Consider the following 61343-nt stretch of genomic DNA (forward strand, 5'->3'; position numbering starts at 1 on the left):
AAAAAGAAGCCAAGCTAATAAACTTTATTTTTAAAAGGAACAGGAAACTGTTCATGAGAAACCTTTGCAATGAATACCATCAACCCTGTCTAGGTCACTAAAGCTCTATTTTTAAAATAAATCCCACAGGTTAAGCTTTTCAGAAACTAGTAGAGAAACATTAGAAGAGAATTTCCTTAAAAGAAGATGAAATATATAATGCCAATTTCATTAGATCAGATCCTAGCAAACTCCCAAGAAAGCATGTTTCAACTCCTAAGAGTATCAATACTATTCTAACTTATTACTGTATAACCTAAGCTCCTTGTGGGTTTGACATGAAAAACTTATAAATTCAAGTTCATTTCTTTAATGAGAAAAGTTATGTGACCTCTTAGCACTTTAGACTGATTATATATCTTGCTTCCAAGAGGTTGTTAATCAAATTGTCTCTAATCTGCATGTAATAGTTACTGGCACAACATACTAAAATAAACCACTGACCCATATTGGATGACATCAGCTCCTGCACGAGTAAGTCCCCGAGAAACAGCATCCTGAAAGAGAGATTAACCAATTCTTACTAAAAGAAAGACAAGCAGAGAAACAAAAACTCCAAGTCATAAATAAGTACTCCGTATTAATAAGCGTTAGAGCTCATTCTTGTCTTTTAACTTTAAGAGATATCAAATTCAGGAGAACGGTTGTTTGAAAATAAGGATTTATGTCTTAAACCTGTCCTAGGAATAGGATCTTCTTCAAGTATATAAAGTTTGCAGCAAAAAACTTTTATGTGTATAAGGGTGAACACCTGCAACTTCTTTGCAGAAATTCTTGAATCATGACCGATGGATACCCTCAATGATCTAGAGCCATCAAGTTTCTTCTTTTCCAGCAACCATGCAGCAAATGCTGCTGCTATTGCTTCTGTAACTGGCTCTGTGAGGTTCACAGGTTCTCCTTCAACACCAGCAACAGCAACACCACGTATATCACTGCAAAGTACAATAAACACCAAAGACAAATCACTATTTTTATGAAACTGGCTCATGTAAATGCATCCATAGAAATGCTGCATTGTAGGTCATTCAGATATACATATATCACTACTTGTCACCAATCAAGTAAAATTGTTCACCATATTGTGTTACATAAATGGCAGATGTCATGAAATACAAGCACGAAACAACAATTGAAACAAAGAGATCAAATAAAGAAAAGAAGAGAAGGACAAATCAGCAAAGCAAAGCCTGATACCTGCCATTCTGAAGCTTAAGAAAATCAGTTTTTTCACCAGATGATACAGCTGTGTTAGATGGTGCAGCTGCATCAAAATTTAAATTCATGAATATAATTTGTGGTTGATGAGATATCTTCTAATGAATGCAGAAACTATATATCAATAACCATCCATTCTATCCAAGGAAGGAATTAAGTTTATATCAATAAGGATAATAAGCACAAAGGTGTTAGTAAACAATCAAATATTCAAAGGACTTGGAAACCTATTATTGAATCTGATATGAACCTGAATAGTGAGATTCTAGAACAAACCATTGCAATAAAAATTTCCCCGGTTAGATTTTGACAATGCACATGGTTGCATGGTGGAGTTGCCATTCCATGCCAACTTCCCTACTAAAGGGGAAAGAAAGTCATGCCTAATAAGGTCAACATGGTCCTGTTGGTATTGGGGACTGAACTTTCTGTTCTGCTGGCAGCACTTTGCTACCAGAGTATGTTGGACAACCTTCCCCGATAGTGCTGCATAAAATTTGAAATTTTCAATATTGTAAGATTTCTGATTGAAAATGACTTGAAGACTGTCAAAATCCTTAATAATTGAGCTGAAGCTACAGTAGTATTCATTCCAATTTCGCATCACAAAGCCACTGTGGTGAGATTAACACTTCAAAATCATAATCATAATCAATAGCATCACCTCAATATCATAAATGCAAGAAAGTTCTTTTTTTTTTTAATAAATTCCTATTTGTGAAGCTTATGATTGAACAGTAAAGAAAACCCAAGAATTGGTAATTGGTAAAGATTTGAATATGACCTGCCATTTGGAGATGCTCGATCAAAAGCTGCGACGATCGACTGAATTGTTGGGCCTTTTCTCTTTCGTTTCTTCCGTTTGTTTTTGTCGGGGTGGGTTGGTGGACGGAGGAAATGATGATAAACGACTGCGTTGAGTAGGTGGCGAGGCGGCATGCAGGATTCGTTGGAATCTCGCACGTGCGGATTTTCCCGCTGTTTATCATGTGGGCTCCACGGCCCAGGCCCAATGGGTTTAAGGATCAATAACCAACCAAATTAGAGTGGTTATATGTAGCCCGTAACCCATTAAAAGCCCAATTCAATATTCTACTTCCGCTTTACTTACGGCAATTTATATCCTACATCACGGCGCGTGTTGCATTATGCGCCCAGATACAAAACGACGTCGTTTTAATTATTTTTTTTTTGAAATTTCCCGTCCCAGTGAATGGCAGTAGTTTTTTCTTAAAAAAAAAATCGCTGTTCAAGAATGTACATAATGTTATACTAGAATACACATAATGTTATACATGAATGTACATAATTATATAACAAAATATACATACTCTTTTTAAAAGATAATACACATAATCTAACATAATACATAATAAACATAAACTTTTAACATAATACACATCAACTCTTAACATAATACACACAAATTTTCTGATTCGGATGTACATAATTGTATAAAAAGAATGTACATAATTGTATAAAAAAATACACATAACTGTATGAACCAATACACATAACGTTGTGAACCACACATAATCTCAGCAACTTCCTACCGCGCCTCCCAACACTACCCCAAAACAACGTCGTTTTGGGAGGCGCGCGGCGCACAGTGCTATGTGCGTCGTGGTGTAGGATATAACGATTGACGACGGTTATCATTCAAAAATACTTACGGCCCAGAGCCCACCCTTACAAAAATATAAATAACTATGTTAAACAACTGATAATCATTTTTTTTTAGTACTAGTGACTCTGTTACAATACAGTATTTGTTCATAACTACTTTCTCAACCTATTGAAGTACAAAGAGTCAATATCGTCTCCACTTAAGTTCAAATTCACAACCTCAACTTGGTATCATTAGACTATACCACTGAAGCTCAAACCTACAACCTTCCATATGGAAGAGCAACTTGATACCACTAGACCATAGGGTCTTTGGCACAACTGATAATCATTAAACATTCAATAAATTAAAAATGCAAAACTTGACCTGAAAGGGGTGATCGAATAGGTAGAACATGTTTTGTGTACAAGAAGGTTAAGCGTTCAATTCTTACCAATACTACAACAAGATCTTCCTAATCCATTTTATCTCGCCTGACCCGCGGTCGTGTCTCTAGTGCAGTTTACATCTCCCATATGATTTGCATGCTATAATATAGAAGCGAAGTTTACTTAATACATACCCATGAATTTAAAATTGACATCATAATTGATGACTAAACTAATATTGACACTATATGGGACCCACTGATTGAGAAAGAAAAGCAAAACAGCAGCCAGGCTCTGGCGTGCTGGAGACGCAGGCGCCCAGCTGGGCGCGCATCTGCGAGCCTTTTTTTTTTTTTTTTTCCTTCTTCTCTCACTCTCTCCTAGTGGCACCTAAAAAGTTGTATAAAATTTTCAATTGATATGGATGTTCTAACCACTTGATCGAACCTATGTTCATCACCATATTTAAGACATATAATTATCATTTATGTTGCACGTCCTAGTAACAATATCATAAACATACTTTGTATTTTATAAATGGAGAAATCATCATTTTAGTCCCTCAATCGATTTCCAACTGTCAATGTGATTCATAATTTTTAATTTCAACCAATTTGATTCTTGAATTATTTAAAATTTCGTCAATTAACATACTCGGTATATCCCATCAAATAATACGAATTTTTACAATATGAATCATTATTCTTTTATTGAGACGCATTTACATGCTAATTAATACTCATATTTTAAGTTGATTTAACCTAACACGCATTTATATATATTTGCATGACAGCTGCAACATGGAAATTAAAGCTTAGGATTCCAAATTGCAAAGCACAACGTTGTTTGATGTAATGTGTGTTGAAGAGCTGAAATCAATGAGAAGAACAGTCCACCATTAACGTTCCGGCCTTCAACTCCCACGCCATTTTCTGTCCCCATGCATGCAATTTCCAACCCCTAGACCACCTTATTTTATTATATTGTTACAATAATTAATTAAAATTATAAATAATAATCGTACAAATTAATAATTATTCATTAATTAATCACCATCTATATATCTATATATCGGCTCGAAATTTTCAACAACGGCAACCTGATTTCTAGGGTTGACTGTTTTGTTTCCAAACATTACTCTGCAATTCTTGGATCTTGCGATTCCTCACTCAAAACATATATTTCTGTCAATAATCCATCTACTATATATTCTACATACATACCCCTATTCTACGTACATGTATACATACATACACACACAATTTATTATTATATTCCAAACGCGTACTCTTTTTTCATAGATCTTTTTGCTTTGCTTTACCTTATTTTAAAAATTCATAATCGATATTATATGAAAATTTTTACAATGTTTTATATTTAATGAACACTTAAATAAATATAAAAATAGCACTTAATGTGGATTATAAAGAAGTCAATTTTTTTTTTAAAAAATAATTATATTCTTGAGGGCGCAAGTCTTTTAATTTCTAACTTAACTAGATATATAAGATTCGAGTCTTGAAAATTCCCGCAGCTACTAAAAAAAGGATATATTGAACATATATATATATATATATATATATGACAATTAATTATCAGTTATTTTTAAATTTAATAGTACGTGTATTTCCCGACCTGTCATACTGAAAAGTGGACTCCTCTACTTGACAGACAAGCAATTCATAAAGCGTTTTTCCAATTGTCACACTCATTAACTTGTAGGCAAGCACCACATGACCCGACCCTCGTCATCATGAATTTCGACAAGTGCTAGCTACTTGACCCGTTGCTATAAAAACCATCGAATTGTTCCACAAAAGGGGATATATACTTCGCCTTGTAAATGTCTTTTTGTATTTCCAACCTGTTAAAATCATTCCAACTTTCTGAACTCCAACCAAACTTTGTGTATTAAGGATTACATATATACAACTTTATCTTTTATTAATAATTATTCACGTAAAATATCAAATAATTAACATTATAAGATATCTTAAAATTTGAAAAAGTGTTTTACTACTCTTGAGACTTCACTAAGCATTAATTTTAATATGTAGTTTTAGTTGACTAATTTAAAAAACTTGTGATTAAACTAAAAAAAAAATCCTAAAACAGAAAAACAAAAAGCTTAATCCATATTAATTAAGGAGGAGTAGTTAATTAAGGGTTTTCTCTCATTCAACGCTTCCTCCTCGTGCACATATTTCCCTGTCCTAGTAAAGAGCCAGTTGGATTATATTAGTTAATTAAAATGTTGTTAAATGTGAACATTATTGCAATGTGAGTGCCATTAAAACCACGCTTAATTGTTTAATGTTCTCACGTGGACACTTCATGACTTCTAGGCCAATTTTCTTGGCTCTAAAATATATGCCTAATTATCTTCAATGCATGTCTCCATAAAAAAGCATCAACTCCAAACAATATTATATATTTCCTAAAATTTTATTATATATATACCCTCACTCTCTCACAAAAAATTGCCCCCTCGCCCCGAAAAAATAGAACAGATTACTATATTAAAATGTCACGAGTTTAATTCTTACTAATACCTTATTAATAGAGGCTAAGACTTTTTTAGTGCAGTTTACATCTCCTGAATAATATGCAAGCTATTACACATAAAATAAGAGAAAATAATTATAAGTACACTTACAAAATTTTATGTATTGCAATATAAATTTATCTTTAAAAAAAAAAAAAAGGAAAATAAGAGTTGGGGAGATAATGGATTAAATTAATGAAGCCCGAGCATCGACACGGCGCAAACGTTGTTCGTGGGCCGGGTGGGTTTTAATTTTAGGCTTCGGACTTTAAAAAACAAGTTGACCGCCGATCCTAACGATGCGGATTTCACGTGACCCGCCTCACCCTCGGGCTTCGGGCGGGCTGGCTTAGCTGTTTCGCGAATAACGAGCGATTGTCCAAACATGACGTCACAGGAGGGGGTCGGGGGACCCACTTCCCAACTATGGGATTGTGTCGTATGTCTGTATGTATTATCTTATCAAACCTGCGATGATGATGCATCGTCTGTTACTGTCCACCCGTGTGAAAAGGGTAGTTTCTGCACGCGCGGACTTAGGAGCGTGACACATTTTCTGATCCCGTAATCTTGGTTGCCCTCCGCTGCCCGTTTGACCGACAGCCTCTTAAACCTTCTCATTAATTCCTCTCTCTGACACCGTTTTAACATTAATTAATCGTGTTTTCGAATCCCGATTCTTAACCTACGGTCGCGGCACCACTGTAGGGCTCTTGTCGTTGAATCACTAAAACATCGCCACCTCGGGATTAGAGTCTTGATATAATCATAATTTTATCAAACAATTGACCTGATAATCACAAATTTTTAAATTCAATCTTTTATGAAAAATAGTATATTATCATTCTTAATTTGAGCTAATCAGTTATAAATAATCTATATCGAATTTACTCAGAGTACACTTTCAGGTAAGAACTTTCCAATAAATTTAAGGGATGAGTCCTACATTATGACCTAAGCAGGACTGACTAAAAGAGACACCATTAAACTCGTACCATACTCAGACTAATCCTCATTCGCATTTTGCCGACCTAATTAAGGGACAAAGTGCTGACTAGATTGGTTTTGCCGACCTCTTTAAGGAATGAGAGTGCTCGGCTACTCACACCAACCAAACTGGTTAATGAAAACAGTTGTTTATGACAATGGTGCATAAACATTTCATAAACTAGATCATACGAAATGCTTAAATTAGCAGATGATTGTCACATGGATGAATAAATGAGGGTGTTAAATTAAGCATGTGTACTAATGAGGTTGACTTTTTATGTGGACATACAAACCCTTGTCACTTCCAGTTGGCACTGTCACCTCTGTAGTAGTTTTCCATGTATAACGTTAGTTGTAATGTTGCATGCAGTGTTCTTTCATGGAAAGTTTAACTTATTGGTGAAGAAGATGAATGATTGAATGTTCTGGACTTTAAGAGATAAAATACAAACTAATTAAGATCAATAAACAGGAACAATGGAGTTGGTATTAGAAAGCTTAATTCTACATAGATTTTTTGAAGGAGACTTCCTCCTATACAAATTCATGGCAGAGATTAAACAAGGAAATAAATAGGAATTACAAATGTAGCAATTTGAGCCTACATTTTACACAGATCAGCTAAAGGGTCTCTATCTTCCTACATTGTCACTGCTTGAATCTGATAGAATGGTGAGCCTTCTAGCCGTCTTGATGAACTCGCTGCAGAATCGAAACCAGAGAGAGATTCATGTCAGTTATGGTTGGAGAGTTAGGAGACACAACGAGGAACGTAAAGGAATCGAAGCGCTAAGATTCACCTGAAGGGTTCATCCCCGGTGTGCCTGACAGAGCTGGTGGTATCCTGGTAAAGCACATTGCTTAGCATCTCTGATCTTTGGATGCCAAACATGCTAGCCAGTTTTCTGTAGAGCTCCTCGTACGAGCTCAGGGCAGACAGGTCAAGAGTGCGCCCAACGTCATCAGATTCCATGAAAACCTTGCAATGACCGGTTTCAGATTTCTCGTCTTTGTACCAAGGGAAAGGGGGTTCGTCTGTGGAGTTCTCGGTTGGACCGCTATGAAGAAGTGCAGATCCCGAACCATCAGAAAGGTTCACCGTTTCCCCGGAGCAGCTCCGGGACATCTGCTGCTCAGTGAGGATGGCTTTCCCAAACAACATTAGCTTCGGGGTGGTTTTCGTTTCGTTATTTTGCTTCAAATTCGGGCTGCCATTTCCTATTGTCAATAGGCAAGAAAGGTTGTCATCATTCTCAGAACTGGCCTTTAAGCTGCCCGAAGGCGTTTTAGGCGAGATAGTGCGATCGAACTCTCGGTACCCAAACGGGAACACCCCTCCTCCTCCCTGCAGTTTGTTGAAGTGGAGATCCGTTAACGATAGCCCAAATTGTGCATGCCTGGCTCCCTGTATGCCTGCAGGAATGTTGTCTGATACACAAGACAAAGGGCTGCTAGGAATTAGGGGGTTGCTGAGTAGTGATGGCAGCGAAAACTGGCCCGAGGTGGGAAATTCGAGAGGCTGTGGAAGCCGCATCTTCTTCCTTGGCGGCGAGAAAGGAGATAAATGAATAGGAGGCATATTTGCTACCAAGTCAACTAGCCATGGATTAACTCGCTTCACGTTCTGAAGCAAGTCTGGCTCGTCCCACGCTACCTGTTCATAAGGGAAATTCAGAATCTAACCAATAGAGAGTATACTTAATACTTTAATAGGTTCATAGCAAATGGTTTTCGAAAAAAAAAAGAAAAACGTCACACCTGGAGAAGGCGCCAAGGGGAATTAGGCCAGTGGACGGGGTCATCAACTTGAACAGAAGAAATGGTTCCCATGAACCAGCTAATCCGAGAAGAGTCTTCGGTCTCGAAGGGCATCTTGAATCTCATCCCGGAGCACCACTGGATTCTCATTCCCGCCCTCACTGCAGAGGCCTTGACTACGAATTCCGGGGTGCAGGCCCGGGGATAGTAAACAACCTCGAAAGGCTGGGAATTTGCAGCAAGTGTTGCAGCTTCAACAACGGATTCACCTCGAACTTTACTTCTCCCTCTCAGACCCTCATCACAGTTTCCTCCACCCTGACCATTCCGCATAAACTTCTTCTCATCGTCACTAAAGAACCCAGAAAATCCCTGATATAGCGAGGAGGTGTAAGTCCCTGCCCCCGTATTCCACCCAGAAGTAGCCTCGGGTCCATTCCCAATCCCTCTCTTCGCCCTTCGAATCCCAACAAAAAGCTCCCCATTTTCTGCCCTCAAGAACACAATTGAATCCCCAGCCACGAGCTTCTTCTGGTTCACGAAATTACTCCACCCAGTCGTCAATAGATGACGCCTTGGCGTCCCCCTATAAATATGCCTAAACTTCCATGTCTCCCCATGAACATCCTTAGCTAAGATGGTCTGGACTGGGGGCTCAGCCGAGTAATCCAGCCGGGGAAAAATGGTTTCAGCACAATACCTCGGAACCGAGAAACCCCCTCCATTATTCGCATCAGACTGTGTCAAAGTCTTGGCAAATGAATTAGGTTTCTCCTGATTCTCATTCTTATCGAAACCGGGAATCCCCCCATCAATATCACCATCACCACATTCATTCCCCTTCAATGGCACCAATCTAATCTTGGCATAAACCTCATCACTCTCAAAATCAGCCAAATACCTTATGGATGACACTCTACACAGAACTAAAGGTGGAATTCTGGGAAAACCCCCAAAATCCACAGCCTTTTGGGCATGCTCAGCATGCCCCTGTGGAAAGTAAAACACTTTGGAGTTCACACATGGCATTTGAACCATCCCACCAGCACAGGCATGCCATAGCTGGGAGTCCAAGCACCTCTCCACTTCTTTCACTGAACTCATCACATCAATCATGCTTTCTCAATCTCCTTATATCCTATAAATCACTAAATCTTTTCTTTAATTTGCTAAATATATATGAACCCTGATTACTCACTCAAAATTTCTGCAAACCAAAACCATATATACACACATCAGAGACTCAAACTAAGAAAAAGAAACAACAAAACCAAGAAAAAGAAACAACAACTGCTTAGATTCACCACTAAACAGATAAACTAAAAAGAGAGAATGGAGAGATAGCTATAAATACCTTGAAGGCTTGTAGATTGGTTTCAATATACTCTATACAAAGCTCCAGGCCCCATTACTTTTCCAATTTCCAGCCATAAAGATTCAAACTTTATCTCTGTGAGACAGTATTTTGCTTGAAAATGTGACTGGAGCAAAGACCCAATGAAGCAGTTGACAATATAAATAGTTGGAAGGAGGGGAGGTGGGTAGGGGTAGGGGGGGGGGGGGTTAATGGGGCTGACAGAGACAACAGAGAGACCACTCTCAACAGCCTTCTGAAGCTTCGTTGCCGACCAGAGGCTGGCACAGGGAATTGATTTGACAAATGACACACTCTCATTCCTATACACACAGGGTGTATTTATATATGCATATATGTATAGATACACCATGAAATACGGCTATAAAAATTAAAAAATACTCAATTTTTTCATTTAATTGTATATTTGTGGAAATTATACCATGAGATTTTGGGTTAGTTGGAGTGCAAGATCCAAAGTGCTTTACTGTACTCAACCTATTCTCATTAATCATGAATCATGATTCTCTACTACGGAATACTTTGCTTTTTATGTTTCGTAGATTATTAATTCCATTTTACACATCAGATTTATTATTTATTATTAAAATCAATTTTTTCACTTATTTTCTTTTAAAATAAATTTATTTGCATATTAATAATATTTTAAAGTAATTTCTTAATAAATACATTTTGTACTTCAATACTAAATTTAACATTATTACATACAAAAATAATAAATTATAAAAGTATCTAAATAAGTATCTCAATATTAAAGTACATGTAAAATATGACCTCAACGTATGATAAAATGTTCTCATAACTCGAATTTTAAATTATTGATTAAACTGAAAAAGACTTACGTAATTCATAATGACAAATGCTTTGCATAGAGCAGTAGATATATGGAACATTTATGATTTATTGACGGTACTAAAAGGCTGAAACTCAACTTAAATTAGGATTTGATATCGACATATATATGCAGGCACATACTCATCTACTAAATGTACCAAAAAAAAACACTCATTTACTAAAATTAACCTCCATGTACGAGATTAAATCTATACAAATTAACTTCTTTTTATTGCCAATTTAAACTTTTATTTATGTTTAAAGAGAGTGTTTGTATCGTAATTAACAGTAATGTTAATTATATTAAGTTTTAGAATAATAATCAAATTTAATACTTTTAAAATGAAGCTAATATTACATCTATATACAAAAATTAAATTTTATTTCGGAGTTAATTAATTCAAACTCTAACCAGATAAATGGACATACAAATAATTTAAAAGAGAGCTCGTGACTAAATTTGGAGCGTAAACTATATGAACTTTTGCATACTAACACCGCAATATGATATAGTGGTATGTGCTGGCTAAGCTACTGCTTTAACACTGTCCTATGCAAGGTTATTATTTTGTTAGCTTTCGCTAGTGGGTTGGACTTCTAGACTAGGTGGTCCAATTGTTTGCTTAAATTCAACCTGACTTGTCCATGCTGAATTATCTAAAACTTTATAATAACCTTATTATAAAAAACAATACTAACTTGAAGTATGATATGTTAGTTAGATGTGTTACTAAAGCTAATACAGAATATATCAAATTACAATATTGACAAGAAAATATTTAGGACACACAACACAAACATTGTACTCAAATAAAGAAAAACCACTGCCGGGGTCGGATATGATGTCGACCAGAAACAACATTCACATGTATTCATAGTACATGTACATTATACATCATTTAAATGTTCTTTAGTTTGTTGTTCATCATTATATCAAGTTTTTCAATTTTTCAATATACAGCTTATATAGATAAAATGATGATGTACTTGATAACATTGTGGGTCAATGACAACAAGCCCATAAAGCAATTAAATAGGGTTTTAGAGCATCTATAATAGTGCAGTTTTTTTTTTTTTTTTTTTTTTTTTTTTTTTTTTTTTTTTAACAACTGGAGGGTGTGGTTGAGTGGAAGGGTCTCATCTATCTTGAACCAAAAGTCAAGAGTTCGGTCTTTGGCTTTGGGAATGGAGTGCGTTGTTTCTTTCTCCCCAAATATCTACTGATGTTCATGCTCTGAATATTTGGGTAAGTGAAACATAATTCATAATTTTTATATTATATTAGAAAGTCATGAGTTCAATTCTTGTCAGTCCTCTTTTGTTCAAACTTTGTATAATTTATTTATTGTTTGTGGTTAATAGATTATTATTCCATATCATCAAATAATAATCAAATTAATATAATTTAGATAAATTTGGGTGTGGTTTAACCTGAGCAGCTAGGGTCATGAGTAGACGTTTGGTGTTTAGGACACAAACATGTAGTGGATCCTTAAAATGTCCCTAGTTATGTGTTGGTGACAGCAACACATGTGGAAGCATGTTGTAGCTCTCCGCAAACCACGAAAATACAAACAATAATATGTACGTGTTCTTGACATGCACGAAAAACTGCAGAAAATTCATGAACATGAACACGGTAGTTACACCCAATGTCTTGTCAAAAAGGGGAAAAAAATGTAAATGGGTAGTTTTTTTTTTTTTTTTTTTTTTTTTTTTTTAGTACTAGTGACACTGTTACAGTATAGTATCTGTTCATAACTATTGTCTCGACCTACTGATTTTTCATTAAAAAAATTATAATTTTTGTTTTGTTAATACTCTTCTGATTGAGTCTATTGCACGTGATATTTTTAGCGTGGTATTGTCCATACATAGTTAAAAATAATAAAATATTGGTGTTAGAAAAAATTAATTTTTTTTGTGGTAAAATATACCTCATAATTAAAACACATCTTTTTGTGTTTTTCAATCCCATTTTAATCTATTTCAATTCACTTTTAATATTAAGAAGTCACCTAGCTTTTAACTATATGTATGGATAATGCTATTTTTCGCCTTCGTTATTTCACTTTCTTTCATTGACCACTTATGAATTGATTAACTTCCTCAGACAAAAAAAAATAAAAAAATCTATTAATTAATTAAATATAAATAAAACTAATCATATATTGTTTCAAAGTAAATATTAAGATGTAAAATTAAGAATAAAATGTAACATTCTTAGAACTATTGTTCTCATCAGAAGAATCTAAGGATGGGGTTAGTGTTAATTTGTTTGTTTATTTATTTTTGTGCAACTTTTGTCTAAAAAAAATGCAACGAGTTATGCGTGAGTAACTTATTCACTTAGCGGGTAACTCATGTTTGCTTACAATTTATTTTTGTTTCTCCTTGTATTATTTGCCTAACAAAAACCTAGCATATTTTTAAGCCATGGTTATTGCTATTGTTGAAACCTCATGTCAAACCTAACTAGGTGTAGAAGACAAATATTTTAATGAAAACGAAAGCTAAACACATAGCAAGTGTATAGTGGTTACCCTAAAATTAATAAATAAATAAAAATTTAGAAAAAAAAAAAAAAAAAAAAAAGGAGTCATAACTAAAAGTAGGATTGTGTTTACGTTGGATGTTGTTTGGGGCAGACGACCCTACCCCATAAACATACATACATATACAGTTATACACACATAAATATTAAATAGTATTAAATGTAATTAGGAGATTAATGCGAGGAAATTAAAGTGACAACGTGGATGAGGACAAGAACATGTGACACGAGTGAGCGGTTTGGAGAAGAGCCAAAGTGTGCGGCCGTTGATTATGATTGTGGCTTTTACTTTATGGACGCAATTAATTAATTAAACACTCTCATTACTACTGCTACTGTTCCCCTTCAATGTAATAACACAATATTATATATAATCTATTGTCCCAAAAAAGTAACCAAGTGGCTTGGTGCATCGAAACAAGATTATTGTACTAAATTACAAATTAAATTTTTGTCAATATTTTTTCGAGTAAGTTCATCATATATAATTTTCTTAATGTGATTTAAATTTTTTTGTGTACTTTTTAGGTTATAGAAAAAGTTTTTTTTTTTTTTTTTTTTCATCCAGTGATATCTTTTCAAAGTAGTGGTTTTATTAATTACATTATTGTTGATTGAAGAAGATATTAACAAGGCTCATGCAAAATATCATCCAAACTAATGTCAACACAAACATCATTCTATTTTTGTGTAACAAGGATTAAATGCATTCCTGGGATCCCATGATACAACGCACTACCTAATCCTCCAGAACCAAAAAAGAACAGAAATTCGGGCAGTGCCCATCCCTGTCATGACGATGCTCTGTTAGGAAAATGCATGATGTTACAAAAAAAATTAATCTAGTTTTGCAATGATTCTAGGGTTGATTAAGTCAAATTGGGTTGTACAACCAGTCAACATGGGAATCATCGTCAACAAAAAAGGGATCATATGGGCCCTACAATCCGAGCGTGTGTGGAGCATGATTCTCATGTATGAAGGTCACGAATTTGATTCTTGTTAATATCATTTCAGTCAAATTCGTCACACCATTGAGTCTTTTTAGTACAATTTATTACCTTTCTTGTGTGGTTTGTAAGATTTTATCTCGTGCATATTTTTAGTAGTGATTGGGGGTCATCTAAAAAAAAAAAAGAAAAAAAAAGGATATTTGAGTGGTTAGAGTTGAAAAACAAAAAGCTAGCTTAGCTAGCTAGCAAAGTAGCAAGGCATGAACAAAGTTGATGATCTTTGTTGTTGAATAAATTAAAAAAGAAAAAAAGAAAAAAAGCAACCAACAACCTAGTAACCCAATCCTTTTATTGCATGACACAATTAGTACACTAGCAGCTAACGTGGTATGGTTGATTGTTCAAATCAAATATTCCTTGTCATGGCAATAAATTCACGAGTTTGGGGTGTTCCTAATGCATATGATTTTGTTGTGTTGTTTGGGGGCCTTTGAGTCCCACCACATTATCAATGGAGCTCCACCTTTATGGCTTATTCAATCCTCCTTTCAATTAATTTCTTCCCAAATAAAGTAAATATTACTTCACTTTCAAATCACAACCGCTCATATTTTTTGTATCAAGTATAACTAAGGGTGCAAACGAGTTTAGCTGCTCGCGAACTATTTAGTTAAAATTTGATTTGAATTTAAACAAATTCGATCTCAAGCTCAAAACCTTTTTGGCTTAGCTTGTGGCTTGCCGAGCCGCTCACGAACTATATATACAATTCGAACTCATGCTTAATTTGAGTCAGTTAGACCTATATCATGTATAAAACATTAACAAGCTTAATTCGAATTTAAATTTGTAAATTAAACTTGATCGAGCTCAAACTTGAACCACTATAATTATTTCAAACTTGAACTCAAGCCTACATAGGTTCGAATTTAGCTCAACTTATTTGCACCTATAGGTACAATAATACACACGATTTGGATTGTATTAGGTAATATCAGTGTTGCAAAAATCGCGCCTAGGCGCTAGGCGGTCGGCCACCTAGGCGCTCTAGGCGCCGATTAATCGCTCTAGACACCCGCCTAGGCGCTCTAAGCGGTCCCCAGGCGCCTAGAGGGCGCCTAGCGATTTTTGCAACCTTGGGTAATATAAATACTTGTCCTCACAAAATCAAACATTACCATGCACATAAAATGTAGTTGTATTGATATACAAAATGTATCAGGATTAGTACCTTAATTTTTTAAAAACTATATTAAATATTTAATGGGAATTTAAAATATATAAATGTGATGATAAACATTCATTTAAAAGCTAAGTAGCATAATTATATGTGTTGATATTATGATGTAAGTCCACCTAATTAATGCCACAACGGTTGTCTTGTCTCTCTCTCCTTTTTTTTTTTTTTTTTTTTTTCCTTTCTGGTGGGTACAATGGTTGCATTGTCCTATATTCATGTACACATACAGTTATTTAAAAAGAAAAAAAAAAAAAACAAGTTTTAATTATTTGAAATCGATTGAACACCAATATAGCAATGTGTGAATGAACTCCATTTGGACCCCACTAAATAAATGTCTCAATTTAATTTTATTTGTTCAACCAATAAACTAAATAGAATATTTGCTGGATTTTTCCACTTAAATTTCAAATTTCTATTATATTGCTTAATATACCACTAAAATATAAAAATGTTTGTTCGAATCTTATAAATGAAACAACATTTATTAAGATAGTTTTTTCAAATAGGGTTCGTTTAAACTTAGCAATTTAGTGAAATTGATAAATGAATTGGGCTCACAATGACGAGTTCATAAAGTTCAAAATATAATACGATAAAATTTAAAAAGAAAAAACTGAGTTTTTTTAAAAAAATAGTGTGCGTCAACAAAATACAGAAATGTGTATGTAATTTAATAAAAATTACGTCTCTTTTCGATCAGATAATCAGTTTGAATTTAAATATGATTCCTTCTTTATCTTTTTTTTTTTTTTTTTTTTTTTACCTAAAAAAATAGAGATAATAAAATATAATAAGTGCTTTTTGCATGATCTACCAAAAAATTATTAATTTCTCCTACCTTTACTTTACCATAAAGCAAAAATAGACAAAGTGGCTAACTTATAAACAATTTTAGGAATATATGTTATTATCATTTTTGTGTGACAAGAAAAATTTGCTGCTACTACTAAAAGATGTGCATTGTATAAACTTTGTTCTTGTGCGACAACTAGCAAACTACACAAGAAACGTTTTCAAAAAAAAAAAAAAAAAAGCAGCGATACAAATTTAAAACTATTAAAATAAAAGTTTAAAAAAAATATTTTTTTAATTCGACAACCGCCACGTTAACAATCAATGGATAAATATGTCACTTTTGATTAAATTGCATTATTCAATTATCTAATTGCAATTTAAAAAAATAGAGACCAGTTGTAATTTTGTGTGGCCTGAGTCTATGTCTATTTGATCCTTATTCCATTATATTATAATTTATTGTCATTTTAAAAACATAGAAAGAGACATTTCAACAAATTAAAACAACGTACGGAGCATCATCCATCCCGCTGCAAATGAAATCCTGTTATACATAATGTTGTCACCGCCGGCCGGCAGCATGCGTACCAGAGGCGGCTGCCGGACGCCATTGAAAAGAAGGCCGGGCCAGTTAAATTCATGCGGCCAAAATGATCGAATTGAATAAAATATATATGAAATATGAAAGGCATTGAAGTTTCAGAAAATTGGAAGCAGTTTTTCTAGTCAGTTGCTAATTAACCACTTGCATGCATGGAAGTATTGGCGATTCCAAATGTGTCGCAATCCAATTAAGTTGTGTTACAGAGAGAGAGAAAACAGAACCGCCCAAAACCTCAGAGGGAATTCGACAGCTACGAGACAAATCATTAGACCGACGGCACATATATGTTTTCTTTTTGACTTTTCCGGAACGCAGAATTGTGTTGGGTCGATATATATGATGCATCCCTGCATGTACGGCATGCATTAAGAATGGATCGGATCGGAGGCAGTCAATTAAGTAGAAACTTTCAAAATAACAACTGTTGTATACTTTTATGTATGTTTGGTTGACAGCTGCTAAGATTGAATCCGGCATGAACTATTCCTAGCCGAGGATGATGCATGTTTAAAGATTATTGGTGTTGTGGCTAATGCACAACCGTTTGTCATGTTAAATAGTTTTGGACTCCATAGAAATAACTTGAGTTAAATTCCTCAAATAATCAACTTTGTAATACCAAGATTTCAAGTACAACTTCATGTAACCTATATCTTTTAGCTTTCTTGGTTAGGTTGTTTTACCTCATAGCCCTTTGCAAGCTAATGTCATAAAAGCGGGTTTCACAAATATCTTACCTTTAAGTAGCTGCTATGAGTTACGTTTTCTCACAAATCAAAATTTTGGGTTTGATTTTTTTGTTTTTTGTTTTGTTTTGTTTTTTTTTTTTTTTTTTTTTTTTTGAATAAGTCAAATGTGAGCATGTGGACAAATTGCATTGACTTACCTCATTGTGATTCTTCATCTACTATAATTGTAAGACAAACTTCACCTAAAACGATAACCGCTGTGGGCTTTACCGTAAATCAAAGTTTTGGACTTTACCTTTTTTTTTTTTTAGGGTGCAATTCGGCCTGAATTTCATATTAGCCTCAGAGTGACAGAAATGTTGGGTCATGGGTGTTACAGTAATCTTAATGCATTTATACATGGGATCAGGTTTTGGAATACATTGTAAGAATACTGGGCCTTGTATGGTTTAAAGTTTAAACCAGTGATTGGGCTAGGTAAAATGGTTTGGGCTGGTAAAGCATTCTAGTATAAGATGGGACCCAGCTTTGTAATCAGGTATTTTGATTATGGCCCATTGTTGAAGAAGCAGTATCACACACATATATAGCGCAAACAATTATAGCATGTTTTGCTTTTTATTTGTTCATGTCAACCCCTACATTTATGTATATTTGGATGGTGCAACCAACTGAGTTAGTCTGACAATTAACTTGATAATCACAAAATTTTATGTTCAACTTTCTATCAGAGCTATCTATTATGAAGTATGAATAACCTAAGTTGGCTAGGGCTACGGGTATTAATAGAATAGCAAGTGTTAGAGTTCTCGTCCATGATGCTCACAGTGATTGGCTAGATTTATAATGAAGATAAGAGTTCGATGATGAACTTAACTCAAAACCGGCTAGGGCTACATGTATTAATAGAATGGCAAGTGTTGGAAGTCTTGATACTCATGGTGGTTGGATAATCATGATAAGAGTTCAAAGATGAACTCAACTCGAAATAAATGTGTTAATTACTTAGTTAATATGAATCCAAACCAACCAGGAGGAAGAGTGATACTAAATAATCCCCCAAATCATTCATGCTCTTCAAAAAAGAATAAATATATCGATCACTTATAGTTAATAGAAGTCAAAACATCCAAGTACCTAGGGATTTGATGATATCACAGATTCAGTCGATAGTATATAGATTAATCCGAACAACGGAAAAGATTGATGTTCAATAGTCCTCCAAACACCATATCTTGCACCTGTTGAGTTTTAGATGGTTTGAAGAGAATTTGAGCAAATTTGGAGTTTGAAATAAAATGCAGACCTTAATCATTCATAATTTCCTAAACCACAAATGAACTGCAAAATGAATTCCCACAAAACATGGGACAGAACAAAGTCTATGAAAAACATACAACAGACCCTTTGAAGAAACTAACCAACACTACAAACTACTACTTTTTTAACTCCTACCCCTAAACTCACATTTCATTCCTTTTCTTTCCCTACAACCTAAAATATTATGGATCTATTGCTTCTTTCCAACCCCTCCCTCCAATTACAAATTTGTACAAAGAACCAAATAACAAATTAAAGACACCAAAGTTTGAAGAAAACCTTAACCAAATAACATTAACTCTGCTGAAACTGTGGTATGATCGAGGAATGCAGAGAGAGAGCTTTTGACTATGAAAACCATTCTCTGCACCTTTCGGTTTTTCAAGTGTATTCTTGCTAGAATTCCACTGAAGGGTTGTTGAATGCTGGCTGGGGAGTGGATGGTGCCTCGGTTATTGCAGTGTTCTCGACACCAACCTTGCTTCTCATCTCGATAACCTTCTTGTGAGAGTTGGAGTGGAGAGACGGGGTGAAGGTAGGACTTGCAGCGGGGCGGTATTCTGGGAAGAGCCTGCCCGACTTGTAGCGAACGCCACAGGCATTGCACAGGGTTTTTGGCCCCATTGGACCGGCCCTCCATTGAGGCGTTTTTGTTATCTCGCAGTGCAAGCATTTTCTGATGGCTTGTGGTGGCTGGTTCTGGTTCGTGTCCACTGGGGCGATGGGGATGGTGAATTTGATCTTCTTTTTCTTCTTCTGCTCGGGTGCTTCTGGCCTAGTCGTGAGCTTCTTCATGGGAGACTCCGCGAAATTCTCGGACTCTGATGAGACTGCAGGAGCAACAAAGGGCTGTGGAGCCTCGGTGAAGGACGATGTGGGAGAGATGAGTTGAATCGCTGGCCTCGGGTTGAAAGTTGCGGGGCGAGGGCGCTTGCTCCTAGCTCGCTGCACACCACAACGACTCGGGCTAAGCGGGATAGTCGTCTTCCCTCCCGAGCACGAGGACGAGCTGCTGCTGCTGCTGCTACTTTCAAGAACCGAGACCGGACTCGAGGTCTGGAACTTGTTGTGAGGTGGCTCCACGTTCACAGGAGTGTTCTCTTTCCCGAGAGTCATCCCTCCACCCGAGAACGAATCCTCCACGAACGTCGAAAGCCATTCGAGCTGGATAATGTCCTCATACTGACCAACAAACAAACAACACAACACGTTAGATTCCAGCTCAAAACAACTTCATAACACATTAACATTGTTCCATTCCATCTTTTCAATTTAGACAAGTAAATTTCTTCCATTAACACAGGTTTAGTCACGACCGATCATTAAACACATCCAAGGACCACGGGATGAATCCTTGAACACGTTGAAAGTGATACACAAGTACCACTGCACCATTTTACCAGAAAAATGGACCAAAACAGTAAACACAAGTACTAAGTCAGACAAAACCCTAAGATAAACTTGTGAGTTGTGAATAGCATTCCTCCACTCCAGTACACATTTTGAATTTGAAACCTACGCTCAAGTCAAGAAATGTTTGGCTGAATATAAAGACAAACAACACTAAAATCTACAGCGGTCCCTAAACTACTGAAGTGACTGGTTGAGGAACAGGCCAATTGGAAGCCTAAACAGTTCCAGAATTCGAAACACAGCATCAAACAGAACATAAGACAAAACCGAGAATTTTAAATCTTAACCACTGGAACACTCAGCTTTAAACATCAACAAAAAGTCTTCAACTTTAACACCGACAGTTGGCTGTTAGTTTACCAAACAATAATGATGCCATAATCCAGCATAATTACACTCCAACCCCAGTCTTCACTCCCCTAATTATATATAAAGATTGCTTTTTTATCAACTAACCAAACAAAACCAAACGTTTCTATCAATCCCACTGGCCACAACCACCATGGGACCACCTTACTTAGATTTTTTTTACATCTAATAATTTAAAATTTAAACCTGCAGAAATGGCTCCCCTGAAATTTATTAAACAATTCTTGAATGCCATTTTAAGGCGCTAAAATTTGAATCACATAAATGCAGAGATATTTTCAAATATTTTATATAATGTAAATTCGAGAAAGAGTAAAAATAAAAATAAAAATCTAAGGGGGTTACCGGCACTGAGAGCTCCGCCGACAGGTCAGCTGCCGAGTTGTTGTGGCTGCCGGAGAAAAGGGGCTCGGAATCCGGCAAGGGGTCGTTCCAAATGCTGGGAAAATTCTTGAACTCGCCGGAACCGACACCGCCGACACACTCATTCTCCGGTGGGAATTCAATCAAGTCGTCAATGTGATCAAAGAAGCTACCGCAGTCTAATTCATCCATGAAATTTGACCCCATGCTACCTAATAAACAAGCCAAAATCCGTTAAGAAAGACGAGTTCCGTACATAAAAAAAAAAAAAAATCTGCAGAAATAATTCTTATGAAGAATTTGTATTCTGCCAGCGCAGCATATCCTCGGCTGGAGCAATGCTGTAAAATGATGCTAGCCAGCACAGAGGACCGCGGGGCGCATGTTAGCCAGAAAAGATAAATTCTTTTTTTATTTTTATTTTTGGAATTTGCAGCTAGAAAAAGCATAATAAAGATTCTGGAAATGAGATTCTTGGAATATTGTATAAATTGTAAGAAAAAGAAGGGGGAGATAATAGGGAACAAATTAAAGAAAGAATGTGCGCACGGCACATTTTAGTGACCGACACATGCAGCCAGCAGAAAATGAGGAAAAAAAAAAGATTTTTAATTTCTTTTTTTAGAAAATTCAAGCCCGAAATGCAACTGCATGCTGCAAAGGTTGAAGCTTTTAGCTTCAAAGAACACAATTTTAAGATTACTAAAATAAAAAATAAAAAACCCAGAAACAGGGGCAGAAGGATAAAGCCGTGTGCTCAAAATTAATCTCTGAACTCCCAGTTCTGGTAACATTTACAGGCAAAAGAGTGCATAAAGACTCAAACTTTCCTACCCAAATCGCAAAAAAAAAACATAGGAAATGGGGGAGAGGACTCTGTATTGGCGCAATATCAGACAAAATGCGAAATTCGCAAGAAAATCTCGCACAATTCACCATGGAAAGACACAGAAATTTCGAAAATGGAAGACAAAAAAATGCAGAGCAGCCCAAAAAGCTTCCACACAGACACAGAGAAAAGGCACAGGTTTCAAGGCAAATCCCAGTCTGAATTCTGAAAAAGCTAGCGTGAACATAACCCAAAAGAAAGAGAATGTTACCTTGAAGAGTGGTTGAGGAGCTTAGCGGCACAAGGGAAGGAGAAGAAGAAGCTATGGGAGAAGTGAAGGAGAATAGGGAGAGCAGAAGAAAGCTAAAAAGGGGAAAGAGAGAATGGGGTACGGTAGGTGAAGCTCTTGCCTCACTGCTAGCTGTATGTATTTCACTCTCTTTCTCTCTCGCTGTCGTGATGTTTAAGTCTTCTTCAACCTCCCCCCCCCCCCCCCCCCCTTCTTGATTGCGCACTCGGGTCCCACACCGCTTCCCTATCATCCTCATTTTTCATTTTTTTTTTCCTAATTATTTCCACCCGACAGAATATAATATTGACAATATATTATATTTCACACTACATTATGAACATACATAGAAAATTTTAGCATTTTATGATGTCTGTCTTTGTTAAAGATGGGCAACCACACCTGTATCTATTAACTTCACTATTCGAAAGCATACATTATAGAAAGACTGATTACTTTTAAATACAAGAATTATGTTTCAACTGCTAGATCACCCTCTCAGGACAATATTTATTGATTTATATATATTATACATATATACATACATGATGCGTAATATGTATATGGTACGATGATGTACGTTACTTTATGCAATGCATAAATGCATTTCCAAATAGACAAAAAATGATGCAGTGGATGGAGATAGAGAGAAGCTGCGATATGATGCTGCAGAGAGTTCATGCATTCTTTTCCTTTTAACTAACTTGGATTGCACTCATTCAATCACTTCCTTATTAAACACTCCTCTCCTTTTTTCCATAATAAAGTAATTCCATTAAAACCCTCTCACCTCGTATACACATTTTTTTCATTTTCTTTTCTCATGATTATATTTTAGGTGATTACATCATAATAAAAACGACCAAACTGGCCAACCAACCTAAAATAAGTTCATAAGCTTTGTTTTGCTAGCAACCCTATGGTGTAGGGTTCAAATATGGATTTGACATTGTTGTAAACACTAGTGTATAGTATAAGCATTTGGATATTTGTAGGACAGTTGACCCAATTCATCTGTCTCCAGGGCAAGAGTCGTGCGGGCATTTATGTTTGAAACTTAAACTGGTATATATCATGTAATCATGTATCCATGCCACCATAGTATTTTCAAATTAATATATAGAAGGGAAGAAGTCTATTCGTATCTTTGACACGATAATATCAGGACTTAATTATTCAAAAATGTTATAACCGATGGTAATCGTTACGTTATGAATTGTAAAATAATTAGTATGTTTGTCGCATTAGGGTCGAAGTATTATTATCATACACTCATACTTATCATATGAGTAGAGGAAAAAAGAAAAGAAAAATATATGTAAACAAATTTAATTTCTTTCTAGGGAAAAGAATGATTGGTTTAGTTATCCTTCCCTTCAAAGATAAGAAAGAAAGTAGTTGAAGGTAGGCTTGTTCATTCCTCATCAAAAAACAAATGACAATTAGTATGTCCAAACTCATGTGCATATCCAACTGTGATTTCATGAAAACAATTTTATTTTGGGAGAAGATGAAAACAATTTTATTATTAAAAATAAAAACAAATTAAAGAGATAAAGAAATTAAAGAAAGAAAGAAAGAAAAGAAAAAGAAAAAAAAGGAATAAAATCATGTTTGGAAACTTGGGGTATATATATATATATATATATAAGTGCACATGGCATTGCAGTGTTTCAAGTTGGTGCAACTCACCCAACACCTCTAATTAATTTGGGAGTAACGTACCATATAAAAGGAATGTGCAGGCAACTATTTAATAAGTTGTGGTGGTGCAGTGCATGAACATGCTTGTGAATTTGGTCAAAGAAATTTATCCATAGTCACACATGTAGTGAGAAATTTATAATGATTTTAATTAGTCAATCAATTTTACAGACGTTCGAACAAATTTAGTTATTTATTACTGAATAATAATTTGATTTGGATGTTGTTCGGAAATTATTTATTTATCATTAATGAAAATCAATTGTGTTGGTGTTTAATTAGTCTTTTAGGAGTCTAATACTACCCGTTGGGCTTCCGACTTACGGGTGTCACTCCTATTGTAACTTTGATAGAGTAACAACTCAAAAATTCGGTCTTGCATGCCTAGTTCGTTGTAGTTGGGTTCTTAATTAATTGAACTCTCCATTTGTACCTTTGGGTAAATTTGTACTCTAATAATGTAACCAACTCAATAAGACCAAATAATGTAACCTAATACAGACAACGCGTCCTGATATGTGTTACTTCGCATTCTATGTCATTGCATGAGATTCTAGCAGCTATATGTGGCATTGCGAATTTCTGTCATGTTTTTAGAGCAAGCCTATAATTGAAAGATTACCACAATAATAAAAATTATACTTAATAGCAAATATGCAACTATATGTATTTTCATACTTATGTAACATACATTATCGCATTTAAAATATACTACAATGCTGAATTTAACCCTTCAATTTACATATCTTTACCTAGCTAGCATCTAGTAATTCATGTTAACTCCCATAAACTCAAGTTCAACGAGTACATTTTTAGATCTAGATTAGGTGGTTTTCAATATTTAATTTCTATGCTTAATTAATTGTCTTGGTCGTGCAAGTTAATTAATTTCAGGCTATAGTGTGTATATATAAGTAGTGGCGGGACGGCATGGAACCATTTTTCTCATTTATAAAACTTATTACTAGCCAAAATATCACGTATTCCACAATTAAATAAATATATAAATATATAATGAAAAAATATAATTATAATGAAATTAAATATGGACAACAAAAATACTTAATACATTATATTAAGAACAAAAATATAATGTAAAATAAAAAAGAAAATGTAGGTTTATAAGAAAGCAAACACAATGGACAAATTATTACATTTAAAATGTAAGTTTATAAGAAAGTAAACACAATGTACAGATTATTACATTTAATAGCATTAATAATTTGGATGGAAAACAAAAAAAAAAACTCAAAAGTGGCAAACAATGATTCTTATACCTAAAGGTCACGAGCTTGATTTTTTGTTAAAATACCGACAAAGTCTTTTTGGTCGAACCCGTCATATAGGGTCAATAACCAATATATTTCTATCCCTATTACAATATTTCAACCATTATTAAATTTTGGATGACGAGAGAAACTCATAAGTCATAACTATCCGAGAATATGCACGGGATAAACTTTGTCCACTTGTAATAGTCCCGCTCACATATAATATAATTTGTAAATTACACAAGAGAGATAAACCACAATAAAAAGACTATGTAAGATTGGTTCAACTGAAAATATGTTGACAGGAATCAAAAATCATACTCTACTTATTCGCTCACTTTTTCAATACCATTCCCTCCATTCCTTCTAACTTCCCAACTAGGCATTGAGTTGTCTTAAGTTCCCAATTTAAATATTGGATGTTATGTCTTTGTTGGAATATACTTGTGCACTAACCAAACTAATTAATGGTTGGTTCAACAAGTCAACAAGTACTAATTTTGTTAGCTCACCTCCACTCAATTATATTTCATACTGTAAGTACGTATAGTACACACACTCCATCTTCATGTATTTTAATTTATCAATAAACATGCTCCTTAAATCACATTATTTTCAGACATACTCTATATAATCTACTATTAATTTAAACTTCAACATCTAAACTTTAAAAATCGTAAGCATGTCATGTCCAAATAAATTGTTTGCCCATTTCTACAAATTTAATAAGAGCGAATAATGTTAGGCCCTTAACTGGAACAAAAAAAATGTCAATACTAATTGTTTCTTAAAATGAATGGTTCATATTATTTTGATTTTAGTATCTTTTAATGATTTTCCTTATTTACCCTCTATTATATTATTTTCTTCCCTTAAATAACCCTAAATTCCGTTAGTTTAAACTTTAGTAACGGAATATTCCGTTAGCTATTTATTATTCTTAACATACTCTTAATTTATATAAGGTCTTAGGTTTGAACCTCATCCCAAGTATAGTTGGTATAATTGTTAAACATATATTATGAATATGTTAAAATGTATTAAAAAATATATAATATAAAATTTAACATAAACTTTGGTCAAATAATTAGCTCAACTAAATACATAGCATTCAAGGTTGAGCATCAAAGATTATAAATCAGGAACTACTTTAAAGTCATTTGATTTTCTTGAATTTTTTATTAAAAAAAAAAAAACAAACAAACAAATTTAGGTTAAGTTTTTTTTTTTTTTTTTTTTTTTGTTTAATTAATATTCTTTTGATTATATTTAGAACAAAACTTAATATTTCAATTATGCTTTTACATTATTGGAATGATTTATGCCATTATGGTATTAATATTTTTTGTATTTTTTTTTTATAATGGTACAATTGTACATTACTTAATTTACAAATATTATACTATTATTTTTTTTATCGGACAAAATTGTTCTTACATCATTGTCAGACCTGCGCGGCCTAACAACAAAGTTATTGATCATAAATACAATTACACATGGACTCTAAAACGGTAGGATCATTTTCCAAATAATTGACAATGTTAACATCCTACTAGCTCCAATTGAACAAGTTTACACATCAAAAATTTATCAATGCATGAAAACCTTATAAAGAAATTTGTAAGTTAATTTTTACTATATCATTATATTAATATCTATTTTGAATTATTTATTATCATCCTCTATTGACAGCAATTGTAACAATTGTCATGGACAAACTCTCAAAACAATTTGTCGCAACAAGGAATGGAAATTAAAAAAAAAAATCATTGATTTCTTTATTGTTGAAGAAAAGTATATATGACAATTTATTGCTCTTATTAATTAAATAAATTAGTACCTACAACAAAAAATAATACATATGCATTTAGTTAATTTAGAATTATATGTATATAATGCTTTATTTAAAAAAAATTATTCATTATAAAAAAATTTAAAAGAAATATAATTTCATTAGTTATATTATCTTTATTTTCTACAATTCAAAGATTCCTTACCTTCAAATTTATTAATTTATTATATTCACTACATTGTTCATTGTCTTCTTTTTTACATTATCATTTAATTAAATATCAAAGTTATAATACAAAATATGTTATATATATATATATATATATATATATATATATATATATATATTTATTTATTTATTTATTTATTTATTTATTTATTTATTTACCAAGTATTTTATACAAATATAATAAATATTAATATTTTGTTCAATACTTTCACATGATAACCTACGGCACACATCTCATAACACATGTAGGGAAAAAACTACCACTACTAAATATCAATAGGTGTTTGTACGCTAAAGAGTTCATATTACAACTAAAATCTCAATCATATACACAGCAAGACAAATCTAAAACTTCCTACACCATAATCTTTGCATCTCATTGCATGATGAATCCTTATATGCTGCTATCAGTAACCTAATAGCAAATGACACACTACCAATAAAAAACAAAAAGGACATGTATTGAAGATGAAAACAATAGCAATACTACCCAAAAGAGAATTCAGAAGAATTAGATAAATTTAAACCAAAAGTAGTATTTATTTAGACGATATCGCTTTAAGACTAAGTATTTAGAGTAACGTTATTACAAAGTTGCAAACATTTATTTTAGGGACAATTATAATCAATCTCTCATATATTATCTTGCATTTATATACTTTAAATTACCGATTTAAATAAACAAATTCAACATTTATTTACCTATGCATGAACATCTCCTATATAATATTGCATTAATATAATTTGAAATACTTATTTAAAAATAATTATTGGGCATTATACCATTCGCGCAAAGCGCGTAAAAAAACTAGTTTAGTATATAAAAGTGGAAAGACTATGGCTCTGTTTGGTAAAATGACTGTTAGCTGATAGCTGTTATCTGTTAGCTAATTGTGTTAATTAGAGGATATAAATAGTTGATAATATTAGTTGATTGTAGAAAAGTATTTGGTAAATTAGTTGTTTGGTATAATTTCTTTTCTCAAAAAGCTAATTGAAAAAGTTGATTGGAGTAACTTTTTGAATTTTAGCCTTTTGGAGTTGCAAAAGTTAATTAACCAAACATTTATATTGATATTTTAACTAAACCAAACAATTAATAGTGGTTAAATAAATCAAAATTGGCCTATAGGCCAAATTTTTACCAAACAGGACCTATATTATTTTTCTAAATCCGTGCATAAACAGAACTTCAACCTGTCACAACTCAACTTCTTAACCAATTAAAAATAAGCTTATAAGCTTAATAAAGTTTGAATCAGTGATTTTATTGTGAATATTAGTGTACACGCATATGAGCCGTAAATAATGTTTAAGTTTAGATAACGAGTCACCAAATTTCGGGTTTCATTAAAATTTGGTGTTGGGCGATGCGGAGCGACTAACGTATGATTTGCTAAGACATTTGACATTATTAGATGTTGGTTGCCATGTTTCTATGAGTTTGTTTCCGGAAATGACAGCTGAACTTTCGTTAATCTGACATTGGAGCTTATTAACTCAGGGAGGGCAAATGCGTAATTCAACACCCCCTCAATCGCGGTCATGTGCAGTGTTCGTGCGACCATGTTATGTCCCACGTTGCTGGGGACCACGAGCACGTTACGGCGTCGGTAAGATCTCAGCCCATATATTCTGCCACGTGGATGGTCCACGGTGGAGCCCACACGGCGAGAATCCACGCAGGTGGTGCCAGCATGGCAATGCCTGTACCATCCTCGGACAGCGGTCACGTGCCTCTGCATAGGGATCCGAGACCGGTTCGCTTTAAGGAATTTACAAATAACGCCTTTGGGGTTAGTGGCTTGATTATGATGAAATGTTATTTTAGTTTATTTTATTTTTTAGCTTAAGATTTTTGTTTTTGCCACCTAATCATGGCTTTATTTAATCATTCCTATGAAATGTGAGCACATCATTCGTAATGTGGGGCCCTTGTCTTCTGTTAGCAGGGACCTTAAAACGGGCCCCACCTTCTAAGATGCCGTACAACAACAGTTTTGCGGCATAATGATCTAATTGGTTTGTCGTTTTTCTTTTTCCTTTTTTCCCCTCTCCCTCTCCCGCAACGGTTGTATGATTCGTTGTTAGAGGTAGGGTCATATAAGGAAGATCAAATATATTTAGAGAGCAAAATCGAGTCGTTGACGTCATGGGCAAATTAGCCCGCTCAAGAGATTGCATCGCCTTCGATCTCCCTCCAGATACATTGTTAGCGGTGCTTTACGATGATACATTTGGAATTCTAAATAAGAGAGAAATTGTAAATGATGTCTCTATGAAATTCTCCTCTTTTGATGTTAAAAAAAAATCACGTTTCTTTATTATTTCGTTTTCAATTATGTAATTTTTCAAATTAGAAGCATTTTTTAACTTTGTTATCAAATAAGGATCCTTTAGGTCTTATTATTATCATGTTTGTAAGCATAGTTAAGTGTGACTTAACTCGACTACATAAGAGACTGTGAAATTTCACTTAAATTGAAGTTAAACATCCGATCCACTAATAAGCTAGGTTATCTGGTGGAGTTAATTAATGTCTTAGTTTAAGTGTCAATATAATTGTGTGATCTCATTGAAAAGCTGGTGTGTGGTGGAAATGACTACCTAGAAAAGGTCTATCTAGAATGGAACTAGTAGCTAGTCCGATGCCTGCCTAGCAGAGAAATCACCCTATGAAAGACATACTTGGTGCTTGATAAGGCCCGAAGTGAATCTGTCCAAAGGATAACTAGGCTACCAAATGCCATAAAAGTTCAAAGTGTGAGTCGTTTAAAGTAGGTCGCCTGGAACATCGACTTCTCAAAGGGGTGGCAATCATACGACTTTACATCGACTACACAGAGATTGTGGAGTGGTACTTAAGTTGAAGTCAAACATCTACTGATGAGCTAGCTTTTGTAATGGAGTTATTGTATTGGCTTGACTGTTGTATTAGTTTGATCGTCCTCTATGGATTTAGCTCAACTCAGTTTGAAAGCCCATTAGTGAAGATCCGCTCTAATTTAATTATAAACTTTTTAAAATGTACGAAGATAAATTTTGATGATAATTTATTTGACATGTCTTTTGAATAGATATTTTGATTGACAAAATTAAGTTAAATAAATTTTGAATTGACAGTCGATATATATGTGACACCTAATTAGAACTACTTTGGGGAATTGGGGGTGCTATCACGTGGGCTTAGAGTTAATACTCACCATATTTTTTCTTTGGTGGCTGAGGCCTTGAGGGTCCACTCACAATTCACAAAAGTGTATTTCTATGTCATAGTAGTTTTAAATATGGGTGTGCCACCTCACATATATACTTACTACTGTTAATAAAATCATGACATTATATATCAATGAAAATTTCAAAAAGTAGTAGTATGTTCTTGATGGATTATATAACAGGTCTACTAGATTGATAATCTAGCTAGGTACCATGCAAGCACTTTCACGTCTTTCTTGATCACAGTGGTATAGAACCAAGCGGATTGTGACAAATATCTTGTGGTCGAGCGACATAACTGTGACCCTTCAAATTTGAATTTCAATGTGAGGTATTGACTTTTTGTGTTTCAATAACTTAAGAAAGTGTAAGTTCTCTGAGTTTCGGGTCAAGAACTTTCAAGTTGAGAAGCTTCATGTTGAGAACTTGAGATAGACTCACTATTCACGGTCTAGGGTTAAAACAAAGGTTTGATATTTCTTCTTTCAGTCTTATTATTCACTATGTTAATGAGATGTTTAATTGCTAGTTTTCATGTAGCACGTCTTTCTTTTGCTAAACGAACAGCGAATCGTACTGCCCATATTCTTGCCCAGGAGTCGATTTATATGTTTATTTGTAGGGAATGATTATCTTCAATTCCTTCCCTTTGTTTCTCTCCGATGCTTTATACTCGAACTCTGGTTAAATGATACTCTGTATTACGTTTTATCTTTTTAAAAAATACTTTATGCGTTCACATTCTAAACACATTTCCTCTACTATATATGCATTATACGAAGCATAATGCGTTAAATTACCCTATACACTTACTATAATAACACTATCAATTCTGATATTTAAAAAACATATACGAAGCATAATGCGTTAAATTACCCTATACACTTACTATAATAACACTATCAATTCTGATATTAAAAAACAAAAAACAAAAAGACGAGAATTTGACCTTTTGGGATTCAACATTTTGGGAGAAGAAAAAAAGACAAGAAAATTAAAACCGTCGAGTTGGATTTAGCGTGTGGATTGGCAATTTCCATGTGTGAGCACCAAGGAAGAGCAAACAACAAAACTTCAGCTTCGGCAAGCAGGTTTAAATGTTTAATTGAGCAAATTAAGGAAGAAGAAAAATCGTCGAAGAAATTATTGTTTTTATTGTTTTCTGTCCATCCCCAAGCACGTTAATTCTGGCGCATTGCAAGCAATATAATATGAAAAAGAAAATATTATTCCAAATCCTCTGCTCGTATAAAACGAGCAGCTTATATTGCATTGTTGATATGTTCAAAAGATGTTTGGTATAAATTGAGAATAATAATCCATTGACTAATTGTAATGCATATATCTCTTAATTAAAAGTGACAGTCGTCTGAGAGTTGAGAATGTGAAAAGAGACAATTATTGCATGATTTACTCAAATCAAACGTAGACTACACATGTTTGTGTGTTTGTGTTTGGTCCAAAAAAATTGTGCACCGACGCACCAAAAAAAAAAAAAGTTCGTGATTCCATACCTTCGTGGCTTGGTTCCACATGCCCTAGTCAAGATATTTATAATAAACTAAGTTTAATTCATTCCAATTTTTATAGTAATAGTTGAATTTGTGACCTCTTGAAGTGTAGCATCTTATTAATTCTATAGTTCACGTGTACTAGTTTAATTTAATTAATAACAAGAAGCAAATGTACATCTTATTAATTTTCTTCTTCCATATGGTTTGTGGCTATTACACATAAATAATGTTTACCTCATGTACACTCTCGGATAGTAGATGTGGGTTTCTCTCGTACGTCATTCAAAAAAAATAATAAGTATGCATAATATACTCTCCAAAAGAAATACGATTATCGAGTGAATAGAGTATAATTTTAACATAAATGTGATTTACCCACGAGTATGATTCCTTATAAAGAGTGACTATGAGTTTTTCTTGTCACCCAAAAGAATTAGCATGATACATACCTTTTTCAAGACTAATTATATATATATATATATATATATATATATATATATATATATATATATTGCAGTAATTGTAGAAAAAAGAGTTGATATTTTTGTCATGGGATATGATAATGGCGTGTATGAGAACAAAAATTAATTCTAAAAATTCCATATCGTCCAAGGAATCGTCATTATCTTGATAATAATAATAATAATAATTATTATTATTATTATTGGCATTGGGATTTGCATACTAAAGGCTAATAATCTCCACCTTCCCAAAACTCGCGGAGGCATTGACATTCTTTGGTCTACTCATCACCTCTCAAGTCTCTAACCTCGTATACTTATGTAAACTAGTAAATTTTCTGTGCAATGCATGGATAAAATTAAAATTTTTATTATATATTTAGATAATAAAATTAAAAATAAAATTATAAACAATTTTAATATTTAAAAGTGTATATTCATTTAATTATAAGATTAGTGTAAAAGTATCACTAATTAATTCAATAATATATAACACGATCGGTTGTCTGCAATTATCTTGAAAAAATCAATATTGTAAAGTTAACAAAAATTATACAATATTTTATAATTAACTACATCCTAATACTATTTTACTTTTACTTATACATACACGTTGGTTCAGTCTAGGCAGGTTTTGTATATAAAATTTGAATCTAATTAACTCGACCTCCATGAGTTTAATTTTGTTAAGACCCACCACTTACTATCACTCAAAAACTCGACCTATACAAGGTATACTAGAGTTGTTTGTCAATTACTTCTCTTGTTCTAAGATTACTTGAAGAGTTGGAGTATAGTATGTCTTTTTGCTTGTTCTTCTTCTTTCTTTATCCTATTAAGTACATACCTCCTCGCAACTTTCCTTGTCCATCTCATGTTGACTTCTCATTAACAGGCTATCAAGAACTTTATCGTAAAATTTATTGATGAGATTAGTCACTGTATTTAACAGTAAAAATTTTTGATATACCTAAAAATTAAAAGATATGTTATTATTATTATTCCGTTTTTTTTTTTTAATTAAATGTGTTCGATTGGATTGAGGTTACAAATCATTAACTCCTTCATGTGTCTTGCCGACAGTACTAACGTTATATGTATTTTTTGAATTTGAATTGTATGAGAAGCTAGGTTATAGAGTAATTGGGAATGGGTTGAACGGTCAAGATCAAGATGGTATGTTGTATGCCAAATTCCCTTCTATTGGTTGTATGTCACGTGCATACGTGATCCATTCACCTGCCACCTCTCAAGGAAAAATTTATTATTCTCATGTTCACTTCCACCCCCTACTACGCATTAAAAACCAAATACAAATTGAATTTTATGTATTCCTTATCAATATTAAAAATACTAAAATGTTTATTGATGTATTTCAACTTGAATTACAATGAAAAAAAATAATATTTCAATTACACATATTTTACTTATTTAATAGTTTAATTATTCACGTTTTAAATTCAGTGTTTCAATTATACAAAATTATAAGTTCAGTGACTTATTTAATATTATTTGCAAATGGGTTGACCTCAATACAAAGGAATTCAATTATCTTTGTTTTTATGCTCAACTAAAATTATTATCTGGAATACTTATTTTTAACTATAATAAATTCTATATACATTGATAACTCAGGGAAATTAAAGGACGTTGGAAATGGCCCTACATTATACATTCCAAAATCCTCCGGCACTTAAAAACAAAAACATTTGTCCAATCATTGATTTACTGAATGAAAAGTTTCATTTAAAATTTGTTGTGAATATCATTGTAGAAAATTAATTTTGACTACAAATATTGGAGGTAAAGGTTTTAGTTAGACTCATTGTTCGCATGAGTATACAGTCTTATATTGAGTCTCAAAGTTAAATTGACTCAATTTAGCTCTTCATGGATTGGATGAGGATTTATGGGTCCAAGATATTGTCAAATAAAATTATAAAACATTAGGTTATATTTATATTTATATTAATATATATAGATAAATAGTCTTAAAAGGATGAGTGGAACATAATTATTGTACTTTATCAACACTTACACCTTTCTTGTATAATCCGTGCATACATTTAGATCGTGAACTCGAGTTTTTTTCATTAAAAAAATATATATATTTCATCTAATAGACTAAAAACAAATATAATTTGTTTCCCCCAAATAGAAAACAAACATAATTTAAGAAATGAATTTCGATTGCCGCATTACCGGGAATGAATCCGGTTTGTCGGTGCCGACACTAATTCTCACCGACAGCCGACAGGGTTACCGGATGCCTCCGTGAAAGCAAAGGCCGAAACCAATTAAAGGCTTTGCCGGCGACAGCGCCCATTCTGGCTAGCTTCCGACCATCGGTGACACTAAAAACTTACCATAAAATAATTTCACATTTTGCATCCTAGACACCTCAGTTTTTATTTTATTATGATTTTTTTATTGTTTTGTTACAGAGTAGTTCGTGAGATGTACCATAAGATGATGACACCGACTTAAAAATCGAAAGTATTCCAATAAACATGCGACTGAGGATTTGAAAGCGATTCTTTCATCATATATGAGAGTTCTTACTTCTGCTTAACAACATAAAATAAAACAGGAAATGAAAAAATATCCTTTATAAGACACGATCATGCTAGTGACAACTAATTCTGATTAGGTGAATAAGGAATTGAGTAATTTTTTTCGTCTCGAGTTTTTTTGGGTTAAGATTCACTTCATAGAAGAATTTTTTTTAAATTATTATTTAGATCAAATAAAATATACTTTTTTAATTGAAAAAAAATGTATAAATAGAAATATTCCTTATTCTCATTTATTTATTTTTCCATTTATCAAAAAATAAAAATAAAAGAAATCCTCTGACTCTGAATGCTTCCCCTTACCTCATGAGTCATGGCTCATGGAGAGGAAACATCCCCATCTTCCAAACGCAATGAATTCGGCACATAAATTCTACGCCAAGTAAAATAAAGTAGCTAGTGAATTATCATTGTTATTCTCCTCAAATAAAAGTAATTTTATTTAATACTTTATCATAAATAGTAATACATTTTTCTAGCAATTCATTCCTTGAGTGACAAAGAAAACTCGTAATAATTATCTAAATGTATGTATTAAGTAAGTTTCACTCACGTACAATATCCGTGAATCATACTGAAAAAGTAAACCACATATTATGCAATAATTCAACTGATATTTTTTACAAATATCAAACTAGTAATATTCGATTATTCGGGTATGAGAATCTAGCAATTCTTTGAAGAATGGGCAAGTCAATCTTAGTTTTGGGCTGAGAATATAGCACAAATCGACTAACCCATAACATAGATGGCCCAGTCCACTAGAGGATTTTGCAACTGTGACTCTGAGCTTTGGACCAAAATTCTTATATATATATATATATATAGGGAAGGGTTCAAGTGCGAGAGGGGACTTCCCGTGCGCTTGTACGGTTGGACGCACATTAAGCATTAACTAACGAACTTTAAATACACAACACACCGCAAGCACACAAACAAAACACCTTCAGAACACAAACCCACGCACGTTAAGTACAAAACTTACGCATGTTAAGCACAAGCTTCACGCACCTTAAGCACAGAACGCAGACACCTTTTAAGTTTCAACAACTATTCACATTAAGCACAAACCCACGCACGTTAAGCACAAAACTCACGCACCTTAAGCAAAAAACTCACTCACTTAAGTTTCAACAACTCTCATTAAGCACAAACCCACGCACATTAAGCACAAACCTCACGTACATTAAGCACAAACCTCACGTACATTAAGCACAAGACTCACACACTTGAAGTACAAAACTGACGCACGTTAAAACCGTACAACCGCACGGGAAACACTTAAATGCACTGGAACTTAATTATATATATATATATATATATATATATATATATATATTTATTTATTTATTTATTTATTTATTTATTTATTTTCAGGCGAGAACATGTGAACTTCTTCAGTAATGTACGGAAATAGTAAATTTTACATGAATGCACAATAACTACTCCAGTTTCATGACTATTACATGAATGCATCATGACATTTTCAAATTTTCAATAATTATAAAATGAACTCGTATTTTTTATAATTATAAAATGAACATGTATTTTTTTACTAAACTCTCAACTATTAATAAATGAAATTAGTTCACTTTTAACAAGAGAACCCTTGATCATGTCATCTCTATATACATTGTTTTGATGCCACAAAGATTTAATTTTAATTTTATGCGATATAATATAGTTTAAATTGTGATATTATATTTAGCTATCTAATTAATCTATCACTTTAGAATTATTGTTTGTAATTTTCTTGACTTGCCATGTGCATGAAATCTCTTATAGGTGAACGTTTTTATGTTTCGACATGAGACACAACACATCGAACAAAGCATTATCTCTTTACAATCTGGGCAGCTTCTCACCCCCTCACTACAAAATAAAAAGAAATTATACACTCCAAAATTCAATCATCTTGGAGGCAAAGAATGCCTATACAACTATACATACATACACCACAGACAGACATATATATAGGCATCTCTCTTAGGTTGCAGGATTGTCCTGATCAATAATGTCTGTGAAAGAATATCCTTCATCTATATATGATCTATCTGGTGCCAAGTTCATCATTGGAAACAGATTTCGAAACGTCTAAATGATTGAGACGACACGTTCCCAGCAGGAACTCTGGCAGCTCTTCTGGTGTGTTACCCTGCAAAACATCAACCCCAGACTCGCCTCGATTAGCTTCATCCCCCGATCGAGATATGAATACCAATGCAGTATGCAAAAAAATGAAGAACAAGTTTCATTGTTGTAATTGAAGCATGCATATGCTCCATCTCAACTAAAAGCCTAAACTGATAGTTGGATTGCACATTAAAGGTTATATGCTTAACACGCCCCCTCACATGTGAGGTGAGTTCCAGCAACACGTGGACCGTAGTCGCTTATCAGGTGACGTAGAGATTGTGACGGCTCTGATACCAAATTGAAGCATGTGCTCCATCTCAACTAAAAGCCTAAGCTGATAGTTGGATTGCACATTAATGGTTATATGCTTAACAGTTGTTATTCCAGGACAGATTTACCTGTATTAAGAATGCCATTTCTATGACAAGGTTGTTCAAGTACCCCAAAACAAGGTTAACAACCCCCCTTGCAACTGTGGATGATCCAACATCAACATCAAGCTGTAAAGAAAGCCACAAACACAAAAGATTCACCGCAGATTCTTATGTAATATATAAACGTCGAACTATCTGTTTAGCCTTTTAGTTGAAACAGAACACATCTTTTCCGTTTCTTCTACCTCTAAGTAGTTCTTGCCCTTGAAATAGTTCACTTCAAGCGCCTGACCGATCAAGCAAGCCTTCTTACCAACGCTTTGTTTCACTATCCACGACCCCTGACGAAAACCACAAACTCAACAACCATATATCATCTTGCTAGAAGCTGATAGAATTGCAGGTTTTGGAGATATATACTGACCTTAGAAATGTATGGTATGAGCTTAAACCTCGAATTCCTAAATGCATCGTCTCCATTGACAAAACGCTCGAGCAAAGGAGTATCTTCCAAAGGAGCTTTCAACATATAATATAGAGCGAGGCTATATGTAGTTGATCCTGGAACCTGGCTTGCATCACACAAGTAGGCATCAGAGACTCAGAGTATATATTAATAGATTCGGGATAGTAAGGCAAGAAAAGCAGCAAAAATAACCTGAATGTTAACGATTAAAAAGAACTCCGGTCTATCATCAGCTGCATGTTTCTGCAAAATGCCAACAGAAATTTGAGTATGCAACGATTATTCATAATGAAGTGATAAACAGTACTATACCTGAACTATGCCTCCCGGGCGACCAGCAAGATCATCTTGGCGCCTGTCTGATTTTAGCCAATCTGCAGCAACCATTTGCATCAAAGTGTTTTTCGCCTTTATCTGGAAATGCAGCATTTTTAGCTATCGAGAAATCTCTTCCAATGATGCCATTACAGTTAAGACTTAGTAATTCAACCTTTTCGTGGTCTTTCTTATACTTCTTTCCTCGGATTAAGAAAGACGAAGGATCACCGCCTGCCCAACTGCAAGGCGTGCTATAGTTTGAGTCTTGTTGAAGAGTGCCTCCATAGCAGCATGGTTCGCTTTCTTCTGAGTCCACTTCTTGTAAGTCGACATAACCCTTTTTCTGAACTGCAATTTTCGGTTTTTATTCAGAACAAACATTCACAAATACCATTGTTATAAGGCAGGTATTAGACCCATCAAAACTAACCTGCAAGATCATGAAATTTTTTCATCAAAGTTGTAGCTGACGATATTTTTTGTTGGTTTGCATCCTTATAAAAACGGTGTCAAAAAGGTAACATTTTAAATAGGATAACATTGCATAAGAAAACTCAAAGCCTTAAGTATACGGAGTACCAAATTGAAGCATGTGCTCCATCTCAACTAAAAGTCTAAGCTGATAGTTGGATTGCACATTAATGGTTATATGCTCAACATACCACACAAAATTCTGGACTTGTAGCTGAAGACCACCCTTCTCCTTCTTCATCGTCATCATCTGAAGGCTCAAGAACATCATAAAACTCGTCACACGCTGATTCCAGTCCTACAAGACTTGAGGGCTCCGAAAGAAGCTCCTCCATTCCATCTTCACACCTTGTAGGATCAACTGCACCTTCTTCTCTTCGTTCCTCTTCACCAATAGGCGCTTCAATATCTATAGTCATTTCTGCTAATGAAAATGACAAGTTTGAAGAATGGTTTCCTTCTTTTGCTCTAAACATCTCTCTCAATGCTGAAACATATGGAAACAGGTATCACATCAAGTGAAAAATGTCCAGCTTCAAATTTGATTTTTGTCGTTGTTGAACACAATTCAAGGTTACCTGCAACTACCCCGAGCATGCGAATGGTTATGGATCTTGAACTTGCTTGCTTAAGATGGGATTTCCAGCATTTCCAATCAACCGCAAGCATGTGTTTCACAACAGATGCTTTGCCTAGTTTAATTGGAGTTATCACATGTCCACCGCCTAAACGATTTTAGAAGAACACAAATGTTCAAATTACTTGGGTCTTAAACAAGCTGTTAAAAACATAATCTTGGATTAAGGAGAACTAATGAAGGGCTAAAATTGCAAGAATTCATGAACTCCTTGCTGATGCACATGAGTGAAACTGATATAACCATGGTGGTAAGCAAAAGGAAGTTTACAATTTCCCAATCAAAGCGTACATTACTTTTAAGGCAAGCACGGATATAGTCCTTTTGCGGTGGACACTTTTGGTGGACAACAGAGTGGTAAAGAATTACTGCAGCAAAAACGCAAGGCAAAGTCAGTACTTAGAGACAATATGCTAAGACGGGTAACTTCATATTCACTTCTCTTATTGTATTACCATATGTGCCATCGTCCTCTCTTCTCCAGTATCGTCTCAGTAGCAGATCCCTTCTGTTCATCCCCCTGCAGGCAAATTAGTTGGTAAAACGAAGAAATAACTATTAGTTTAACACTTTGTAGTATCCACAAGCCTAACCATGGTAGCCAATGGTTGTATAGTTGAAGGTGAATAATATCTGTATGTCCATCAAGGTGCTCAATAACGCTGCCCCGATCAAAACAGAAGTCCCATCTGCACAAACCATCCAAATAAAAGAACTGTTTTCCCTTTTATCTTAGAAGAAGTACACTCCCGGGGCTTACTCTGATCTTGAGGGACCAAGAGACATTAGTGTTCTGAACACAGCTTCTGAAGTTTCATCGATTACTCCAACAGCCATAATTGATGAATGATCACGCCAATGCTGATGGCAGCAGCAACATATTTCATCAAGAAATGAATTTATACATAGAAATCAGAAAATTGAAGACAGGAGGACAGATCAACAAACCTTCCCGTTTGAATCTTTGTCTTTTCCTTCTTTGAATAGGCGCAAACCTGAACAAGCAACAACGATGACATAAATTGGTTTTCCTCCTAAAGAATACGAAGTTTAACTTCACGTTTATTTTGAACTTTCTCATTTCTCAGTGGTGTTTACTGTTTAGCACATATTTCTTACCATTTTGGCAGCCAAATATCTTCCATGGAGATGGAGCGATAACGTCAGATGTCAATTCATCCTCAGGTATTGACGATACAGAAATAAGGTCAACAGGTTTTTTATGTTTCCTCCTCTTTAAAACACTCAATCTGTGTCAATAATAACAATAGCAACAGTATGTTACCAAACCAAATGAAACATTTCCCAATCCCCCCAAGGCAACAGCCACGCAAAGAGCAAATTAACTAGAAATATGCAAAAACAACACTCAGTAGACAGACAGAAACATAATCATTAAAGAAAAAGGCAAAAATTACAAATCACATGTTCAATATTTACCTGAAAGGTTGCCACTTTCTTCTTGAAGACATTGAATTTTTTTCTGGGTTCACAGCAGCATCTTGTAAATTATGGATCCACCTACCAGCCTCTTCTGGACTGCTTGCCCCCAACTAGAAAATTTAAAATCAATGGCTTGTGATCAATGTAATGCCCTGAAAATTTGATATCTTTATCTTGCCCACAAAAGGCGAAATTCCCTCGCCCCCTGGCCCCCACACCCCGGCCCGACAGGGTAGTGGAGGGAGGGGTAATTTGATTTCTTTATCTTTATGGAAGAGGCTCATACCTTAAGCTGATCATTGTGGTTAGAAGCATTATACAAGGTGAAAACAAAGAACACCTGTAAGTTGCAACAACGATGTTGAAACCTTAGAAGCAGTATAATAGATTTTTTTTTTTTTTTTTTTTTTTTTTCTCTTTTTGTCTGTTTTTAACAATTAAAAATAGATAAATGTGTTCAGTTATGTACTTTTCTGTGGTAGCTTTCTCTTCCATTGTCTATGACACGGATGCAGGAGTCTATTATTGCACTTCTCACTGGCTCCTGACACAAATTGGTTTGAACTTTGAATATATTATCAGAAGTGTGAACCAATTAATGCAAATACCATATATACACCTGTCACCTAATTTTCTTCAGAAATGATATTAACACTAATGAAATAGCAACTTAAGGATCATAAACATGTAGATCTTATATTAGTAACACAAGTTTATTATATATTTTGTTAATTGAGAAGAAAAAACATAACATTTTATCTTAAAACTTCACTGTTAGAAACAAAGGTGTAACATCATTTGACACAGCTTTTCTGGTTAATAACTGAGAAAACAAAATACCAAAAGAAGAGAAAGAAATAGAGAGTCAGAACTCATTATTCACATAATGAAAACTGCAAAGCCAGACAAAAAGAGGAGAGAGAGAGAGAGAACACATTATTATGTACTCATCTGACAAACAAATGAAAAGCCAGAGAAAAATAAAGAAAACAGCCATTTAAACAAGGCAAACTCTGTAAGGAAGAAAGGTATTCACATTCTCAAGATGCATCTAAGTGGAATATGGAATCCAAAAGCCCATTTCCTTCACCAACTTCAGATAAATATCCAACAATCCGTACAATAAGATTCAAAGAAGAAACACAAAATGAAGGAACCTCAGCTAGGAGCTTTGCCACACAAAAAAATTCAACCATTGCCAATTACCAACAATGAAGCAAAAGCAGTATATAGAGTGCATTATCATTCATACGAGTTAGAAGACAAAAAATGAGAGAGAAAACATGCAAACAAATAAATGGAGACCAAAAAAAAAAAAAAAAAAAAAAACTAAATTTGTATACATATATATATATGTGTGTGTGCAATGTAATGCATGTTTTAAAGTACCTCTTTTCCAGAACTGGGGATTGATTTAAAGGTCTTAAGGCGGTTATCTTCAAGAATGAAATACCTCTTACGCGAATACTGCAGCCCAAACCTGTTCGAGCGTATGAGGTAAAGCCACCCTTCCATGTTCCTCTCCTGGACAGCCATACCCATGCATTAATTCCCAGATAATCACCAAAAGCTTCAACCTTTCTTCACCTTTTCTATACAAAACTCCAATTTACAACAAAAAACCGACCCTCCTCCTCCTCCGACTTCAATCTATTTCTACCAGACTCCAAAAGCCCACACCCAAAACTTCTCTTCTTTCTCCAGATTCCTCAACTTTCTCTTCTTTTCTTATCCTTACAGAATTTCAGCATCCAAACGCTGCATTAGAAAAGATGGAGAGTGGTTATGGAATTTGGGGGAAGATGGGTGTGATCCTCTGATCCCGAAACAGGGAGTCAGAGAATCAAAATGCACAATTTCAAAGATTTCTTATGTTTCCAGGCAAAGCGGAAATTTTCCCTCGTATATTCTCTTTCCTACGTTGTTCTCGCTGTTCTACATTGGTTTCATTTCCTGTCTTTCTTCTCTCATTTCAAATAACCGTTTCGGGCAGATTGAGACAGAGGGGGAAGGGGAAGTTGACAACCTTGTGATTTTACATATTTCTCCTCTCTCATTTACAGAGTATTTTAATTATTTTTTATTTCTCATATTTCATGCTATGTTTTTATTGGGAAAATGATGAAAAAAAAATCAATTATTCGTCCAGTTATTTTTTTATTTTTCTAATTTGTGACAATTATTGAACGTAAATATCTTTAATCAATAATAATAATAATAATAATAATAATAATAATAATAATAATAATAATAAAAGGGAAAATCTACAATATAATCTGTTTTAGTTCAAAACATAGTCTTGAATAGTCAAATTTGAAATCTTGTGATTACTAAATTAACTGTTTGGCCAACTTAATTTGGTTGTCCTGTTCAACCCTTGAAGTCTTGAACCCATTAGGTAAGGCAATCATAATTTCTGCCAAATTTATTCTAGAAATTAAATGATTAAACTCTGCAAGTGTGAATTGAGTCAATTTGTATTAGTATTACTATAGCGAAGATATTGAATATGTGCAAAAAAAAAAAAAAGTAATATTACATCCCCTCCTAAATTTACATTCCAATATTCACATATTTATTACATCTCCTCCTATATTCATTAGTTACTCATAAGTTGGTTTACCTCACAATAAGTAAAAAATAAATGTAATACTTAATAATAATCAAATATAAAAAAAAAAAAAAAAGAGTATTTAGGGGTAAATTTGAAAGAAAAAAATCATTTTTGGTTTTGAAAAGAGCCTAGCTAGGTTAATTTTCTTGTTGTTAACCATGCCTTGTAAGCTGCTGCTTCTTCTTCTTTTCATTTTTTTTAACCCTATAAAACCCATCATTGAACCATCAATATCAGAGAAGAATATAATAATCTCCAAAATCAAGTGTGAAATTTAAGGTATTTTCCAAATTGCCAAAGAAGAATATTCCAATTCCTTTCTACTTGTTAACTTGTGGTAAGCAACTTGTTAACTTGTGATAACGTCCTTTATTCTTACATTTCTTGAATTTATATATATAGCTATTTATTTTGTATGATTTTTGTTCAAAATAACATGTAATACAATATAATAATAATAATAATAATAATAATAATAATAATAATAATAATAATAATAATAATTTTAATTAATAAATATCCTACAAACACAATTATTTAAATTTCAATTATATAATCATAAGATTCAAAGATAACATTTATAAAATATGAATGAATACTTTCATTTAAGGAAAAATCCAGAATCGCTATCCAAAAGTGTATTTTGGCCGTCTAAGTTGTCGGGAGGGAGTTGAATTTGAAATTTTATTATCTTATGATCATCAAGCTAACAGTATGACTAACTCAACGAGGGATGCCCCAATACTTGTCATATATAGGGCATCTTTAATTCTTTATACACCTTTTTCCTAATCTTGATGTTTATGGACGCTTACTCTCCTAACTCCTAACCAGATGGTGTTTTATACGACTACTTTTATATGCAATAATTTATATAAGACTCAATTCGATTAGTGTGTGTGTGTGTTCTAATGAGGACCCCTCTCGCGTGAGAATTTGCGAACTTGTATATGAATGCGCACAATTTATTATGGACTAATTTTTGTGCATCTTTGTAGTAGATTGTATGCATTCATGTATATATAGGTTCATATGAATACATGCCTTATCATGTGAACTTGTGTACCTATCTTATTAACCAGGCCGCTTACCATCGGTTTTTTTTTTTTTTTTTTTTTTTTTAAATTTGTTTTGTTTTGTTAATTTCTTTCTTAAAGGACTAAAATAGTCTTCTTTCTACCCTCTGATCTAATAGCGATTTCTTTCTTGCCCTACGTATGATAGAATCTAGTGATCTACCTACCACCCACAAAACCTTATGAAATATGCTGCAATTTTGGGGAAGACAAAGCTAAGCAAAAGCATAAAACACGTAGCTCTTAGATTCCTTTAAATGTAGGTATAATTATTTATTGTTTTGTGGTCAGAAGTTTAGTTAGTCAAAGTGAGATTTGAGATCATATAATTTTCACAATACTTTTGGTAAGTAACACTGCTTGCGTACACGCATGCACTAAACACCGATAGAGTTGAAGGTTAGGCATACCCTACAACTTCCCAATATTATGTAATATGGGCAATAGTTTCGTATAATGAATAATGGATGGTGACACTATCATTCACCTAAATTTTGTCTCGTTTAATGTTCAATCACATTTTAGTATTCATTCAATTTTTCCTAGTTTAATCATTTTTAAAAACCGTTATTGCACATGGCACAGAGGTGCATAGCTAAATGACAAGTTAATTAAGAAAATATTAATACTTTGATTTATAAGAGAAAATATTAATACTTTGATTTAGACAGCTCAAACTAGGAGCTGAACTTGAAACCCTGTAGTTACCAAACAGTACTAACTTGACATTAAAAAGGAATTGTTGATATGCAAACCTAAGTGATGTTGTATTTATGTTGAAACGTGAGCGTTTGGTTGTGAATTCTTTGTCCTGACTGCAAAATACATGTAAAAATTTCATAATGTCTCGTTCTAGTGAACAAATTGCGGATTTTCTCGAGTTTCATTCTACAAGGGGATGGAGAGACCAAAAATTCATCTACTTCACAAATCACAACATCTTCTTCTACCTTGATTAGTGGAAGTTCCAACTGCACTAGCAAATGAATCTCTGTAAATTAAGCAAGCGGAAAATGAGAAATAGGCATTATTTTAAAGAGCAGCATTGCAAATACCGTCATACTATCAAGGTTTTATAAGTGGACCTCCTGAGAGTCGTTACTGTCATGTTTGCTTGAATTTTCGAATTGAGAGATCCATTTGCAGGTAAGTGGTGCAAGCAACAAAGAAGAGGAAAAAGGCACCAATCAACATCAGTGGCTCGGCAAGCATGAAAATTGGATTGAACTGGTAGTAAACCTGCAGGAATTGCCAATGAGTTCTTTAGAAGCTTGAAAATAGCCACATGAATAAGGCAAGGCGTAAATGGAAAAGTTTCATTGTAGTGCATTAGTGTTATTCTTTCCAACATATGGTGGAGGGATCAACATATGATGGCTCCGACTAACAGAGTGAGTCTTTATCATTAACTTTATCCATTTAAGAAGTAAAATGAACCAAATTGACAAAATTCATATAATATAGGCTCCTCTTAAGTACTATGACCAAAAAAGAAACATTGAAGATCACCTGGAAAGGATGGTTGTGCTCAGGAACTACATTTTTCTTTTCCAGGACTATCACAGTCCTTCCTACAACATCAAGGTATGAGTACTTCTTCTGCAAAGATCCAAATAAGAGCAATTCAGTTAAAGAGTATAATGTGAATGAATCTAAAAGGCAATTGCCGATAATGACTAGATTGAGAGATGGGGGGGAAAAGGAAAGGGAAAACCAATATGCAATCCTTTGTTAAACTAAGTAGTAACCATATTTTTATCTCAAACTCAAATGATGTATTCTTTTAAGGCTAGTAGTTAAATGATTTAAGGCTAGAAAATAAAATCATTCAGCCCATCTACTGTAAGCATGAGGAAAGGCCATTTCACAGGTTTGGTTATTATCTAGTCTCCTCCTCACTATTTTTAGATCAGTAACACACTTCACACTTGAAACAAAAGGAATCACTAAAAAGGACAAATAACATGTTATCCTGAGAAACCTTGCTTCAACAACAGTGGTCGAATTGACCTCTGTTAGCAAGAAAACAAATACACGGAAATCAGTTAAATACAGCTACCTCTAATCTCTGTTCAAAAGGAAAAGGAACCACAGCAGATGGGTTCTTGGAACCCTCTGGCAGGACCACCTGAAATACACATGCACTGCATCATTAACAGTACATCTGCAGAAGACTATGAAAAACTGGAGCAAAAAGTCAAAACTGCATATTTAAGCAGATTAGATTATCAGAAAACCCACCTTGATTGTCAGCTTATCAACAACAGTCTCAGCAAGAGGGCACCCAAAACTATAATTTAGGTAGCGATCACCATTAGTGGATTCATAAAGAAAATCATTCAATGGAACCCCATATCCAATGACAAAGGTGGCTTTCCAGCCTCCAAATAACGGGTATCGTGGCTCAATTAAGAGCTCGGACTGCAAAAGGAAATGGAGATTGTAAATTAGAGGGATATTTTTTCTCATGAATTTTCTCTTTTCCTAATCGCCCCTTTAAAAAGGACCAAGAAAGTGTTTTAAAGTGACAAGTATAGATGATTTGTGGGTGTTAAATAAATTACAATGACAGGGTTAAATTTATCCTCTCCTCATGATTTAGTGCAAGGCATCTCATTACTTGAACAGCTCCAACAGTATTTAGATGGTTTACTACTATGTTAACCATCTAAAAGAGAATCTAGAGAAGATGAAAATAACAGGCAAATTGTATAAATAACACATGCATGGCAAGCATTCGCCAAAAAATACTCAGTTTTATTTTACCATAAGAATAATAAGGGCTAGAGATGGAGAGCAACATGGGAGATACCTTCTTCGCACTTGTACGTAAACGAGAGGATGAAATGTTCCCTATGTTATCCCTGTAGTACACTGAGTGAACTCTTGGGGGTAATTCGGCAAGGATGTGCTTGAATGATGAGACACCAGTCAAAGATGGCTTAGTCTGGTAGTCAACCCTGTCAGCAAGTATATGAACATGAAAAAAGAAAGATACACAATTTACACATCTTACAAATTTAGCCTTTTCAAAAACAAAATCATTAAGAAAGGGCAGGAAACATGCATTTTGTTACTAATGCATAAAGGACTGAACCTCCTCTTCTTTTATTTATTTATTTATTAAGGTTTTATTATCATTATTAAATGTTTAAATTATGACCTATCCTGATGGATAATAATTTGCAGAAAATTTCAGTGCAGCTGCAATATAATTTAAATTTTACATGATTGTGCGGGTCAGAAACATCAGAGGATTAGTACGATAAATCGATAATGATGCATATAAGCTAACCTTGAGAAAACACCTTTGTGCTGAGCACCAGCATGCATTAACTTATAATGCTCGGTAATCTGTATACTGCCCCAGTGAGAAATTTCAATTTCACGTACAAGCTCCTCAACAACAGCAAATGCATTGTTATTCTCAAAATGAACAATTGTGGGAGAGTATGAATATGGAGGGTTCTCCTCATATGGACCATACTTTATTTCTGTACCATAGCGATCAGTTGGTTCCACTCTTGTGAAGGACTCAACCTTAGTACTTGGGGTCTTTAAAATCGTAATTTGTTGTTTAATAAGATAAGGTGACAGTACTACAGCACTGTCATGATAATACACTAGCTGAGATTCAGACTGGCTTATCTCTGCTGGGAAAGGTACAAGTGAATGAGTCAGTATATATAGTACTTCAATAGAGGCAGATCCACCTTTGTTTAATGGCTTAAGCAAAGATATAGAGTAGTATTTAGCTCCATTTGGTCCATCGGGGCGGTTAGCTAGCTCCACCTCAAGAGACTGATAAGATGTCTTTTTCTTCTTTCCAATAACAGATGCTGCTTTTACAACTGCTAGATGCTCGGCTTGTTGTGGTGGGAAACAAAGAAGGACTTCTGTAGCTGGAGCTTCCCCTGTATTTTCAACCTGAAATTGTCAATCAAAATGGATCATGTCAGGATCTTGCAAGTTGCCATCACATCCGTTTGTGCATCTTTTCTGAAGTCACCATGCATATGAATAAACTTAAAGACACAGAAGAAAGTCAATAACTTCAGAAGTTAAAGCACTGCTAGAGCTTGGAAGAATACCTTCAATGTCAAGTACGTCCGAACAATGTGAGAAGTCAGGTCCACCTAAATCCACCCAAAAAAAAAAAAAAAAACTCTAAATTAAAGTAATTCCAGAATAAAACAACAATATCATTAACATAGATTTTATTTTTCAGGGCCAACCAGTAACAGACACAAAAACAACCGGAAATGAAAAAACTGAAATGCAGGCAAAAAAAAAAATGATTTTTGCATTTTCAGTCTGCAGAAATTAAACCTGATGTCCTTTAATTTCCTATGAATGAGCATCAATAAATTAAGATTAAGAATGAATTTTAGGAAATAAGAGCCAGCAACTCTCATTCCAATCCCAACCATTTAAACACATAGAAATTTATTAAAATCAGAAAGTTAACATAAGAAATTCCATCGGCAATTCTTTCTTTTTATTCAAAACGCAATTGGAGCTACGAAGTGCAGAAATAGAAAGTAAATCGGAGCTCACTCGACGTTCAGCGTTGAGGATCTGAAGCTCCGGAGACGATGATCTAACGACCAAAGATAGAGAAGCGAAGAAAGAGAGAACTACGGCTAATCGAAGGCTCGTCGCCATGGCTTCCATTGCTGGGAAGACTCTCCGTCAGTGTTGAGCTGAGTCGTCTCTGCTGCCATTTGGGCGTGTTTATTCAAGTTGTCAGTACGCGTAGACTTGGACCGGATGGAGAATTCTCCTTGGACTTGGGCTTACATATCGGCCCAGCATAAACATATAGCCCAATAGCACATGATTTTTTTTTTTTTGTTGATACATAGACAAGTTTATAGAGATTTAACATGTGTGATCGATCCCAGAGACCCAGACAAATTATGCTTTGGAACCGTATCCACCCTGCAAGGTAGACACGATTTCAAAATTATCATAATTGTGAATATAGAGTTTTATAATTATGAACATAGAGTTCTATAGTTATGAATATAAAGTTCTGTAATTGTGAATATAGAGTTCAATAATTGTGAATATGAAGTTCAAAAATTATGAACATAGAATTAAGTAATTATGAACATATAATCGTGTCCACGGCATAATAATTGTTGATCCCACACATCCACAAAGAAGTCAATTATTCGATTTAACAACGCCAACTATTATAATCAGTTGCTAACCCAACGAGGTAGCTCAAGTAGCAAATGAGTTCTCTTTGTGGGAAAGAATTTTGAGATAACTCGAGTTTAATTCTCACAAGTGACGATTCTCCCTCTTGCCCAGCTCTTGGAGGGAGCGGGGATTAGTCAGGTGGACCTGGTTTGCACGAGGTGAATGATGTAAACTCACTTTGTGACTCCGACAAAAGACCATAAAAAGGTAAATCAGCCTAGATTACCATAACCATGCAAGATATTGTGCAATAGAAGATGAACATTTCACCAAGTAATTCCACAATTACAAACTTTACCCATCTTTCCTCCAAGATATAAGCTCTCTGCCTCTCTCCTTGTATGTACAACAGTAACACAACTACAAAAAAGGAATGTAAAGAGGTCCTAATCAAGCTAGTTTAGCCTTCAATACCATTTCCCTAAAATTACATTACACCCTCACCCACTTCCATTCATGGACTTATTCCTTTGCATGATTAGGCAGGATAAATATGGACATAATAAGAACACTATTTAAAGGAAGAACTACAAAAAGAAGCAGCATTAGAATGTTGCCTTGTGTTCTCAAATTCCCATCTTCATGCCAATTGCCATGTTACCTCGGTTTTGGTTGTGACCCTGACGCCCAAACAGGTCGAACAAGTCTCCGAGATGAAGGGCTTCCGAGTAGCGTGGCCTGAGAGCTAGTAACCATTTCTACCATCGAAGAGGTCTGATATGCCTGAACCAGACTGGACACATCTGTGGAATCGCCTCGTGCTGTTGCTCTCTGCCAAGAATGCGAGCTCATCCCTGACAAAATGTATGCCCGACCCGATGTATTGTAAACGTGTTGGCTTGCCATCCTCTCTTGCATCTCCTTGAGCTCAGCATCGAGTGCAAGACAAAGCTGGTCATGAGCTTTACTCGACACTGATTCCAACAATGCCTTACGACACTTCTCAAGGATAGAACTCGCACCAGCGAGGTCTCCTTTCTCAGCTGCACCTCGGGCTTCTGCCATTGCCTCAGCTGCTCGAAGCCTGTTCTGCTGCCTGTCCACTTCTATCGACACACTGGTTTCCCCGGCTGCTACTTTAGGCCTCTCGATCCTAACTACTTCACTTCCAAGGCTCACCATTTCTTTCGTCAAGGGATCCTTGTAGACACAACTCACCTTCAACAGTGAAGTCTCGGTGTTAGAAAGCTCAGTAGGAACATTCACTGAAATTAGAAAGTCCCTCTCCTCATCAGCATATAGGTCCCCAACATCAACGGATCCCTTTCTTCCACCAGAAAGGGTACGGTTTGGATAACTTCCGGTTCTTAAAGATCTGAGATGGACTTCGGGATGAACACATTCGATACTCAACTGCAGCTCCTTCACTACAACACTCAGAAGGCCTCCAATGCACTGAGCAAATGCATCCTGGATCACGCTTTCTGTCTCGATGAAAGAAAAGGTCCCTCCCGAAATCTCTGAAATCGAGTGCATTGACGAAGCATCATGATCCGTGCCAAACCCGAAAGTATGTACAGGAATCTTAAAACTCGAATCCTCTCCGCTATGCATTGACAAAGGAAGAAGCAAACGGGTGTTATGTTGGCTCCGGCTCCCATCAGAGTTGCTGATGGTATATGTGTCTTGACCATCAGACAACAGTATTATACTAGCAACTGCGTTTTTTTCTCTTCGGTCTTCCATTATCTTGGCGCCCTTTCTCAAGCCTTCAGCGATATTTGTCCCACCATTTGCAGCCAAGGAGTTCACACCTTGCAGTGCTTGTTGTCGCCCCATTTCAGACATCCTACGAAGGGGGAAGAGGCGACGGGCTGTTGAAGAAAAGGCAATCACCGCAAGCCTATCATTGGGACCAAGATTCTGAATCACAAAACCCATAGCCCGCTTTAGGAGAGCAAGCTTGGTACCCGCCATACTGCCACTGATATCAAGAACCGTGACAAGATCAACAGGTGCACGAGGCGTTTGGGTAACGTGTGGGAATCCAGGCTGGCTACTACTTGGATTTGGCCCAGAAAGTGAAGTAGGAGCATTAAGATGGACCAATACAGTGAAGTTAGCTGAACTATTGAACCGTGGAACAGCAGGAATTTCCGGGTATGTCTTGATCTTTATTGTTCTGTAATTGTTATCTGATATACTTTTCTGAGCTGAATCAAATTGATGACCCAAAGATTCATCGTCATCGAAGATAGCTGGCTCAGAAGCCTGACGTAATGGTGCAGCATTCCTATTTGGATTCGAACGAGGAGGTGGTAAACGGCGAACTACTGTCGCTAATGCGTTATCTTGAGCCCATTCCACATCATTGATTCTCGCCCTTCCAGAAGGAGGATTCACACTAGGACATTGCAAGGGAATCTCTTTCCATTTCGCTCTGCAAATTGGGCAAAGTAAGTTTCCATGTTTCGCATTCGAAGCAATACATTGGAAATGGAAGGAATGAGAACATTCAGCAGTGAATATAGCTTGACCATCCCCCCGTTTCATTGTAGCCAAACATATTGAACATGTCTTCTGCAAAATCAATGTTAAAACCAGTAAGAAACTAGTTTCAAAGAAAACACTTCGAGAAGTGAAGAACATCAATATCAACACGGTACAAGACAATTAAGAGAACATTTTTACTTGATTACTTCTACTTTGTCCTTGATCGACTGTCATTTAGGTCCAGTCTACTCGCAGAAATGTATTCTTAACCCATAAATTGTTCACTTCTCAAGACATTTTGTCAGTATGGGAGTAACAGCCAGATTAATGTATATTAGCATAAAACAATAAAAAGACAAGATTTTTTAAAATGTTGCCTTAAAAATAAATATAATGCTGAAACCAAGAGAAAAGTCTAACCATTACAAGACAGGAACAAGAGAACTAAAACTTTGACCAAGACATCTTATTCTTAACTCCACAGGTACATACCAAAAATGATTCTTAAATAATGCAGGCCATAGACTGAAAAAAGTTGTTCTTTTTCTTTCTTAAATTCTTAAGTCTGCATTAATCTAAATTTTATGCAGGCCGGCTCTGACATAATATAAAACACAACTAGAAAACAACATATGAATGAGATAAAAGACAAAAACACAGAATTCTTAAGCAGCAGATATGAGAAGCAACAAAAACACAAGAAAAGCAGGCAAATGAATAGCATATAGTGAAGGGAATACAAATAATTCCTCCTTTTTTGCAGTAAATATCAGAAATGGGGAAGCAGATGCTGATTCCAAGTGCTTAAGCATGTGTTTGGAAGGGTATCAGAATTATTAACCTCAGAAAGATCAGCCCAAGTTATTAATTACTGCAGAAATTAGATTAAAAAGTAAAATATTGGATTAAAAAAATCACCATTTGTTACCACTTGCACAAAACATTCAAATCTTCACCCATTCTATCACTTCCCCACACTTTCTTGCTTATCAAATAAATTAAAATATCAAAATTCCCATTTTTTAGCACTTTCACCATAAACAAACTCGAATTTTTCTTCAATATCACAAAATTTCAGCAACTAAACATTCATCACCACCCAGAAAACATAAAAAGAAATAGCTCAAGAGACAACCTTGGAAGATCTACTCAAGCTTTTAGAAAGCTTCAATCCATGCGAGCCGGGAGTAACAGGAGAGGGGAGGGCACCGACGGAGAGCTTGGAGGACGGCGGCGCCGCCTTGGTGGAGGACAAGGAGCCCTTGTCATCGTTATCATCATCATCGTGAGCGCTTGGAACATACGTACAGAGATTCAACCCAAGAGCCAGCTTTGCTTTCCTCCATTTGCTACCCATTCCGTAAAGCCTTGAAGATTCAACGAAAAGCTCTTTTCTTTGAACCGGGTACTCCAAAGATTTAATCTTTTCAATAAAAAAAGCTTCTCTTTTCTTATTTCACTATATATCTTTCTTTGATACAATGATATGCAGTGGCTCTACAGAGAATCAGAAAGTGGGGCGCGAAAATCAAGAGAGAGGAGGGGGGAGGAAAAGAGAAAATGTCACGGAAATGAGAAGGGAATGGTGAGAGAGTTTTAGAAATAAAAAGAAGGAAGAAGAGTGGTCGTAGAGGGCGAGCGGTCATTACTGGTTAGGTTGCTGTTCTGTGGCGGCCATGAAGGATTGAAAACGAATACTTTTGTGAGGTGAAAGAGATGACGAATAATGGCATGTTGGGCAGCTTCAATTCAGAATTTATTTAAAAAATGTTTCTTCAAGTTGCTGTAGTTTTAAACGTGTCTATGGAAGATTGCTGGAATGTCTGGCGTTTGGGTCTACTGAGGGACTTTATTAATAGGGCTTAATAAAGAAAATGCCACTTCAATGTAATAACTAATAAGTATAATTTTAAATTGACTCTCATTGATTTCAACCATACAACTATGACAACTTAGGCTGGTTTTTACGGGCCTCGCCCTGTCAATTTATATCGATAACTTTAGTTTGTATTTGTAACTTTAATTTGTATTTGTTCATAACTATTTTAACCGGCTCAAGCTTGAACTTACAATCTCTCCTATAGAAAAACAATTTTGTGCCACTAGTTCACTAAGTCCTTGGGTACCTCTAAGTTGATCTAATCCATTATTAAGTAAACGACTTAATTTTTTGCCACTTGATCCAATACCCCCAACACTATTTAGTAAAATATTGACATTTCATTTTATGGCAAACAGCTCAATTCTTTTCCACTTGATTTAACCTTTTCATTTTATAACAATTAAGAATGTATGGGAGGTAAAAATATTGCATCACTTTTTCTTCTATTTTTTTTTAAATATTATATATTAACTTTGATTCTTTTACAATATTAACAATCATGACATGCACTTTTATATGCTGATGATGTGGTATAACAATGCTCTCATGGCTAACTAATCCACTAAAAAAGTTCTTCCACCCATAAATTTAATATTATATTTACCACGGACGAATTAGAGATAGAAAACTATAATTAGGTTAGACTCTTTGTACATAAAAATATATAGTTTGGTAATGAATCTTGAAACGTGTTTGATTTGTCTCCTCATAAATTTTGGAGGCGAATTCATAGGATACAAAAAATAGTATAATAAGATTATAATATATACTTGAGTTATAAATAAAACAAAAACAAAATCTTCATCCTTCTCATTTTGTTTGACTGATTCGGTTAATTTAACTAATGAATAGTAAATATGACAGATAAAATAAGACCGAGTGTATATATATTGTATTTACCAAACAGGCCATAATGCTTCCAGTTGGCATGGATTCCATGTTTGTATAAGTGTTTGTCTCCCCACCCTCTTGCATATAGGAAATTATGGAGTAATTAATTACTCTTTTTTTTTATGGGAACACATAAAATATAATGGATTGGAACAACCTCGTCAACACTGGCCTCAGTACGTGGCCATTAACTTAATAATAATGTTTTTGAATGGTTCAAGGTAGATTAGGCCATAATCCTCCTCAGATATGATTCTAGAACCCCTAAAATACAGATTTTATTTATTCCCCCACATTAATATTCAATTCGCATTTTTACAGTAGATTCATGGCTAGTTACAAGTTTCCTTGAATATTAATCTCATAACAATAAAAATACCATATATTTTATACCAGCCAGAAAATCCATCAAACTACTACTTTGTAAGTTGGCAAAATGTCAAGTTGTCAACAATGCCTGCATGTCTTAATACATGAACGTTAAACACTTTTTTATTCATTTAACGGCGTTAATTAGCCAGCGAATTATTGGGCATGCATGAATTGAACATTGGGATTTGGTTTAGTCAAAATAAAGGGTCAAAATAGTACAGGGGCATTTAATTTACCTAGTATTTTAATGTTGTAATTTGCTCACATGATCTGATTAGTACTCCGATCCCCCACACGTGCACATCATAATCTCCAATAGTTTCGTCATTCATGCTGCCACATTGAAAATGACGGCGTACCACCTACGACTACGCACCTAGTAGTTATACAATAAAATTTTGTTATTTTATTACATAAATCTAAACCATATATATTGGTAATAATTATGTGACGAATTCTACCAATGTGTTAGTAATAATTAAATTTATATACAAAAATTATGCTCTACTCATTTGTCTATTTTTGTTGGGTAAAAAGGTTGACAAATCTCAAAAATAATAATCCTACGAAAAGATTAATATTATATGGGAAAAAGAAAATCTGGGAAGGAAAATGTTGAGTGTTTGGGTATAGGTTTAGCACGAGTTCGAACACAAAGCTCTTTTCCTTAAAACCTTATTTGCTACCTCCCACAAGTGCTAGGAGCGTTGTAGCCTAGGTTTCCCAGGATAAAACGTGCTACGATTCCTTGTTTAAGCACCTAAACAAGGAACCCGGCAAACAAAGCAAAGCTTAGAACACTGGTTGGCTAAAAGAAGAGAGTAGAAGCAGAGTTTTGAGATGAAAAGCTACTGGAATTCCTTTGTTTCTCACTGTGTAAAATGCTACTGCTTCTACCTCTCTTTATATAGGGATGTTGGAGTGATAGCATTCAACATGGCCATTAAATTGGTGTTAAAACCAATTGTGTAACACCTGTAACAGTCACCACTAAGTAGGATTAAACTCAGAATTTAAAAATTGGAATTAAAACAGTATTAATTTCATAACAGATGAGTTTAATCTTCTACACTTTCGGGTTTCAGACCGTTGGGGTGTACACCTCTCGTCGTTGGGGTGTACACCTCTCGTGTTCACCGTTGCACGAGAGTTTTGCTCTCGGTGCACCACAACCTGAGCACGAGAGTGGTGTAAAATGATGAGTTTAATCTTCTACACTTTCGGGTTTCAGACCGTTGGGGTGTACACCTCTCGTCGTTGGGGTGTACACCTCTCGTGTTCACCGTTGCACGAGAGTTTTGCTCTCGGTGCACCACAACCTGAGCACGAGAGTGGTGTAAAATGACTTAGCCCGCAAGGCCAGCCAATTTCCGGACGACATTCGTGCCCGCAGGTGCCGGCGCACGCGAGCTCGGGCTTGAATCAAGCCTTTTTGATGTCCTCTAGTTGGATTTTGATTTGCACCCCCCCCTCCGCGCGAGAGAGCCTCTATGCTATATAATTCTACAAGCTTGAAAAGAGCTCATGTATATAAGGGGGCAAATCTTGTTTCCAAACCAATGTGGGACAAAGTCCTACATTTTCCCTTCATTTCCCAACTTAAATGGGTCTATTTTGAGAATCAATATCTCATCCACCCATTATCCGTTTTGAGCGTACAATATATCAATCTCTTCGTCTTACTACGAAGAACCCGAATCCTCTTTGACCCGACCCAAATCGGAAGTGGACCCCACTGATAATTATACCACTAAATAGCCACTTAATATGTCATTTTAAGTTAATTTTTTCAACAATCTTAAGGTATAAAAAAATTAAAAAATTAATAAAATGCATGAAAGAAACTTATTGATATGGCGGTCATCATTATAGAAGTACTGTACAGCTCAAGCATGACATAAGAAATGAAGACCCATCTTCAAATGGCATGCATCTCTTATAGCAGTCAAAGGTTTGGCAGCTGTCTTCTCAATTTTTGACATTTCTCCAATTAGGGGCGTATGCAAAATGCAAATGCAAGACCGAAATATTGGACCATCTTCTATCCAGGGTTATATAGGAGACCAGAGTTTATCATAATTATTATAGATTCGGTTTCAAGTATGACTCATGAAAATTATTTATTGATATTCTTAATTTGATTCAATCAATTATGAGTAATTTATGTTGATTTACTATATTATGGTCATTTAGTAATAAAGATTACAATGTGAGATTTATCTATAATGTATCTTAGCTTGAGGTAGCAGGTATGATTTTTTTGTAAATCAAAATTAACATATTATGTACTTTTTTAGTTAACGGATAATTTACATTTAAAAAAGAAAAAAAGTGGCTGCTAGATGTGCCTAGCATAGCGCACGCGAGTTGCTCAGAACGCATATCATGCACATTATTTTATTTTAGCACGGGCCACACAAATAACCAACACTTGCAGAAAAAGAAAAAAAAAAAAAAAAAAACTTTTCAAAAACCCATCTTTCCATTTTTTCAAAATATCCTATTTGGTATTTCTTCTTTCCTTAAAAAAATCATCTAAAAATTATAAATACAATTGCTCTAAATATTGTTCAAAACCTAACCGCCTACATTGCAAAAGCAAAACTAGCTGGTCCACTATGTGGGATTGAATTGTTGCATGCAACATTGCAACGTGCTCCTAAGTCCTAGCCTGCTACATTATTTGTTTGTTTGGTCAAAAGTCAAAACTCCGGCCGGCACATGATTAAGAATGCACAAACAATATATTATACGCAACTTAATTTTCAACATCAGATTATGAAAAACGCAACTATGGACCGACATACAGATTTATTTGAACACTTCTTCGCTCATTTTTTTATTGGACAACTAAGTTTAACTCGAACCATTATTTTAAAAATGTATTAAATAAATACAATCGGTGTAAATCACACTAGAAAAGTGAATTGTCTTAATAAAATTCTGTATGACAAATTCGATTGAAAGAGATTTTATTATGTCATTTTAAAATTTTTTATGCCAGTTAAATAGATATTAAATGATAATAATAAATAATAAATGAAATAATTCAAATAAAATAATATTTAAAAGTATATACAAATTAAAAGGGATGAACTTTCACTGCCCCACAAAATAGTATTTCTTTCTTTCTTTCTTTTATCTTTTTTCAACAATAGATCCAACTGTTGCAAATTAAAGCTTGTAAATTTCATATTTAATATGACATTTTTTAAAAATTATAATTGACTTTTTAGTTAAAAAGAGTTGTAATGTAATTAATGTTATAATTATATTTATTTTGAAAATAAATTAAAATCATATAAACATAAAAAAAATAGTGAATTGTAATTAATTATAATAATATAACAGTATACTTCGCTTTTAAAAATGATACAATAACTTATGATAACAATGGTCTTATATGACATACCGCCGAAAATTTTATAGTCCACTATAGATCAATTACATTGAACTCACGAGTAGTGCTGACTTTTAAATTTTATCTATCTATCTATCATCCTTTCTGTTCTGTGGGCAAGCTGTACAAGTAGTGTACATGCACTTTCTTATTTAAAATTATTTTAAAATAATAAACCATATCGTGTATAGACTTCCTTTAATTTATTTATTATTGTATTATGTAATGAGTAATGCTACCTTCTTTTATGATTCCATATTTGATTGGTGTTTTTTAAAATGTATAATTAATATATAAGTAGATTTTTCATAATAAAAAAAAAAAATTAAAGGGAGGCCAGCGAAGCAACTTATAAGTAGATTATTTTTAAACGTTGAGTTAAATTCGTATTAGCTCATGATAACTAATGAATAAGCTAAATAATTTTATTGTCAAGTCATTTAAGAGATAAAATCAAAAGGGGAAAAAAATAATGTATCCAAGGGGTACGGTGGACGGGTAGGTTGATCATGATTCTCGTATCTATAAACAAGTCATGAGTTTGATTATTGTCTAACACTTTGTCTAGTGTTTGCCCTAAAAGTTTTGTGTAACACATGCATGTTCTCATCACATTTTGGTACTCTGATCTTTGATCATAAAAAAAAATGCTTTAATGATGTCCGGAAAGGAGTGTTCAAGTGCCGCCTAGAGCAACTTGTTAGGATTAAGTACTTATCATCCACATCAAAAGTTATAGTTAGTAGTGAAAGTGTAACTTTATTACCTTATACCGTTGCACATTTTAGAGACACTAGGTGTTGGACTTTGCCCTTTAAACCCTTTATCGGTCTCCACCCCTTAATACTCTCATACCTGAATGTCACAAGTTTAATTATTGTCAATATTTTCTTAGTCAAATCCGATCCTAAAAATATAATTTTATCATTCAATGAACATACATATTCTTATAGTGATTGCAGGTTTTCGTCATAATTCAAATTAAAAGAATGCATTAATGGGAATAATAAAGTAGCGTAGATTCTGTAGAATGTATGCAGAAATGATTCTACATGTCGCCACAAACCCACACTGACGACAGCTCCGATTCCAGGACGAGCTGAGCTGACTTTAAATATCACAAAGTATTATTCTTCAACCATCAAAATTTGCAGTGGGAGCTGAGTTGTGCGTTCCACCACTTGCTACAAGACAACCTTTCATAAAAAGGAAAAGCTCTGATATGTTTCTTGAAATCTGCAAAAATACATTTATATATATATTCCTCTCCCCCATAAAGGAACACCAGGTAAGAACCAACTATATGTACCAAATTAACGTTATTGTGAAAAATAAGGATCCATATATATTATCGAAGAAAGAATCATCATGAGATAGATCAGATGATCAGATATCTAAAGGGGATGGAATAAGATTCCCTTTATTAATTAATAGCTCCTATACAAGACTACACCTGCCATCCTTTCTGGTGCAAGTCAACTACAAACAGCTCTTTGTTCCCATATAATGTTCTTTTAGAAATCATGAATAGAATCGCATCAAATATATATGATACTTTATGAGAAGATACTGATCGATTCTAAGTTAGAGAATAGAGTTAGTGCCAAATTCGACTTCCAGCGGTTTATAACATTTGGTTTGAACCTTTCTGTTATGGTAAACTATATATATTAGTATAATTTCATGTGATTATTTGCGAGTTAAAATTACAAAATGAGTTTTATACAAAAATACACACATTCGAATAACTTTATAAATTTTTTCATAAATCAGGATAGGGTTTAGGGAACCATAGGATTACACATACAAGGTTTGGTGAGCGATTAACAATGTGAGATAGGTTAAATAATTATGTATTATTTTTAATGAATGGGATAGAGACGGATAAGGGCGTGACGCCAAAAAAGATAAACCCAAAAGTGATAGATACGAATGTAAAGCAGCTTTTTGCACGATACCTTTTCTGATAATTATTAAAAAGTTTAATTTACGTGCATGCATGCTACATGCATGGGCCCTATTCTTTCTTTTTTTTTTTTTTTTCTTTTTTTTTTTTTCTGACTAATATCAGTTAAAATCATGTTTAATTTTAGTGTGCAATTTAGTCAGTGGAGCAATTTTAATTTAGTTAGGTTTGTTGATCACTTAACTTGTATGTTTGGATTATAAGATTCTAAATTTAATTTTTTGAAAGTTATTTATTGTTTTTTTTTTTAAATTTTAATTTGAACCCATCAAATATATATATCACCATTACTAAAACCTTTGTTTATAAACAAAATTATTTTTGGACATATATATTATACCAGTTTCAAAGCACTGTGTTCTTGAATTCCGGCCTCCAAGAACAACTAACTTAGATATGGTTACACTACGTATAAATCAATGTTATATGGGTTGAATTGGGAAGTCATAGGTTTGGAAGAAAATTATATATGTACGTATTTTGTGTCAGCAGCCTATGTATTGGAGGGAAATATGGGATGGAACTGACCAGTGGCGGACCCAAGAATTTTTTTCAGCAGGGGTAAAATATTAACAAAATTGATAATTAGAAAAAAAATGAAACTCTTAAAAAGTATAGCTATAAATAATGTTGGATATAAGAAAATTATAAAACACATCAAAACATTATAAAAATATTCATAACAAAATATGAACATAATTAATTTGATAAAATAATTTGAA

At 34.4% G+C, this 61343-nt stretch overlaps 6 protein-coding genes across 10 annotated transcripts in view; all 6 read right to left on the reverse strand.

The window, feature by feature from the left end:
• The window catches only part of LOC109187439 (phosphomannomutase/phosphoglucomutase-like), a 4566-nt gene extending 2398 nt beyond the window's left edge, over positions 1-2168 (reverse strand). Inside the window, exons 1-5 of the mRNA XM_019337625.1 lie at positions 2042-2168; positions 1534-1743; positions 1237-1303; positions 791-974; positions 454-536 (exon numbers count right to left, since the gene is read on the reverse strand). Of these exons, the coding sequence (XP_019193170.1) occupies positions 454-536; positions 791-974; positions 1237-1303; positions 1534-1743; positions 2042-2048 (551 nt within the window). The 5' untranslated portion in view covers positions 2049-2168. The remainder of the gene's footprint in view (positions 1-453; positions 537-790; positions 975-1236; positions 1304-1533; positions 1744-2041) is intronic.
• A 5057-nt stretch (positions 2169-7225) lies between these two features.
• Positions 7226-10079, reverse strand: LOC109188425 (auxin response factor 18-like). The gene is made up of 4 exons (XM_019339091.1): positions 9900-10079; positions 8546-9752; positions 7588-8441; positions 7226-7489 (listed from the first exon to the last, which is right to left on the reverse strand). The coding sequence occupies exons 2-4, from the start codon at positions 9659-9661 to the stop codon at positions 7420-7422; spliced, it is 2040 nt and encodes a 679-aa protein (XP_019194636.1). The 5' UTR covers positions 9662-9752; positions 9900-10079; the 3' UTR covers positions 7226-7419.
• Positions 10080-18879: 8800 nt separating this feature from the next.
• LOC109188078 (GATA transcription factor 8-like) lies at positions 18880-22431 on the reverse strand. The gene is made up of 3 exons (XM_019338581.1): positions 22158-22431; positions 21040-21269; positions 18880-20094 (listed from the first exon to the last, which is right to left on the reverse strand). The coding sequence occupies exons 1-3, from the start codon at positions 22426-22428 to the stop codon at positions 19309-19311; spliced, it is 1287 nt and encodes a 428-aa protein (XP_019194126.1). The 5' UTR covers positions 22429-22431; the 3' UTR covers positions 18880-19308.
• Positions 22432-36710: 14279 nt separating this feature from the next.
• LOC109188076 (protein ENHANCED DISEASE RESISTANCE 2-like) lies at positions 36711-42795 on the reverse strand. Of its 2 annotated transcripts, XM_019338575.1 has the most exons (20): positions 42169-42795; positions 41249-41323; positions 41066-41119; positions 40777-40889; positions 40456-40586; positions 40285-40331; positions 40097-40197; positions 39930-40025; positions 39792-39856; positions 39633-39704; positions 39278-39424; positions 38891-39186; positions 38659-38722; positions 38401-38576; positions 38223-38324; positions 38103-38153; positions 37869-38012; positions 37690-37785; positions 37469-37570; positions 36711-37089 (listed from the first exon to the last, which is right to left on the reverse strand). In XM_019338575.1, exons 1-20 carry the CDS (start codon positions 42319-42321, stop codon positions 36985-36987), a joined length of 2190 nt encoding a protein of 729 aa, XP_019194120.1. In that variant the 5' UTR covers positions 42322-42795; the 3' UTR covers positions 36711-36984. The 2 variants fall into 2 exon arrangements, with proteins under 2 accessions (XP_019194120.1, XP_019194121.1); XM_019338576.1 differs by lacking the exon at positions 39930-40025.
• A 2413-nt stretch (positions 42796-45208) lies between these two features.
• On the reverse strand, positions 45209-49193 carry LOC109188077 (dolichyl-diphosphooligosaccharide--protein glycosyltransferase subunit 1B). Of its 4 annotated transcripts, none has more exons than XM_019338580.1 (9): positions 49027-49193; positions 48561-48605; positions 47765-48396; positions 47282-47429; positions 46711-46890; positions 46529-46597; positions 45979-46068; positions 45535-45708; positions 45209-45465 (listed from the first exon to the last, which is right to left on the reverse strand). In XM_019338580.1, exons 1-8 carry the CDS (start codon positions 49141-49143, stop codon positions 45574-45576), a joined length of 1416 nt encoding a protein of 471 aa, XP_019194125.1. In that variant the 5' UTR covers positions 49144-49193; the 3' UTR covers positions 45209-45465; positions 45535-45573. The 4 variants fall into 4 exon arrangements, with proteins under 4 accessions (XP_019194125.1, XP_019194124.1, XP_019194123.1 ...); XM_019338579.1 differs by having other exon boundaries at positions 45209-45440; positions 45525-45708; XM_019338578.1 differs by having other exon boundaries at positions 45209-45460; positions 45525-45708.
• A 711-nt stretch (positions 49194-49904) lies between these two features.
• On the reverse strand, positions 49905-53913 carry LOC109187877. Its single transcript, XM_019338249.1, has 2 exons — positions 53246-53913; positions 49905-52197 (listed from the first exon to the last, which is right to left on the reverse strand). Exons 1-2 carry the CDS (start codon positions 53465-53467, stop codon positions 50275-50277), a joined length of 2145 nt encoding a protein of 714 aa, XP_019193794.1. The 5' UTR covers positions 53468-53913; the 3' UTR covers positions 49905-50274.
• Positions 53914-61343: the final 7430 nt, after the last annotated feature.

Source organism: Ipomoea nil, unplaced genomic scaffold, assembly GCF_001879475.1.
Source record: "Ipomoea nil cultivar Tokyo-kokei standard unplaced genomic scaffold, Asagao_1.1 scaffold1421, whole genome shotgun sequence".
Taxonomy (NCBI): Eukaryota; Viridiplantae; Streptophyta; class Magnoliopsida; order Solanales; family Convolvulaceae; genus Ipomoea; species Ipomoea nil.

What these genes read in the sequence shown, in the direction of transcription:
- LOC109188077 (XM_019338580.1), bottom strand. Translation starts at nt 49,143, where the DNA reads ATGGAAGCCATGGCGACGAGCCTTCGATTAGCCGTAGTTCTCTCTTTC. An exon ending in CTTTTGAACAGAGATTAGAG is followed by an intron (nt 46,069 to 46,528) that starts GTAGCTGTATTT and finishes GGATCTTTGCAG; the next exon opens with AAGAAGTACTCATACCTTGA. An exon ending in AGCACAACCATCCTTTCCAG is followed by an intron (nt 45,709 to 45,978) that starts GTGATCTTCAAT and finishes CAATTCCTGCAG; the next exon opens with GTTTACTACCAGTTCAATCC.
- LOC109188078 (XM_019338581.1), bottom strand. Translation starts at nt 22,428, where the DNA reads ATGATAGGGAAGCGGTGTGGGACCCGAGTGCGCAATCAAGAAGGGGGG. An exon ending in CTCCTCAACCACTCTTCAAG is followed by an intron (nt 21,270 to 22,157) that starts GTAACATTCTCT and finishes CTTGTTTATTAG; the next exon opens with GTAGCATGGGGTCAAATTTC. An exon ending in CGGCGGAGCTCTCAGTGCCG is followed by an intron (nt 20,095 to 21,039) that starts GTAACCCCCTTA and finishes TTTGTTGGTCAG; the next exon opens with TATGAGGACATTATCCAGCT.
- LOC109187877 (XM_019338249.1), bottom strand. Translation starts at nt 53,467, where the DNA reads ATGGGTAGCAAATGGAGGAAAGCAAAGCTGGCTCTTGGGTTGAATCTC. An exon ending in GCTTGAGTAGATCTTCCAAG is followed by an intron (nt 52,198 to 53,245) that starts GTTGTCTCTTGA and finishes TTGATTTTGCAG; the next exon opens with AAGACATGTTCAATATGTTT.
- LOC109188076 (XM_019338575.1), bottom strand. Translation starts at nt 42,321, where the DNA reads ATGGGTATGGCTGTCCAGGAGAGGAACATGGAAGGGTGGCTTTACCTC. An exon ending in TATCCGTGCTTGCCTTAAAA is followed by an intron (nt 39,425 to 39,632) that starts GTAATGTACGCT and finishes AAAATCGTTTAG; the next exon opens with GCGGTGGACATGTGATAACT. An exon ending in AAAATTTCATGATCTTGCAG is followed by an intron (nt 38,577 to 38,658) that starts GTTAGTTTTGAT and finishes CGAAAATTGCAG; the next exon opens with TTCAGAAAAAGGGTTATGTC.
- LOC109188425 (XM_019339091.1), bottom strand. Translation starts at nt 9,661, where the DNA reads ATGATTGATGTGATGAGTTCAGTGAAAGAAGTGGAGAGGTGCTTGGAC. An exon ending in CCCCTTGGCGCCTTCTCCAG is followed by an intron (nt 8,442 to 8,545) that starts GTGTGACGTTTT and finishes CCTTATGAACAG; the next exon opens with GTAGCGTGGGACGAGCCAGA. An exon ending in ACCGGGGATGAACCCTTCAG is followed by an intron (nt 7,490 to 7,587) that starts GTGAATCTTAGC and finishes TCGATTCTGCAG; the next exon opens with CGAGTTCATCAAGACGGCTA.